The sequence below is a fragment of the Aulonocara stuartgranti genome (assembly GCF_965226115.1).
Source record: "Aulonocara stuartgranti genome assembly, chromosome: 4".
Lineage (NCBI taxonomy): Eukaryota > Metazoa > Chordata > Actinopteri > Cichliformes > Cichlidae > Aulonocara > Aulonocara stuartgranti.
The window spans coordinates 5,054,027-5,105,089 of record NC_138942.1 but is presented as its reverse complement, the minus strand read 5'-3'; the positions used below and the strand labels follow the sequence as shown (position 1 = coordinate 5,105,089).

Below are 51,063 nucleotides of genomic sequence, written 5' to 3'. Positions count from 1 at the left end.
TCACCCTGTTCATAATATGACTGTTTCAGTCTTAGTAAACTTTTAGTAGCTTTATTTAATGACAAAATATTAAATTTAGCTCTGAGTTTATTTAACTCTAGAATTAGAGCATTAGATTTGGATATAAATATCTCTTCCTCAATATCTTTTATCTTTTTCTCCAAATGAACCAGTTCCATCCTAGATGCTTTATGTTTAAAGCTTGTAAAACTGATCATTTTCCCTCTCAGGAAAGCTTTAAAGGCCTCCCATTTTATAGTCGCCGTAGTCTGAGTAGTGTTATAAGCAAAGTAATAATCTATTTGCTTTCCAATGTATTCTAAGAATTCTGGATCCTTTAACCAGAAAGATTGCAATCGCCATCTAGTGGTAAATAATGGTAAGTTAGGTAAATTTAGTTGAAACGAAATGCTGAACTAAGAGCAGCAGAAACATGCCTGTCTGATCTCGTCTGACCAGGGCTGATATCTGACATGTGGCCCTGAGGCCTGAGAGAAACATGATGATGAATTTTTTCACAAGAAGATGTCCAACCTATATACACACTCCCTCTCTCCCCCCTCTTTGACGTTACATGAGCAGCTGAGTGACATTTTTCTTCATCATCACAGCTGAAATGGGGCTCTCGACCCGAAAACAAAGCTCAGCGTGCTCGTCACGTGCTGACACAGGCAAAAATGCAGAAAATGGAAAAAACTAATAGCAAAATATTGATGTTTAATCTCTTTGCAGAAGATGCTTTAGAAAATACTGAAGTATTTTTTTTCACGAGACAGTTGACAAACAGGAGAGCCAAGTATTCCCAGGAATTCTTAGATGAACACGAGAAGAGGAAATTTCCATTTGAAACTGCAAACATTCAAACAAGTCGAGGGCCCATTTAAAAAAAATTCTTTTTAATGTAACAATGGATCATAACACAGTTTTGCCCAGCTGTTTCAGTGCAGTTATTAAATTTAAGACTGTTGAATGGGAAAACCGGAGTAACGTTAGTGAGAACTTCAACATTATGCACTCCATACTGCACATAAATGCCACTTGTTTTGCACAATATCCAACTGCTGACCTCTGTATATTTTGTTTTTATTTAATTTTATATATATGTACACACACACACACACACACACACACACACACACACACACACACACACACACACACACACACGTATATATACATATTTAGTATACATACACTCTTATATTTGTACAGGTACATATATTTATTCTTATAATTCTCTGATTTTTTCCTTATTAGATAAAAAGGAAGGTTATCTGATGCCAGCCACATGAAAGGATGTAGGCATGACAAACACAAAGAATAAGAAAAAAGTTTATCAAGTTTAGTAATGCTGTACTAAAAGTAAAAATAAAATTAAAAACCTCCAAATACCTCAAACAAGTTTAAGTCATTTGGAGTTTTTTAATTTTGAGTGAGCTGAGTGAGCGTTTTGACATGCTCCATACAAAGCCATGGGTTCATCATAGGCCTACTAGTATAAAAAACAATTTTTTCCTCCTTACATGAAGCAACACTTTGGTGGACTTGCTCTCTGCCTAAAATCCTGACCGTCTTGAAAAATCTACTTCACGTTCATGTGGGGGTTATATCCCAGCTGTAAGAGTGTGAGATGCAGTGCACACCCTGAGTGGGTCACTAGTTTATTGCTGTGCACTCTCCCTCTAGCATCTGCAGGAAAAAAAATCTCAGTGGGTCCAGAAAGTGATTTTAAAAAGATTTTAACAACAATCGGAAACACATAACAAAGAAGGAAGAAGGAAAGCTGGATCAGGTGGCTCTGTCCTGTCCCAGAAGTTATGCTCAGGCTGCTGATGTCCTTCCCATGATGCACTAAGCATTTCATGTACACCTCCCATATGTTTTACTACTTCATGTTATTAACTTTCTCCTTTTTCTCCCCCAGAGTGGGAACATTCCTCTTCTTTTTCCTCTCACCCACCCCCCTGGTCCCCGATTATGATGGAGGTTTCTTCCTGTTAAAGGGGAGTTCTTCTTTTCCACTGTTACCAAGCCCTGCCCAGTGGGGGGATCATCAGATTGTTGCAGTTTTCTCTCTATTTGTAGGGTATTTATCTTACAATATAAATTGCCTTGAGGCAGCTATTGTTGTGAATTGGTGCTATATAAACAAAACCAAATTGAAACGGAGTACCGTGCTTTGGCACCAACAGTTGCAAGGTTTACACATGCATCCTGGGATGAATGTTGGTGCTTCTTGGAGACGTTGTTTTATACTGAAAATTTGTTCTTTTTCTGACATTTCTTTAGTTTTAGTTGAAAATTGTAATTATTCCTTTCCCAGTAATAGAACGACTTATTTAAAATAATTGGATTATTTGAAAAATGTATCTTACAGACCCAGAAACAGCCATGACCTTCTGTCTAAATGTCTTAAAGAACTATTTTAGGACATGTGGAAAAACTGGCAAAAAATCTTGAAACCTTGAATCTATTTTTTAAGGATTTGATAAAAGGAAGTGATAAAAAGATCTGTTCATCAGTAAAAACAGATAAGGGTTCTTTAAAGCTCAAATATTTGCTTGTCCAAGTAATGTTGACATTATTTTTTTTTCTTTAATTTCCATTGGATTTATGTAGCCACATGCTTTGTAATATAACACCAATAAGGAAAATCTGACTTTAGATGAAAAAAGGCAAATCTGCAGCTCCTCTAACTTTAAGAGGGACGTATATTATCAATTTCAGCACATTCTTTAGCTGCTGTTCACTCTCATTACCTCCATAGTGTTTTCAGCTGTAATTAGAAAGAAATAAGAAAATAAAATCTGCTCAGTGATAAATAAATAAATAAATAACAGAGTTGGGAAGTCTGTGGTAAATGGTGGAGCAAAAATCAACCCTTGTGTATTTTATACTGGGCCTTGTCACATTCTCTTGGTCTGAAACAAGTTGTTGTTGCGCCTCTCCCTTTACATACTTTCTTCTGTTTGAACAGTAGAAAGTGGGTAAAGGCTACAGCAGCTGGGTGGAGCTTCTTTGCTTCTGTGTGCCTGAGATAAACGTATTCCCTTACAGTTAATAATCTACAGACACTGAAACTCTGGAGTGTTTAGAGCTGTCTACAGCTGAGGCTCACATGGCTGTACACACAGCTTCAAATGAAATTTCTACCATGTTTGAATTCAAATATTCACCATTGTATGCTTTTTTATATTTTAGAATATACTGACAAGCACAATAGTTTCACTATAGAGGTTTTATATTGTGGTGTTCACAACACAGTGACAAGGAGAAAGCACAACAGCTAACTTCTTCTGCGTCAGCTGCTTATGAATTGGCCCTTTGATTTTCTGGATTCACATGGTTATCAGCTGCTATGAGTGGAGTCATTGTGTTGATTCAGTCTTAGAGTGCGACCTTTGTGAGCGTCGAGCAGTGCAGGGCTGTTTTTATTGTTGCAGCAAAGCAGACATGATGATGAACAGGCAGAGGAAGCTGCTGAATTTGCCCAGGAGCACAAGCACATACGTGTGCTGAGAGAGTTCAGGGGCATCTTCTCGGTCATGTTTTCTTTGGTTTCATCTTTCTACATCTATTCTTTCTTTGTTTTGTCTCTTTGTTCCTTCTGTTCTTATAGCTGCTTTTGTGTCTTTCTCCTTTCAGGAGTTTTGTATCTCCCCCTGTGATCTGTGGGCTTTGTATGTCTTTGTGCTCATTTCACATTAACATTTTGGATGCTTTATCTCTTTCTAGGAAATTTTGGTAGGCCTTGGGTTGGTACGCCTTTTCAGTTATCTATAAATAATAATGATTATGCTAACCAGTACTGGACATGGAGATGGACAGGGGCATGCCCAGAGGGGGGCGTAAAATATGATTGGTTCCTACTTATGCCCTGCTCAAGGAATGCTTTTGGACTGGAGTACTGCTAAATGTGCAGTATCCAGTGCCCACTAGATGACAGCATAGATAGAATCATATTGAAATTTAATGAGAACATTTAGTTAGGTTATTTTACTGAACTACAGATTTAACGTACTTCAGTATTCTGCATCTACTTCTCTAAAATTTGGATGCAAATGTTATACTTTATACCCCATACACCATTTAATTTAAAGCTGTAGCTAGTAATTTATTATTTGCACATTTGAAAGCAAAAAACTCTAATAATTAATTATGATGTATATAAGTAGTATTTACATTAATGAATCCAATATTAAGGAGGATTATGGCTTTTACTCACCCGCTTCTTTCACCACTTTGCAAAACAGTGTTGTTCACATGTATAACACTATTTGTGGGAGTGTAAAAGGTCGCATATGAGCTCAGAAATCATGACCAGTGTTTGACATACCGGTTTCGTTCTCTTGATGTTAAATAGTGTTATTCTTCACCCCCCCCCCCCCCCTCCCCCACACAAAAAAACCCGCAGGACGTGGCAGGATGGGTTAGTTTCGATTATGCATGTACATCCGTCTCCCCCGTACTTTGAGGTGGTGTGTTCGAGTTCATTTGGAAGGGAAATGTGGATTAAAAAAAAAGAGAAAGAAAAAGAAATCTGATAAATACTTGGCTGAAAATTGGGGCATTTTCAGGAAAACACGGTGTACAATAAACACTGTATCATAAAATTCTTTACGATTTAAGGGGGAACATGTTTGTTGTGTTTTCATTAAGAAAAGTCCTTTCAGTCACCACTTTTATTTTCCGATAACACTTGAAGGCAGCATCAGGAAACCAGTTGATCAAGACGAGCAAGTTGTTGTTGTTGCCTGAACGTCAAATGTCGCTACTAAACTTTTTCACCCTCCTTAACAAACAAAAGTCAGCTGACTGTCGATGATCCAAGGTGTTACACAAACAGGTGTGGCTCATAATGTGGAGAAATGAAAACGAAACTTAACATTTGTGACCGGGCAGTTTAATTACTGAGTGGGTACGCAGTTATTTCAGCAGGTCCACTCGAGGCGTGGTATTGGGAGCTTGTTAATTTCTACAACAGCTGGACTGCGGGCTTCAGATCCATCCTGTTCTTGTTTCCTTTGCGCAGATAAAGGTGAGACCTCCGCGAGGACCTGAACACAACACACAGAGAAGAAGAAGATGTCTGAGGCAAGGTAAGGCGGCTCATGGTGCACGGAAAACTTTTAGAGTGCATGTAGTAAAATACTTATATGTACTGATTAAGTGACAGACTAGAACAAAACACGGAAGAAACTATTTTTTATTTTTTATTTTTATTTTTTTTTTTTTTAAGAGGAAGTCCAGTTTATTCAATAACTACTCTTAACCTAATTTCACACCAATCGAAAACAATAACAACATGGTCGACACAATATTTAGCACTTTTGAAAACCTTAAAGAAATTACACGTATATCAAATTTGAATATTTTTCATATAACGGAATATGTTAAAAAAATGTATGGACAGGAAAAAAAATCATACTTAAAAACCCGTTAAAACAATTTTCCTTCGGCTGGTCCTTTCCGGGGTCGTGCGTCTCTTTTTTTTTTTTTTATTGACAAAGCACAAAATACAAATACAAAATAGGAAATACAATGTCAGGGGATTCGTATAAAAAAGCAAAATAGACACAGTCTGTTATAGAATCACATAATATTGAACAGGGAACATAGGTTTACGGTTTTGACAGCTTTTTGATTTTGAGAATGTTGTATGGTTTTAACATATTGTTTGGTTTCATTTAAAAAGCACCGAAAGGATGGTTTTGCGTTAGAAAATTTAGATTTATGTATATGAAATTTAGCCAATAATATCAATAAGTTAACCAAATAAAATTCGTTCGCCCTGTGCATAGGGTACTTAAAGAAACCAAACAATATATTCTCGTAACAAAGAGAGAACTCAGAAAAGATAAAGGAAACAACAAAAACACAAAATTCTTGCCAGAAAAGACTCGTGTATAAGCATGACCAAAATAAATGAGAAATATCTTCCTTCACACAATTACAAAATGTACAGTTAACATCAATGTCCTTTTTATAACGTACAAGAAAAGACCTAGTTGGGTAAAAACGATGAATAACTTTAAAAGATATTTCCTTTACTTTGTTATTTAATAGAAATTTCGACGGTAAGGTCCAAATCTTCTCCCATTCCAGGTCCTGGTATAAGTTATTCCAATAGGCGACAGCCGTTGGGACACAAGTTCTGTCTTTTTGAAACAGAGTTCTTATTTCACGGTTGTTTTTCCTCCTTACAGAGGGGAAACACACCTGACCGACATAAGTAGCAGCAGGATCCAGTGGTAAAGGGGTCAAATCACTAACAACAGGATTTCTAAACAACATTAAGACCCCAGCAGGGATAGCATCAAACACTACGGCATATTCCTTTGGTGGAACAGGAAGACCATATGTATTCAAGAATTCTGAGTAAGAGAGTAAACCTCCAGCTGGATTTATAAGTTGTGCAACACGATGAATCCCATTATCAAACCAATTACTTAAAAACACAGATTTATGTTTGTATAAAATGTCTCTATTGTTCCAAATATAGTATCTATGTGGAGAAAAGTTGTGTTTATAAATCAATGACCAGGAAAGAAGCATTTGTTTATGAAAGTTGGATAGTTTTAAAGGGATTTTATCAATATTGTAATTACAAAGCAAAAGAAAGTTAAGACCACCAATTTTTGAGAAAATATAATTGGGAATAAAGTTCCAAATTGAGGTTGGGTTCCTGAAAAATTGTTTAATCCAGTTTATTTTAAACACATTGTTTAATGAGGAGAAGTCAAGAAAGTTTACTCCACCATGTTGGTATGAGTTGGATAAAACTGATCTTTTAATATAATGAATTCTATTCTTCCATATGAAATTATAAAGATGTCTGTCAATATTTGCCAGGGTTTCTTTATTTACATCAAGAGACAAAGCAGCATAAGTTAGACGAGATAAACCCTCTGCTTTCGTGAGTAAAACTCTCCCTTTAATGGATAAATCCCGCTGCAACCAGGCATTTAGCTTTTTTTGTGTTTTGTCCAAAATTGGAGTGAAATTAAGGGAGCACCTGGTGGATTGATCTTTATTAATGACTATACCAAGGTAAGTGACAGACTCTTTAACTGGGATGCCAGCAATAGATAGACTGGTACAATTTCTAAGGGCAAGCAGTTCACATTTGCCAATGTTTAGGTGGAGTCCTGAAGCTAAAGAAAAGGCATTAATTGTGTTAATAGCCATCTGCACCTGTGAAGCATTTTTTAAAAAGAGAGTGGTATCATCAGCAAGTTGACTAATGAATATTTCTTCATCCGCAATTGTTATACCTTTCAGAGGACTGCGTTTAATATAATCAGAGAGGAGTTGAGCACAGATGAGAAATAAGTATGGGGAGATGGGGCAGCCTTGCCTGATACCGCGGTTCAAGTTAAACCTAGGTGATGTACCTGCTTCTAATTTGATGGAGCAATTCATATTTTTGTACATTGTTTTAATTGCATTCTGAAAATAAGAGCCAAAGCCAAATTTGTCCAAAGCCTGAAAAATAAAACCATGTTCAATCGTGTCAAACGCTTTGCAGAAATCTACAAATAAGATAAAGCTATCATCCCTACACAAATCTGCATAATCAATTAGGTCAAAAATAAGTCTGATGTTGTTGGATATGTGTCTGTTAACCATAAAGCCAGACTGAGTTTCATCAATAATATCATTCAAAACAGCTTTCAGTCTTTTGGCAAAGATCTGAGCTAGGATCTTATAATCATTATTAAGGAGGCAAATTGGCCTCCAATTGTCAATATAAGTGGGATCTTTCTTTGGCTTTGGGATTAGGGTTAAGAGACCTTGTGATAAAGTGGGGGGAAGAGACTGATTTGTAAGACTTTCAATGTATACATTAAGAAGAAATGGAGCCAGTTGATCTGCAAAAGTAATGTAAAATTCAGAGGTTAAGCCATCGGGTCCTGGGGATTTATTAAGTTTAAGACGTCGAATAGCAGGTAGCACCTCACTAATAGATATCGGCCTATCACAGAAACTCATCTGATCTTCTTTAACTGTTCGCACATCAGGGATTTGTTCCATAAAGTTCAGAGCAGCACTCTCATCAAACTCTGACTTGTATAAATTTCTGTAAAAATTGGAGCAATAGGTGGAGACTTTTCGGGGATCATCAATTATAATACCGTCAATATTAAGTCTCCGAACAGAACTAAGTTTAGAACGAGATCTCTCTAATTTAAAAAAATAGGATGAGTGTTGTTCACCTTCTTCTAACCATTTCCTCCTTGATCTCACAAAAGCTCCCTCTGCTTTCAGTTTATAGATATCATTTAACTTACTCTGTTGCAAAGCTAAGTCAGTTTTGTCTTCTTCAGATAGGTTCTCTGGTGGGATCTGAGTGAGAGCAGATATCCTAGTAATTACATTAATTTCTTCATTTTTCCTCTGTTTTGCTGCAGATGAGCCATACTCTCTTAAATATTTAGCGGCTTCAAATTTAAAGAGTTCCCAGTTTTGACAGTAGAGATGACTGGTTAAGGCTTTATCCCAGAAACGTTTGATTAATGACAAAATATCATCAAGCACTTTTTCATGTTTTAGAAGGGAGTTATTAAGTTTCCAGTAGCAGCTCCTACAAGTTTGGGCGGCATTAGTATTGAAAAGGACCTGAAGTGATACCGCTTTGTGATCCGTGAGCGGAGTTGGCATTATATTGGCTATAACATTATCCCTATTTAAGCAATCAGAAATTAACCAGAAGTCAATACGGGATTTAGAAGAGTTGGATTTGTTACTCCATGTAAATAGTTTGGCTTTAGGGTTTTTAAATCTCCAAATGTCTATTAAATGAAACTTTTGCATGAATACATTTAAACAACAGGACAGAGAGTTATTTGAGCTAGGTGGCCATCTGTCTAGTGAAGGATCTGGAGCAATGTTAAAATCACCTCCAACTAATAACAGGAGATTCGGGTATTTGGATAACCAGAACAAAAAGCGTGTTTCAAGGGCATCCAGTAAGAAGTCATTATCAGACTTAGAATTAAAACCATACACGTTGGCAAGAAGAAGAAGTGTACCATCAATGTTGACAATCATTAACACATAGTGTCCTTCTGAGTCCATTTCAGAGTGCATAACGTTCCCATTAAATTTGTTCTTCAGAGTAGTAACTCCTGCCGATCTTTCCGATCCATGTGAGAACCATAGGTCCTTGCCCCACTGAGTTTTCCAAAAAGCAGTATCCTTAATAACAGAATGTGATTCTTGAAAAAAAACAAAGTCAGTATTCTGTTGATTTGCAAACAAAAACAAAGCTTTTCGCTTAACAGTGTCTCTTAAACCCCTGACATTGAGAGAACAAAGTGATATAGACAGTGCGGCTTTAGCACAAAATAATGAACAGTTTACTTCCCATAGTTAACATGGAACTGGTATTAACTTTTATCCTGAACCTCAAAATTGTAAACAACCCCTTTGACATCTGTAACTTTATACCTCAAGGGGGGCATGAAACCTCCATCAACGCAGGTGCAGCTTGATCCTCAGGCGAAGTGAGCGTTGGGTGCACCTCTTTCCCCTCAATGATCACACGGACCCCAGCAAAGTGAGCTCTTTTTCCTTCTTTCCTTGCAGCATCAATAAGAGGCCAAAGCTTCTCTCGAATTGCTCTGTCGGCAGAGGACAGATCTTCAGTGAACCTCATGTAGTTTTCTTTCAGAAAGGAGCAGTTTTTAGCTTTTCTCCAGATCAAGTCACGAGCTGATCTTGTCACAAATCGAATGATAACCAGCCTTGGTTTCTTCTGAGTTTCGTTGTAGCGGCCCAGGCGATGAACTACATCAATACTGTTTTTGAATCCTGCACTTGATTCCCCGGCAACAGTGGAGCAGATGTCAAGTACTTTTCTGGTGATGTCTTCTTGCTTTTGCTCAGGGACACCTGAGAGCCTGAGATTCCATCTCCGATGGTATCTTTCAACTTCGTTGACCTTCAGTTCTACTTGAGACATTCTGCTGCTGTTTTTTTCACAAGTAGCTTTAACGGTTTTGGTGACATTCTTCAAAGATTCTACTTCCAAGAACATGAAGTCAATAGACTTCTTCATGGCCTCGATGTTAACAGTATTCTTGCTGATCATAGCCTCCAGATTATCTGAGCGCTCATTAATTAAAGTAGCAATGTTATTTTGCACATCAGCAAGAGTTATATCACCTTTGTGTTTTTTACCATCTGGTCTGGCTGGAGTATCGGGATCCGAATCCGGCAGTGGCATCAGTTCAGGACTTTTGCTGCGGTTGTAGTCATGTTCGGCAGTCACGGCATTCTTGGGGCTGGTTTTTGAGCCAGCAACACCTGTGTTTCTCTCCATTTCCTTGGTTGCTCCTTTGGTTAAACTTTTAAACTTCATGGATGTTTCTTTTTCCTTCCTTTTGCTTCCCTGAGTTGCTGAACGCATCTCTGAAGTAGCAGAGCTTTCCTGCTGTTAGCTGAGCTATCGCTCTGGAAAGAAGCTAGGGTCGCGAAAAAGTCCTTTGAAGTATGGTTCAGGAAGCCGTTACTTAGAAATGCCGCATACGTGTACTGAATAAACAGTCGGTAGAATAACTCATTTGAGATTCAGAGAAAAAACGATGGCTGAAAGTGTGATATTCTGGATTAGGCTCTTAAAAGGATCAGGACAGAAGGACGTGGATAGGTGCCTTTATTGAACAGCAGGACATCACACACTAACTTGTTGTTTCTTAGCGGTGCAGAAAACTACCCTTTTTTGTTGTTATATATTGGTCAACCAAGAACTAGCCCTGTAACAGGCACTTCTGTATTTTACCACTGGGGGGCAACAATTCACTCTATTACATTCCTCCCCTTTTAGATTTGTAATTGAAGTAAGCAACCCTTTAAAGAATGTATTTCACTGCCCCCACCAAAAAGAAATATTCTGTGGCCCTTACGAACAATGAACAAATGTAGCCATTACTTCCATTATTAACTCTTCACTTCTAAAATAACTGGCAGTAAATAACTAAAACATAACTCTACATTTTCAAAGATTCAGTCTCTTTGGGGGAACTCTGCGTCTCTCTGGGTATCTGCGTTCCACAGATGGGCTTTGGGTGGTTTCTGGGTTGGATACTGGTGGTTCATCGGTTGTCTGTTTAGGTGGTTCAGGAGGTAAGGAGTGTGATGTTAAAATCCCAGGTGGACTTGGTGGTATCTCTGGAACAACACTGTCCATAATCACTTCTGGCCGTCCCTCTGAAACCGGTGAAAATATAACTGGGGGTTTCTCCACAGTCTGTCTCCATGGTAACAGGTGATCCACATGTATTGTGCGTGTTCTCTGTCCCTCTTGTATCAGGTAAGTAACACTTCCCATTTTCTTCAGAACTGTTCCCTGAGTCCATTTTGTTTCCCCCCCCCTGAAGTTTCGGATACGCACAGCGTCTCCCTCCGAAAAAACACGAACAGGTTGGGTTTTGTAATCATGGTGTCGCTTCTGCTCAGACTGTTTCTGTTCAATGTGTCTGCTTAGTTCAGGTTTCAGCAGGCTGAAGCGAGTCCGGATCTGACGTTTCAGGAACAACTCTGCTGGTGTACGACCCGTTACAGTGTGCGGTGTACTGCGATACATGATAAGGAAGTTTGCCAAACGATGACTGAGTGGCAATGTGGGCTTACCATCTGCTTCCAGCACATTTTTCATCAGGGATCGTTTCAGGATTTGTACTGACCTCTCTGCTGCCCCGTTTGATGCAGGATGATAGGCAGGAACAGCTGTGTGTCTGATCCCATTTAACTCCAGAAACTGATTGAATTCCTTTGACACAAGTTGAGGTCCATTGTCTGAAACAAGCTCTTCTGGAAGTCCATATGAAGCAAATAACCCTCTCAAAACCTCAATGGTGTTGTGTGAGGTAATGGATGGCATAGGGAACACTTCCAACCATTTTGAATGACTGTCAATGACAACTAAAAAGTACTGCTTGCCTTTTTCAGCGAAATCAATGTGAATCCGTTGCCAAACTCTCTCAGGCCACTTCCACGGATGGAGTGGTGCAACGGGTGGTGACTTCTGTACAGCCTGACAGACTGAGCAGCTTTGAACCAGTTCTTGTATATCACCATCACAGCCTGGCCACCACAGGTAACTGCGAGCGAGTGCTTTCATACGACAGATACCTGGATGTTCATGATGCAGGTCTTCCAGCACTTTCTGTTGGTAAACCGGTGGAATGATGACCCGTTGTCCCCAAAGAACACATCCTTGTTCTGCTGACAGCTCGTGTCTGCGTGTAAAGTAAGGCTTAAGTGATTCGTCTTGCATATAACTTGGCCACCCATTCATGGTGTAGCTCCAGACCTTGCTGAGGATTGGATCCTTCATGGTTGCTCTCTCAATGTCTTTAGCTACTATTGGTAGCTCTTCCACATGTGAGAAATAGAAGATACTTCCCTCAGCGGCAATGTTGTCTGGCGTATTCCGAGGTAGACGTGACAATGCATCTGCATTAGCATGTTCAGCTGATCTTCTATATTCAATGTCATAATTGTATGCCATTAGAATAAGAGCCCAGCGTTGCATTCTTAGTGCAGCGAGTGTTGGGACAGCTGACTTTGGCCCTAGTATAGCCAGCAGTGGCTTATGATCTGTTATGAGGGTGAATTTCCTTCCATACAGATATTTATGGAATTTCTTTACTCCAAAAATTATGGCAAGGGCCTCTTTTTCTATCTGGGCATACTTTCGCTCAGCTTCAGTTAATGTTCTTGATGCGAAAGCCACAGGCCTTTCCTCTCCATTTTCCATGACATGAGAGATGACTGCGCCCAATCCATAAGGTGATGCATCGCAGGCTAACTTCAATGGCAGATTTGTGCTGTAGTGCACCAACACTTTGTTCTGCAGCAGTAGACTTTTTGCATCCCTGAATGCTTTTGCACATTCCATGGTCCAAATCCATTTAGCATCTTTTCTCAACAGGTTATGCAAAGGCTGAAGAATGGTGGATGGATTTTCCAAAAATCGACTGTAGTAATTTAGAAGACCAAGAAAGGACTTCAGTTCAGTGACGTTTGTTGGTTCTGGTGCATTTGCTATGGCTGCTACCTTTTCCTCTAAAGGATGCAGACCATCCCTGTCAATACGATGTCCCAGGTACTCCACACTGCTCTGAAGAAAGTGGCACTTGGAAAGCTTCACTCTGACACCATGCTTCTCCAGACGTGTGAGTACTTCCTCCAACCTCTTCAAATGATCCCTTTCAGATGAAGCAGTGATGAGGATGTCATCCAAAAAGCAGGTGACATGCTCCATCCCCTGAAGGATTTGATCCATCACAGACTGGAAAAGAGCCGGAGCACTGGAAACACCATAGCTGAGGCGATTGTACTTATAGAGACCTTTGTGTGTGTTGATGACCAGATACTTCTCTGATTCTTCATCTAACTGTAGCTGCTGATAGGCATGAGAAAGGTCAAGTTTACTGAAGGATGTTCCTCCAGCTAAAGTAGCAAACAAATCTTCAGTATTTGGAAGTGGATATCTTTCCTCTTCAACACACTGGTTGACACTGACTTTGTAGTCACCACATATCCTAATTGTTTTGTCTGCCTTTGGCACAGTAACAATAGGGGATGCCCACTCACTTTTCTCAACCTTTGAAATAACCTTCACCTTTTCCAATCTGTCCAGCTCCTTTTCCACAGCTTCTTTTAGTGCATAAGGAACTGGGCGAGCTTTACAGAAAATTGGTGTGGTGTTTGGTTTAGTGTGGATTCTAGCTTTAAATCCCTTTATGCAGCCTTGGTCATCCGAAAACACTGCCTGATGGCGCTGAATCACTTCTAGTACTCCTGGCTTTGCTTCTTTCTGCACCAGTACCTTGTGTACTGTGAAAATCTGTTTCCAGTTCAGCTGTAGTTTCTTTAACCAGTTTCGTCCAATCAGAGCTGGTCTGTCTCCCTGAACAACGATCAGTGGTAGGGTGATGTTTTGAGTCCCATACTGTACTGGTAACATAATATATCCACGCACAGCAATGTGTTGGCCTGAGTAGGACTTGAGCTTTAGCCCACTGGCTGGTTTTATAGGGAAATGAGTGAGATGCATCTGATAATACTTGTCTGATACTACCGACACTGCTGATCCTGTATCCAGCAGCATGGTGGTGTTCTTGCTCCCAAGCGCAACATCCACTGTGTATCCCTTCTCACTGGAGGTGATGGAGTACGTTGAATAAACTCCAAAAAGTTCAGCTTCATCATTCCTACTTGAGCATTCATCCTCAGTTTCCAAATACTGAGTTTGCTGACTGAATTTTTTATTCCTGCAAGCACGTGCAATGTGTCCTATTTTTGCACAAACATGACACTTTTCGCTCCTAAATTTGCACTCACGTGCTGAATGCTTTCCACCACAACGATAACATGGTTGCTTCATTCCTGTGTCTTTTTTAGGTCCCTTCCAGTTCTTTGGCTTGTTATTGCCCTCTTGCCTGTTCTGTCCTTTCCATCCTTTGTTGAAAAAATTTGGAGCATTTGTCAAGGCATTTACATGGTGAGGGTCCTGGCGTCCTGAGAACTCCATCGTATTTTTCGAAGCGAGTTCCATGGATACGGCAATCTCACATGCACGTGGAAATGTAAGATCCTTTTCCGATAGTAGCTTGCGCTGCACAGCATCAGAACGCAGCCCACTAACAAAACGATCCCTCAGGGCCTCATCCAAATATTGTCCAAAATCACATGTGGCTGACAACTGCCTCAGGGCGACAACATAGTCAGAAACTGCCTCCCCTTCTTTCTGGTTACGTTTCTGAAAACGAAAACGCTCAGCTATCACCACTGGAGTCGGCTTATAATGCGCACTTAACGCCCCAGTCAGCGCTGCATATCCCATGGTACTCGGTACCCTCGGAGACACAAGATTCTTTAGCAGCCTGTATGTATCTGCTCCGATCACAGAGAGAAACGTGCACACTTTCTTCTCATCGGAAACATCATTTGCCAACATCCATTGCTCCAACCGCTCCAAATATGACTCAAAATCTTCCTTCGATTCATTATACTCTTCAACACGACCCACATGCATCGCCATGTTAGCTCACCAAAAGCTGTTCCGCTGCAGCCGTGAAGAAAACGTCTTGATTTGTCTTTTTCTTTACATGTGAACACAACCCTCCTACAGCCTCTGTCACGCTGTGGAAATCTTTAGAATCCTCGTCGCCAGTTGTGATATTCTGGATTAGGCTCTTAAAAGGATCAGGACAGAAGGACGTGGATAGGTGCCTTTATTGAACAGCAGGACATCACACACTAACTTGTTGTTTCTTAGCGGTGCAGAAAACTACCCTTTTTTGTTGTTATATATTGGTCAACCAAGAACTAGCCCTGTAACAGGCACTTCTGTATTTTACCACTGGGGGGCAACAATTCACTCTATTACAGAAAGGGAAGTAAAACTGCAAAATCCTGCTTAGCCGCGGAGAAGAGCGTCTACCTCGGTCGCCATCTTGGCTGCTGAAAAACTATTTTAAAGACACACCCAGCGACTTTAAAAGAATCGTTGGAGGAACAGGACCACTTTACTTCTACGTATCTACTCTTTCACTTTAATCAGCTGCAGTTCCGGTTACATCCAAGTTTTCATGTTAGATTTAATTTTAAAAACTTGTGATGGGACTGCTGGTTTTTACACGAAAACGTGTCTCTTTGTTAGTGGTTAGACTTTTAGTCTTTTTTCATATTTTAATCTTTTAAACCTAAAAAATGTACAAATATGCAATGTCCCCTCCCAAAAAACATATCTTTGCTTTTTTCTTTCTTTTCATCACAATGACTCCTTACATAAACGTTTGGAGGGGCTATAGAAAAAATTTATACAGAGATGTATTAAAGGACAAAGTCTGTGGTTAAGTCATAAACACTGCAACTGTAACAGACATGATACATGAGCACTGTTGCATTAATATTAGCAATCTGCTAATGAGTGTGCTGCTAATTAATATCCCAGGTGTTTTTCTACCACTCTAAACATTGAGGCCTGAAGAAAATACCTCTAGGGCAAAATGACTTAGTCACATTAATGTTACCTGCTTATGCATGTCTGAAGTCGGGCTTTATAATAAGTAATAAAAGTCCCATCAGGACAGGAATTGGGTGACAAATATTCAAGTTTAAATACATTTGAAACGGATGAAACAGAATATCCACAGTACACACCCAAAGAAGAAGAAGAGCTATATCTTCTGTTGGTGTACAGCAACAGCACCAGGACAAAACAGAGGAAATGTATAAAAAAGAGAAACCACAGAATTGCAGTACACCATTTTATTAAAACCTGTCCTAATAACTCCATTTACTGACCCATAGCCTTTTGTAATTTGGCGCCATCTAGTGGTTATATTATAAAAAAAAACAGCTACTAAAATACAAAATAGGGACTTTCAGGCCTTTGTTGGTACAAAACCAGTTTGTGTATCTGAGCTAATAAAAGTCCACAACTGGGAGACCCTTTGTTAATCAAACAATGACAAACCCTTGCTGAGGTTTAGTTGCATGTTATTTAAAAATCTCTGTAATAATAGTGCATCTTTAGAATAAAGACAAGAACTAGAACAATAGACACAATATAACAAACCCCAACTGTGTAATAGTATACCTACTAAAAATGGTTCAAAAAGTTTTCAAGTACTTAAATTACAAAACAAACATATAAATGTTTAAAGGGTACATTAATACCAAATCTACATTTTTACCATCAGTCTTAAGCAGGAGTAGGACTGTCCTTTGGTGCCAAAGAGTGCTGACACTTGTTGTCATCTTTTGCTTTCCCCTGGGCACTGTTATCACTTAAAAAAACCCCCAAAAAACAACCCCGTTATCGTTACTTCAAACTGACTATGAAGAAAGTCTATATGATTATTTTGGATCCTGCATCAAATCCACAGTGAGACATCTGTGTAGGCTCTCAGTCATCCAGGTCATGGTAGTGGAAGGATTTTTTTTTATTTTTATTTTTATTTTTTTTTTGCCTGTCCCATTTGGTTCTTTAGCCGTCAGAATTGTTGTCTGAAGACCAACAAGGATACCCAATGGATTTACTTTGCCAAATGGTCATCACGGCCTTGCCGTATGGGTCCATTTGATTAACCTTTGTTGTTATTATTTATTTTATTTTATTTTCAGTTGTTACAGATGGGACAGACATGACTGAGGGATAGGAAAGGGAGAGGAAGGAAAAGAAAAACAGAAGGGAAGAGGGACAGTGCGAAAGGGCACTTAAAAAGAGAAAGACAATCCTGTGAGATGTTAGCCCAAGATTAAACAAAGATTCTTCCACAAATTGAATTTTTGGTACAAAATCTCTAATATTAGCTATTGTGGACAAAGTGCCTACCCACTTAGCACTACTAGCAAAACAAAATCTGAAGTATTTTTTGGTTTGTGTTGGACTCTGTGCTGTGCTGTACATTTTAAATAAAAGTGTTTAAACTATTAAAGTTGTTATGTAGTGCACTTTATACTGAGCTCTGCGACCGAGCTGTCATGTACAAGTTTTGCTTGAATTCCCCTAGAAACCTCACAAACAGATGATGCTTTGTGTTACAGAAAGGAGCTACAGGAGGCCTTGTGCCGCTACACCACAGACACCCTCACCTACATCCACACAGTGAGAGCATTCTGTGAGATGTTCTCTAAATGGATGCTCTGGAGAGACACCGAGGTAGAAATGATGAGGGATATCAAAGATAGACTTGAAGCACTTGACCTAAACGTCAACCATGTTACTAAATCAGAGGAAAAAGGTAAAGCCTTTGTGGAGTATATGAAGAGCAAGGTGACTGTGAATGTAGACAGCAAGCGTGTAGAGCTGGAGAATGAGCTGACTGAAGTGTTGAATGACACTGCAAGTGGCCTGGAGAGTCTCAGCAGCTTCCTGGATGCAGTGGAGAAGCTGGCAGTGACCTCGCTGCATGTGTTCACGGAGAACCAGGTGTTACAACTTCCAGAAGGGATCAGTCCTGAGTATGTTCAGGCTGTCATCTTGGCTGCACGAGTGATCTGTCCTCTGCTGCTGGAGTTTAAAAGAGACGACAACGTCTTCTTCCTTCCCAAACTCCAGAATGTGGAAGTGCTGGCATATCAGCTGGACAGATACATACAGACCTCCAAGACAATCTGTGAGAAGTTGGACAAAAGGTAAACAAATAAATGATATACAAAATATTAAGGAATTTTGCACATTAAGTATCATCTATTGTATAAAATAAGTTGACCTGCGTTCTTCACAGCTGCTTCAGTGACTTTGGTCTGAAGATGGCTGTAGAAACTGTGGTTGATCTTGATGTGGATTTGTCTGAGGATGACGTACAGAGAATGCTTGATCACGTAAATCAGCTCGATGAGATCAGGTAAGTTTTTCTGTTCCCAAATATGTGTCAGTGCAGAACTTGTTTTTTCTTTTTTTTTCTTCATCTCAGGGCTCAGATACTGCTGGTGTCCTACAGGCCTGCATAAGATGTCCTTTGATGTTGGTGCTGTGACGTAGACATTGCCGCTGCAGTGAGACCGGTTTCACTCCTAGTGCATCAGGGGTCTTGAACTCCAGGCCTCGATGGCCGGTGTCCTGCAGGTTTTAGATCTCACCCTGGGCCAACACACCTGAAACAAATGATGAGTTCATTACCAGGCCTCCAGAGAACTTCAAGACAAGTTGAGGAGATAATTTTGCCATTTAAATCAGCTGTGTTGGATCAAGGACACATCTAAAACCTGCAGGACACTGCCCCTCGAGGCCTGGAGTTCGAGACCCCTGATAAACATGCTTGCCTGGACACTACACTATACAAAAAACGATGTAGCTTCTGGATCTGCGTGAAGCCAGTGTAGATGTTTCTTAACCTCCTAGGACCTGGCGTCCACATATGTGGACATAACAATTTGGGTTGTCTAGACCAAAATACAAAATTTTGCTCTACAAGGTCCTGATATCCACTTACGAGGACATTATACTGCCACTGCTCTATCAAAATTTAAAACGAATGTCCTCATATGTGGATCTCATTTCTCTCAGAAACAAAAATCAGGTAAAAAAAAAAAAAAAAATCAAGTAATTCTTTGTTTTTACATTCATCAGGTCCCAATCAGCCCAAATAGCAAAGAGAAATTAAAAATGCATGACTTGAAAGAGTTTGGGTCGTGGGAGGTTAAACCTCTAGTCTTGTTCATGGGCTGCAGGGAGGACTTATATCCCTGCAACCAAAACAATGTTTTGCAGGACACGTGACATGTTTTTGTTGGTCATGTAACGTTAAAAACTAAACCTAAATATTGTTAATATTGCAATAACATGGTGACATTTTAAAATGTGTCACCCCACTAATTCTTTTTAAATTTCTTCTCTCAGGATGAACGAGCAGTTCCGAATGGTGTTCTTGTTCCAGGAGGAACCGTGCCATGGGTTCATTAGTGAGTTCGACAAGCGACAGCCCACCATGCTGCAGTTTCTAAAGGAGCTGGAGGAGACAGCTGTTCAGTTAGACAAAATGAATAAGGGGGCAAAGATTTCCAGTGTGGCAGGCAGCTCCGTGGGGGCAGTTGGAGGTGTGCTGTCCATTGTTGGTTTGGCATTAATTCCTTTCACAGCAGGAGTTTCTCTAGCTTTGACAATGACTGGAGTCGGGCTGGGAATCACCAGTGGAGTCAACAGTCTTGTGACCACTGCAACAGAGGTTGGAGTAAATGCTACACAACGAAAGAAAGCCTCTGAAGTCTTCAAGAACTTTATGGAGGATGTACAGAGTCTCCAGAGTTGTCTGGAGGAGGTTACCAGGCAAACCATCGCCAAACTGGACGCACTTGACATAAATATAGTTGTGGGAGTTGGCAAGATTGCCAAAAACGCTGGTGCTATTGGAAAGGGTATTGATGCACTTGTTGATAGCGCTTCTGCTGTTAAGCTGTTACAAACTGAAGAGCTGCTCACGAGTGCTGGGAAAGTTGTGGCTCAAGAAGGACAAGCCTTACGTAATGCACCCAGGGTTGCTTCAGATATCCCAGATATTGGTCAGGCAGCAGCCAAAGGGACCCTTGCACTCTCCAAGTCAGCAAGAGCAGGTCTCATTGCAGTTAATGCTCTCTTCCTCGGCATGGATATTTTCTTCATCTGTAAAGACAGCATCAGTCTGGCTAAAGGCAGCGAGACTGAAGTCTCACAATTTATCAGAGCCAGAGCTGCACTTTGGAGTTCAGAGATCGACTCATGGCAGAAGATGCATGACTCTCTGAATGAAGGTTTGCCAACATCAGAAAAAAAGAAGGCTGTTCTGGAGACTCCAATTTATCTGGAGATGGAGGTGAAGAAACAGAGTGAAGCAGAAAGGGTAGAACCATCTGCTGAATGATTAAAAAAACTGCAATGAAACAGTTGTAAATTTCTGAGCACTGAAGTGCTCGACTCATGCTGATTGAAACTATGATCAGATCATAGAGCCGTTTTATGTGGAAAATGTTTGAAAGCAATCGTCAGACTGTAGGTCTTTTCAGTAACAGCACGCAACGAGGCATCCTCATGCTGTAATTACATTAATTGCCAATAAGCCAACTGAAAAAAAATGTATATTCTAGAGTTGTGATTACTGCAATATCAAGTATCAGAGAAAATATCTGTCAATGCCAAATTTGAATAATATATGTGATTTGTACATAATTCTGCTGAACATTTTATTTGCACAGTGAAATATAAAACCGTATTAATAACATTATTTAATCAAGTATGCAATAAAATAAAAAAAATAATTACTTCCAGATATAAACTTTTTTTGTAATAGTTCTGTTATTACACAGTAATTACACGAAGTTCTGGTGCATAGATTTTAGAACAGATGAAATATTCTTGTACCAGTCTGACCAGTCTGCTGTGTGTGTACTGCACTGGTAATTTAACAGCAGCACTAATCACATGTAATGATCATAATGTAAATGTAATCTGTTTCTTTTTGTATAAATACTTGTATCCTTAAATTGTCCCTCTGTTGATATATAAAGTTTTAACTGATCCAATGAAATGTGTTAATATCCAGAATTGTTTTAGTGAATATAATTAAAAAGCTATGCCTGTGGTCGATGATAGGCAGCAGATACTAGATGAAAACTCTAAAACATAAAACAAAACAAAAAATAGATGTTGTAGTTTTTCTTGTTTAAGAATCAATATTTTACATAAAAATAGAATTTAAATTGTTGTCAGAACATTTAGTTGGACTCTCTGGTAATGTGATAAACATGGATACCTTTTCCAGTGGCCTCTTACACATTTGCAAGCTTCACTTATAAAACATGTCACAGTTGTAATTACAGTTTCAAAAGCAAATATATGATGATGATGATGAAATCTTCCAGATGAAGCAAAACAAAATTCCCACAACTGTGATGCTCTTAATTTTATTGCTACAGTATTTAACAAGGTCATTGTTGGTATATGTGCATATTGTCCTTAAAGTAAAACAAACAGACAAATAAACGTACAAGTAAAACCCACTTTTAGTCAGTAATTTGATGTGACAGTTGAAAATGTAAATTCCAACAACCAAAAACTCAGCAGTCATTGTTCTTGCTGAACGTGGTGCTGAGATAAAAGTACAAGGAAAAACAGAGTGAACAGAAAGTGAGTCAAAGAAAAAGAAATACAAAGACAGAGGAGGTTATCAGAAGCAGATGTGGTTATTGTGGGTGAAGAAACTGCTGCAAGATGCTGAAGCAACAATTTCAAGTAATGCAAGTATTGCAATATGTAACAACAACAAATGTTTCTCAGTTGAAAGCAAAGATTTCTTTTAAGATTTGAAATAAATTCATAAACTAATATATTTGCATGTATGCACGGTGCTGGTTGGATCCCAGCTGCTGTATCATCAGTAATGCAATAAGTTGCACTGTTCCTCCTCTTATGTTAGGTGTTTTACAGGATAATCAATGTTTCACGTAATTCGGTCAGTCATATGATAAAGGAACAGGAGCACAAAATGCAAACAGGGATTAGATGGTTTACAGTTGGCTGACATCATAGAAGTAGACACCTTTTTAAATCTGTTCTCACACCTAAAGCAACCTGTTACACTTTTGTTTGGTTTGCAAGCTTCAGATTAAAATCTTCCCACAGCTGTGATTACAGCCCGAGAGGCAGAGATCTGATATAGGCACATCCTGCTGAAGATAAAGTAAATTCCAACAATGGTGAAAGTAATTTATTTTTATCACATAGTGTTTAACATGACTATTACTGATATAACCTCACAGGTACACCTTGTTGTTACCAGTGATGGGAATAACGGCGTTACAAGTAACGACGTTACTAACGATGTTACTTTTTTCAGTAACAAAGTAATCTAACTAATTACTATTCCTATCGTTACAACGCCGTTACAGTTACTAACAAGAAAATGCGGTCCGTTACTATTTTTCAACAAACAGACGGTTGAAGCTGTGGTTCAGTTTACCGCATTTTATATCAGTTGCACGGAAGTAGCTGTAAGTAATCTGAGCGCTACAGCTTTAAGTAGCTGCGCGCGCTCCCGCGGACGGTAATCATGATCACTGTCTAGCACAACACCTGGAGCTAAGGGGGCAAAACAATCACATGACTGCTGCTGTTTGACTGAGGAAGAATAAAGTAGTCGTGGTAAGCCAATCACATGACCACTTAAAGATGACAAAGCAACAAGATGATATATACCAGTTCATAAATTGTGTTGATAGGCCACTAAAACCAGAGTCATGATAAACAATAAATACGTGTGTTTTTTCCTGAATAGTTTCGTCACGTTTACTGTCTAAGAACAGCGCAGCGAGCACTCTCTGCTTATGAGCAAAACAAAAAAACAAAAAAAACAAAACAAAAAACAGGGGCAGTTTTAGGAGTGACGGTGAGAGAGAGAGAGAGAGCAGAAAAAGAGAGAGAGCGAGTTTTGAAATGTGAGAGATTTGTGACGTTTAGCGTGTTTGGAGTGTGTAGTTAATGTGTTGTCTTGTGTAGTTAGTGTGTAGTGTTGTGGATAGTTTTGTGTTGTGTGTCAGAACAATAAGGCGACTGCTGTCTCCAGGTAGAAACAGGAGTGATACACCTGCTGCTGTCACACCTGCAGGTATCAGGCTGTGATGTTCTCCTTTATAGTGGACAGAAATCACTTTTTTGGAGTGGCACAAATAATTTGTGCGGCATCTTAGTGAATGCAGAACATCTGATTGTTCTGTAAATAGTTTGAAAGGGTTATTTAAAAAATCAAGGTAAAAGGTAAATGGATGCAAGTAACTTTGTTGTTTGCAAAACTTGTGCATAGGATTTTAAAATTGACAATTTATATTTGCATTTAAAGTAATGAAATATGATTCAGTGAACATGTTTGTGGTTGTTACAGTAAAAAAAAATACTTTTTCTACTCTGATTTTATGTTTTTTCCCTGATTTTAGATCAATTGTGTTAATACAGTATGTCAAAATGAAAACATAACTGTAAATTCAGACACCTGAGGTTGTGCTGAAAAGAATGATACCAAACAAGGCAAAGTAAATAGTTTTTAAAGGTGAAATGTAGAGGTCAAATCAAAAGTGGTTAAAATGGCCAATTATACCCTGGACCCCAGAGGGTTAAACGTTTTTTTTTAAACTAACGCAATAGTTACTTTTCAAGTAATTAATTACTTTTAGAATATTGTAATTCAGTTACTAACTCAGTTACTTTTTTGAAGAAGTAACTAGTAACTATAATTAATTACTTTTTCAAACTTGCCCAACACTGGTTGTTACTACGTTGGACCCCTCTTGCCTTCAAAACTGCCTTAATTTTTGTAAAAAAGTAAAGAGGTTTTGTAAGCCACACATTACTTTAGTCAAGTATATGTACATTTAAACATGGTTTTAGCTGTCAAAGAGGAATAAAAAGAACTGAATAACAATAAAAATTCACATATTTTATTACTTAAAATATATATATATATGAAAAAAAATGAAAAAACATATTACTTTATATGTTTATATATATATTTATATATATATATATATATATATATATATATATATAAAAACACCCAGCACGCCCCTGCGGGCGGTTTATCCTTCAAGCTCGGATCCTCTACCAGAGGCCTGGGAGCTTGAGGGTCCTGCGCAGTATCTTAGCTGTTCCCAGGACTGCGCTCTTCTGGACAGAGATCTCCGATGTTATTCCCGGGATCTGTTGGAGCCACTCGCCTATCTTGGGAGTCACCGCACCTAGTGCTCCGATTACCACGGGGACCACCGTTACCTTCACCCTCCACATCCTCTCGAGCTCTTCTCTGAGCCCTTGGTATTTCTCCAGCTTCTCGTGTTCCTTCTTCCTGATATTGCTGTCATTCGGAACCGCTACATCGATCACTACGGCCGTCTTCTTCTGTTTGTCTACCACCACTATGTCCAGTTGGTTAGCCACCACCATTTTGTCCGTCTGTATCTGGAAGTCCCACAGGATCTTAGCTCGGTCATTCTCCACCACCCTTGGGGGCATCTCCCATTTTGACCTCGGGACTTCCAGGTTATACTCGGCACAGATGTTCCTGTACACTATGCCGGCCACTTGGTTATGACGTTCCATGTATGCCTTGCCTGCTAGCATCTTGCACCCTGCTGTTATGTGCTGGATTGTCTCTGGGCATCTTTACACAGCCTGCACCTGGGGTCTTGCCTGGTGTGATAGACCCCAGCCTCTATGGATCTTGTGCTCAGAGCTTATTCATGTAGCCCCTTCCGCCGGGGTTACTTGCGTAGTAGCATTCCAACAACGCCCTGTTTTCGTCCCTTGCCCACCGATGCCTTCTTGTTCCAGTAGCCCACTTTTCGTCAGGGTGCCCTGGTTCCTCAACACCTGACGCGGACCTTGTTGATCCGGGCGACGTCCGAGCCGGCATGCCTTCATATTTATCTGTCTCGCTCATGTCTGCGGTAGGCTTGCTTAGCATAGGGGGTCTAGCCTTAGGACCCTTACTGGATACAGACGCCCCAGGCAGGAATCGAACTTGCGATCCTCTGTTCCAAAGGCGTGTAGTCTAACCACTACGCTATCCAGCTGCTTTGGTGTTTCTGCCTGGTTATATATATATATATATATATATATAAGTATATATATATATATATATATATATATATGTATATATATATCAATCAACACGTTACCATCCACCATCTCAGCAACCCTGGTATCAGAAGGAGCAATTTAAGAGAATGGAGGAAGGGACACAAGAAAAGGTGAGCACATCATTGGACAATAAGTAAAGTGATTTTAATCTGTGGGTGCACTGGATAACCACTGATGCAAATTTCTTACAGAACCATCCCCAAGAAGTGCATCACATCCTTCTTGTGTTGTGGGAACTGCTACACAGTTATATGACGCAAACTTGCCTTTGGCCCATCACTTTTCCAAGGCAAGCCACAATGGCCTTGGCAAACTCCCTTCTTACTTGGTTTATGGTTATTGGTACCCATACCAGCCTTGCAGACAGGGCATGAACATTCTAGAGATCAGACTTACTTATATTTACCTGAACCTAACTGATCAATACAACTCTCCAAATTATGAAGAGAGTACAAGTCAGGCTTTGTGAGACTATGGTCATTTTTACAGGGTCGTAAACTAAAACCTGCCCTCTTCACCAGAAGGAATGTAATATATATTGAATTTCAGCTTAGATGCCTTTTTTCTCCCTCTGGAAAATGATAAAATCTTTGCATTACTGGTTTGGCATGCTTCTACATCGAAGTCATATTGTATCAGGTGAATTTGAGGTAGGGTATCAGAAAATAATGTTGGACAACTTCTAATTAGTGTAACAGTTTCCTCACACTTACCCACATCCAAATGTGATACCAGGGTATCCAAGTTTTGCAGAGCTTTTAAGCCAACCCTGTAACATCTGAGATGCTATCTCTACACCACAGGTGTCGAACTCCAGACCTCGAAGGCCGGTTTCCTGCAGGTTTTAGATGTGTCCTTGATCCAACATAGCAGATTTAAATTTCTAAATGACCTCCTCAACATGTGTCGAAGTTGTCCAGAAGCCTGGTAATGAACTAATCATTTGATTCAGGTGTGTTGACCCAAGGTGAGATCTAAAACCTGCAGGACACCAGCCCTCGTGACCTGGAGTTCGACACCCCTGTTCTACACCCTCTTTCCCCTTCAAAAGAACTGAAGCAGCTTATCCTGACTTCACAACTAGAGAGTTTGAACAACCTAAGCCTGTCTTTGGAAAACCAAATATGGAAATTAACTGTCTCAAAGCCTTTACAACTGTCTTAGTCTTAATAGTACAATGCAGATAGGCGGATGAGGTAGGATAAATGTCACTGCCAATAAATAACATTTCTTGGCAGTAAACCCGCATCCTGAGGTTTCTGATGCAAGATTAAAGGAGTCAGACTTTGTTCAGTCAGGTGAAATTTTAATTTTAATTAACCCTGGGTCAGTATGCGTATCATACACTTTTCCTGCAGATATTGAATATAGATACATTGAAGCTAATCAGGATATTTATTGTGAATCTGTGGCTACAATCAATTATTTTACTGGCAACTAAATTAGCTAGCAGCATTATTAGCCATGACAGAAGCAAATATTTCTGTCCTAACATTGTTTAAATCACTGAATACTGCTAATAATGTGCATTGAATGGACTGATAACTTTCAAAATGTGTGGTCCCAGCAGTAATTTAGTGGTTTCTCAGGTTAGATGTTTGAGAGTGTAATATTTAATTTGCAAACTTTATAGGTTATCCTATTGATAACATTTTTTTTTATCAGAATCTCTGTTAGTGTGATAAACAGGTTCCCAAAGCACAGATATTATGAGATGATTGACAATTTAGCATGACAACATTATATCTGGGACTCTCCACCATTTGACCTTAGAACTGAAGAAGCTTCTCGGATGAGAGGTGAAACGTCTTCAAGCAACTTAATAAAGTCCAGATGCTTTTCTTTGCAAGCTCCTTTGATGACAACACAGAATTTGAGAAAAAATTATTCTCACATTTAAAGCATCCTGTTAGACTTTGTTTTGTTTCAGTTTTAAATCAAAGTCTTTATCAAGACTGGGACTAAATAGAGGTAGAGATAATTGTCTCTCTCTCTCTCTAAATGCCTTGCAAAATGACGAACTCCAGAAATGGGTGTGGTTTACATGTATATTGAGAGATAAAAGAGAAACCAATCCTACATACTTGAGTGATTCTTGACTTACTGTCTTTTTAATAGCTACATCTCCTAGAAGAGGATCCACTGAGTGCAAAGATGTCTGAGGGAAGGTAAGGTCTATACTTTCTGGGAACGACAAGAAGATATTGTTCAGCAGACCTTAGTGATCTGGCTGGAGTGTGTATAGTTAACAGATCATTAAGTTAGTGGGGTGGCAGATTTAAAAACGAACAATAAAATCCTAAAATCAACTCTAAAACGCACAGGCAGCCAGTGCAAAGAAGCCAGTACAAGAGTAACATGGTCTTGTATTCGTGTTCCAGTTTAGTTTAAGCCGTTTTCCAGACTGACTCTCAGGTTTCTGGTAGAGGGTCTTGAGTAAGTTTGCCATCCATGTCTGAATCACTTAATGTCAGTTACATTGTTTGCTCAATCAAATTTCATGTTTTGTCATGTTGCTATTTGTTAATTTTTTTTCTTTGCTTCTTTGTAATTAATAAAAAAAAACAGTAAGAAGAATGAACAAAGTGACGACAATTACAGAAGGTGAATTCTTTTGTATTGCTGAATCTACAAAGATTTATCAGGTGAATCTGTAGCTCAGCTCACTGTAGTTTCCCGTAGGCACCAGTTTTCAAAGTAAACAACATCAGATTCTGTTTTGTTCTGAACAGGAAGTTTAAAAGAACATATATTTTTTTCTTAGTGAGTCCAAAGAAACCAAAAGAGGTTAATAATGAGTAGAAATGTAAATTACACTTATCTGTGGGGTTTTTTTTTTGCTTTTGTTAATCCAAAGCAATAATTAAAAAAAAATCTTAAAAATATAACCACTGCGTTTAGGAGTAATTTCATCTCTTTGTTTAAAATATAATGGATTAGTGGACTGAAGTGTAGCTTTTAACAGATTTACCTGACATGCAAAAGCTCCCTGGATCAAAACCAGGATGAAACAAATTGTTTGAGAAGGTTACCAAATCAAAGAGTTGGATTAATTCAGGGCAATCGTTGCTCAAGAGTTGGGTGTTCGTCTTGTAATTGGAATGTTGCCTGTTCGAGCCCCGGCTCAGACTGTCTCGGTCATTGTGTCCTTGGGCAAGACACTTCACCTACTGCCTACTGGTGATGGCCAGAGGGGCCAATGGCGTGATATGGCAGCCTTGCTTCTGTCAGTCAACTGTAGCTGCCTCCACCAGTGTGTGAATGTGAGAGTGAATGAATAGTGGTATTGTAAAGCGCTTTGAGGGGTCCCAAAAACCACTATATAAATGCAATCCATTATTATTAAATCAAAGTTGATCAGATCAAATCAAAACAGTTTGAGGGAAAATTCATATAGGTCACCCCTTGTGGTGCCCATAAGTACTTGTGCTTTGAGTCAGCCAGTGGGACATGTAACCTGCTGTAACCTGGGCCACAAGCCCAGTCAGTTGCCCAGCCACAAGCCCAGTCAGCTGCCCAGCCACAAGCCCAGTCTCCTGTGTCCCTTCACCTACTCCTCCTGTACAGCAAGCTATGTCTATTCAACCCATAAAGAACTGTTCTACAACCTCTAATTCTAAGCAGAGAGACAAAGAATTAATAATGTAAACATTCCTCAAGAGCTGGCCAGTTCTGAGACTGTGATGCACTCCAGGGCCTCCCCAGAGGCTGGGTTTCAGCCCCCAGCAGACTCTGGACCCCTGGAGGTTAAGAAGCCAGCTAAGGACTGCACCCGACTGTCGCTGCCTAAGCGGGGTCAGTGCTCCACGCAGCTGCAGTCTGCTCTGTGTTTGCCAGAGGCCCAGGCGCCTGCTGGTTCTACCTCTAGGGCAAAATGACTTAGTCACATTAATGTTACCTGCTTATGCATGTCTGAAGTCGGGCTTTATAATAAATAATAAAAGTCCCATGAGCACAGGACTTGGGTGAGAAATATTCAAGATTTTTAATAAATTTGAAAATGATAAAGCACAATATACACAGTACACACCCAAGGAAGAAGAAGAAGAGCTATATCTTCTGTTGGTGTACAGCAACAGCACCAGGACAAAACAGAGGAAATATATAAAAAAGAAAAAACGAAAAAAAACACAGAATTGCAGTACACCATTTTATTAAAACCTGTCCTAATAACTCCATTTACTGACCCATAGCCTTTTGTAATTTGGCGCCATCTAGTGGTTATATTATAAAAAAAAAGCAGCTAAGAAGGTTAAAGCTGAATAGTGATTTCTGCAAAAGACATTTTAACATGTACTTGTTAAAGCACAGTAGTGTGGGATATATAATGTTAAAGGTGGTTCCATGATATGCAGCAGTAACAGCGGCAGAGCACACAGCTGTATTTATTCAGTTTGATATTTTTAATTGTGCTTCTCCTGTGAAAAGGCCTGTTTTGTGAGAAGATTAGCCTGTTTGTGACTTCAGTGGCTACTAATCTGTCTCTACATTTTTTTCCATGTTTATATATATATAATTTTTGTTGAAAAACAGTAAAGCAGTCGCTTACTTTATAAGTGAAATAAAAAATAAGGGCTTTCAGGCCTTTGTTGGTACAAAACAAGTTTGTATATCTGAGCCAACAAAATACCACAACCGGGAGACTCTTTGTTAATCAAACAATGACAAACCTTTGCTGAGGTTTCGCTGCATGTTATTTAAATCTCTGTAATATTAGTGCATCTTTAGAATACAAACAAGACCTTGAACCATAGAGACAATATAACAAACCCCAACTGTTTAATGGTATACCTACTGAAAGGCATTCACAAAGTCTTCAAGTACTAATGTTACAAAACAAATAATAGAAGATGTAACTTCGTTTTGAAAGGGTAGTGAAAAGACTTGAATGATGAATACGGGATAATCCAGACAGGAGTGTTGGGAGGACTGCCTCATACAGCCGATCTGTGTCAAGTTTAATAAGGAGCCGAGCTACTCATTCTGCCAAAGCCTCTTTCTTCTATTTATTTATTTTTTTGAGGCATTTCCTCAAAGGGTACATTAATACCAAATCTACATTTTTACCATCAGTCTTAAGAAGAAGTGGGAATGTCTTTTGGTGCCAGTAAGTGACTATGAAGAAACTATACATCATTACTTTAGATCCCGTTTTAAATCCACAGTGAGACGTCTGTATAGACCCTCATTCATCCAGGTCATGTAGTGGTAGGATTTTGGAAACAAAGTGGCCAGACTTGACTGGATGTGATGATGTCTCACCAAGCCCTTTAGTACACAATGAGACTTGCGCATGACTACCCTGTAATTTTATGATGCTCTATTGTGAATATAATGTTGTATATTAACTGAGAGATCAGTACATGTATTTAATGCCTGAGTATCAGGCACATTGACACACTGTGTTTTATAGCCTGCTCCTCATTTGCTCAAAATGTATGCCCCTTCTAATTTATACAAATCAGACGCATCTGGTGTGATGAACTTTCACCACCATTGGTTTGAGATAAAGGAACTTGGGCAGACAGCCCACGTCTGTTCATCCAATCAGGCATAGCTCAGTATTGTACAGGTGTAACCGAGAACCTGTCAATCCTTAGTTGTCAGTTTCTATGAGCTCAGCCATCAAGAATCCAAAAATGGAAATAATTTGACCAAACGCCACTGTGGACGTGTAAATGTATTGATGGTTAATTTAGCTGATAAAGCCATTTTCAAATGCTAAGTTACCAAGTACAACATAAGTTCAAGGATAAATTCATTGACAATATGCACTGTGTTGGGTCTGTGTTTCCACCAGCCTCTGGTTTAGAGACTTATTCATCATGAAAGAAAACAAGTCAGCGATTGATCGATTACTTGCAAGGGAGGCCTCGTCTGTGTCCACCACGAAAATGACCCCAAATCCGGCCTCCTCCCGCTGCCTTTTATTGAGAAACAGTTCACACAAAACACATCACAGCAAAGCAACGCCCACATGGTTCTAAGACAAGGCATTGTATGTATATGTGTGAACTTCTGTATGTAAGTAAGAATGTGTGTGTGTGTGTGTGTGTGTGTGTGTGTGTGTGTGTGTGTGTGTGTGTGTGTGTGTATGTGTGTGTTACCTCCTGCTGGGCAGGAAGCTTACATGAAAAAGACCCTCACAAGGATGTGTCTGTAATAAAAGACTACAGCCCCCCACCTAGAACCTCGAGAATCTGGGGAGGGGGACAGTGGAATTCCTTTCATCAGAGTTAAACAGTAGAGATGGTAAGCATAAAAATGACATTTAACTATTCACTCTAACACACTGAAAACCAGTATTTTGCTTCATTCAATAGGCAGCTATTCAATAGGCTTGCAGGCAAGATCATGTTAGCCCAAGATCAAACAAAAATTCTTCCACAAATTGAGTTTTTGTAGAAAACCTCTAATATTAGTTATTGTGGACAAAGTGCTACCCACTTAGTACTACTAGCAAAATAAAATCTGAAGCTGAATCATTTTTTGGTTTGTTTTGGACTCTGTGCTGTGCTGGGTCATTTTGTGGACATGAGTGATTTGTGGATTCACACTTTGCTAATCTAATATTAGCAAACTGAAGCTGAACTGTAGGGGAGGTGGGCAGTGAGGCTCAACACTTTGAGATAAAAGTGTCACATTAAATTGCTGTGAGTGAAAGTTGAGGAAGGTCTTATAATATTTTGGTTACAAAATATTATGTTTGTTCACACATTTTAAATAAAAGTGTTTAAACTATTAAAGTTGTTATGTAGTGCACTTTATACTGAGCTCTGCGACCGAGCTGTCATGTACAAGTTTTGCTTGAATTCCCCTAGAAACCTCACAAACAGATGATGCTTTGTGTTACAGAAAGCAGCTACAGGAGGCCTTGTGCCGCTTCACCACAGACACCCTCACCTACATCCACACAGTGAGAGCATTCTGTGCGATGTTCTCTAAATGGATGATCTGGAGAGACACCGAGGTAGAAATGATGAGGGATATCAAAGATAGACTTGAAACACTTGACCTAAACATCAACCATGTTACTAAGTCAGAGGAAAAAGGTAAAGCCTTTGTGGAGTATATGAAGAGCAAGGTGACTGTGAATGTAGACAGCAAGCGTGTAGAGCTGGAGAATAAGCTGGTCAAAGTGTTGAAGGACACTGCAAGTGGCCTGGAGAGTCTCAGCAGCTTCCTGGATGCAGTGGAGAAGCTGGCAGTGACCTCGCTGCATGTGTTCAGGGAGAACCAGGTGTTACACCTTCCAGAAAGGATCAGTCCTGAGTATGTTCAGGCTGTCATCTTGGCTGCACGAGTGATCTGTCCTCTGCTGCTGGAGTTTAAAAGAGACGACAACGTCTTCTTCCTTCCCAAACTCCAGAATGTGGAAGTGCTGGCATATCAGCTGGACAGATACATACAGACCTCCAAGACAATCTGTGAGAAGTTGGACAAAAGGTAAACAAATAAATGATATACAAAATATTAAGGAATTTTGCACATTAAGTATCATCTATTGTATAAAATAAGTTGACCTGCGTTCTTCACAGCTGCTTCAGTGACTTTGGTCTGAAGATGGCTGTAGAAACTGTGGTTGATCTTGATGTGGATTTGTCTGAGGATGACGTACAGAGAATGCTTGATCACGTAAATCAGCTCGATGAGATCAGGTAAGTTTTTCTGTTCCCAAATATGTGTCAGTGCAGAACTTGTTTTTTCTTTTTTTTTCTTCATCTCAGGGCTCGGATACTGCTGGTGTCCTACAGGCCTGCATAAGATGTCCTTTGATTGTTGGTGCTGTGACGTAGACATTGCCGCTGCAGTGAGACCGGTTTCACTCCTAGTGCATCAGGGGTCTTGAACACCAGGCCTCGAGGGCCGGTGTCCTGCAGGTTTTACATCTCACCCTGGGCCAACACACCTGAATCAAATGGTTAGACAATGTCCTGATTCGGATTTGAGAAGAGACATACGACTGAAGGTCCATAGTGCGTCAAAACAATGATTTTATTAAAACACATATATGTAAACAAAAAAAAAAACAAAAAAAAAAAACACATATATGTGGTGAAGATGAGCTCTGCAAAACATCAGCCTCGATCTCCCCAGAACAATAGGTGGGGTGTGATATTTATAACATATGATGACCAGTAACCTGCGTCACCGCAGATGCATGTTCCAGTAACTCCAGCCTGGACATATTCTAAAAAAGAACAGCTACTTCCTTTGTTCCTCCACCCGCCAGATGCTTCCTGTTATTCTACTCTCTGGGCTTAACAGAACTAAACTGTCACGTATGCAGGTAAACAACTTTTGGAGTCAGTTTCTAAATACTGTATATTCAGGCAGACTTATGTGTGTCTTGACCTCAGTGCATGACCTCACTCAACAAACAAAGACAATTTAGAAGTATACTTCCTGACTCCGTTTGAGTCATCTGTTACCAGGCAAACTTCAATGCAGCAGGCTGCTGAATGCACACACAGGCCTATACAACATGTATCATATGTGGTAAATTGTACTGTAAGCATGTGGACAATTCTTTCAATAGCTGTGGGTCACCTTAACTTTCTCCATTGATCGGCCAGACGTCACGCTGCCCGTAGCTTCAAACCATTAATTAACTTGACGTAGCTTCAACTCTTTAATTAGAAATATGTGTATAACATGATTACAGTTGCACCTGCAATGAAATATTATTATGTGCTTATGCTAACACCTGAAATACAGACTTTAATGTAACATCAACAGTTTCAATAAATGTGTCAATGAAATGATAATGATAAATCATAAGTGATACAACAGTAATAATAATGATTATGAATAGTAACAGTGAAATAATATTTCATCCCGACATTCACCACCAGGCCTCCGGAGAACTTCAAGACAAGTTGAGGAGATAATTTAGCCATTTAAATCAGCTGTGTTGGATAAAGGACACATCTAAAACCTGCAGGACACTGCCCCTCGAGGCCTGGAGTTCGAGACCCCTGATAAATATGCTTGGTCTGGACACTACACTATACAAAAAATGATGTAGCTTCTGGATCTTAAAAGTGAAGCTAGTGTAAATGTTCCTTAACCTCCTGGGACCTGGCATCCACATATGTGGAGATCACATTTTGGGTTGTCAAAATACAAAATTTTGCTCTACAAGGGCCTGATATCCACTTACGAGGACATTATACTGCCACTGCTCTATCAAAATTTAAAACGAATGTTCTCATATGTGGATCTCATTTCTCTCAGAAACAAAAATCAGGTAATTCTTTGTTTTTACATTCATCAGGTCCCAATCAGCCCAAATAGCAAAGAGAAATTAAAAATGCATGACTTGAAAGAGTTTGGGTCGTGGGGGGTTAAACCTCTAGTCTTGTTCATGGGCTGCAGGGAGGACTTATATCCCTGCAACAAAAAAATGTTTTGCAGGACACATGACATGTTTTTGTTGGTCATGTAACGTTAAAAACTAAACCTAAATATTGTTAATATTGCAATAACATGGTGACATTTTAAAATGTGTCACCCCACTAATTCTTTTTAAATTTCTTCTCTCAGGATGAACGAGCAGTTCCGAATGGTGTTCTTGTTCCAGGAGGAACCGTGCCATGGGTTCATTAGTGAGTTCGACAAGCGACAGCCCACCATGCTGCAGTTTCTAAAGGAGCTGGAGGAGACAGCTGTTCAGTTAGACAAAATGAATAAGGGGGCAAAGATTTCCAGTGTGGCAGGCAGCTCCGTGGGGGCAGTTGGAGGTGTGCTGTCCATTGTTGGTTTGGCATTAATTCCTTTCACAGCAGGAGTTTCTCTAGCTTTGACAATGACTGGAGTCGGGCTGGGAATCACCAGTGGAGTCAACAGTCTTGTGACCACTGCAACAGAGGTTGGAGTAAATGCTACACAACGAAAGAAAGCCTCTGAAGTCTTCAAGAACTTTATGGAGGATGTACAGAGTCTCCAGAGTTGTCTGGAGGAGGTTACCAGGCAAACCATCGCCAAACTGGACGCACTTGACATAAATATAGTTGTGGGAGTTGGCAAGATTGCCAAAAACGCTTGTGCTATTGGAAAGGGTATTGATGCACTTGTTGATAGCGCTTCTGCTGTTAAGATGTTACAAACGAGTGCTGGGAAAGTTGTGGCTCAAGAAGGACAAGCGTTACGTAATGCACCCAGGGTTGCTTCAGATATCCCAGATATTGGTCAGGCAGCAGCCAAAGGGACCCTTGCACTCTCCAAGTCAGCAAGAGCAGGTCTCATTGCACTTAATGCTCTCTTCCTCGGCATGGATATTTTCTTCATCTGTAAAGACAGCATCAGTCTGGCTAAAGGCAGCGAGACTGAAGTCTCACAATTTATCAGAGCCAGAGCTGCACTTTGGAGTTCAGAGATCGACTCATGGCAGAAGATGCATGACTCTCTGAATGAAGGTTTGCCAACATCAGAAAAAAAGAAGGCTGTTCTGGAGACTCCAATTTATCTGGAGATGGAGGTGAAGAAACAGAGTGAAGCAGAAAGGGTAGAACCATCTGCTGAATGATTAAAAAAAAAACTGCAATGAAACAGTTGTAAATTTCTGAGCACTGAAGTGCTCGACTCATGCTGATTGAAACTATGATCAGATCATAGAGCCGTTTTATGTGGAAAATGTTTGAAAGCAATCGTCAGACTGTAGGTCTTTTCAGTAACAGCACGCAGCGAGGCATCCTCATGCTGTAATTACATTAATTGCCAATAAGCCAACTGAAAAAAAATGTATATTCTAGAGTTGTGATTACTGCAATATCAAGTATCAGAGAAAATATCTGTCAATGCCAAATTTGAATAATATATGTGATTTGTACATAATTCTGCTGAACATTTTATTTGCACAGTGAAATATAAAACCGTATTAATAACATTATTTAATCAAGTATGCAATAAAATAAAAAAAATAATTACTTCCAGATATAAACTTTTTTTGTAATAGTTCTGTTATTACACAGTAATTACACAAAGTTCTGGTGCATAGATTTTAGAACAGATGAAATATTCTTGTACCAGTCTGACCAGTCTGCTGTGTGTGTACTGCACTGGTAATTTAACAGCAGCACTAATCACATGTAATGATCATAATGTAAATGTAATCTGTTTCTTTTTGTATAAATACTTGTATCCTTAAATTGTCCCTCTGTTGATATATAAAGTTTTAACTGATCCAATGAAATGTGTTAATATCCAGAATTGTTTTAGTGAATATAATTAAAAAGCTATGCCTGTGGTCGATGATAGGCAGCAGATACTAGATGAAAACTCTAAAACAAAAAACAAAACAAAAAATAGATGTTGTAGTTTTTCTTGTTTAAGAATCAATATTTTACATAAAAATAGAATTTAAATTGTTGTCAGAACATTTAGTTGGACTCTCTGGTAATGTGATAAACATGGATACCTTTTCCAGTGGCCTCTTACACATTTGCAAGCTTCACTTATAAAACATGTCACAGTTGTAATTACAGTTTCAAAAGCAAATATATGATGATGATGATGAAATCTTCCAGATGAAGCAAAACAAAATTCCCACAACTGTGATGCTCTTAATTTTATTGCTACAGTATTTAACAAGGTCATTGTTGGTATATGTGCATATTGTCCTTAAAGTAAAACAAACAGACAAATAAACGTACAAGTAAAACCCACTTTTAGTCAGTAATTTGATGTGACAGTTGAAAATGTAAATTCCAACAACCAAAAACTCAGCAGTCATTGTTCTTGCTGAACGTGGTGCTGAGATAAAAGTACAAGGAAAAACAGAGTGAACAGAAAGTGAGTCAAAGAAAAAGAAATACAAAGACAGAGGTTATCAGAAGCAGATGTGGTTGTGGTGGGTGAAGAAACTGCTGCAAGATGCTGAAGCAACAATTTCAAGTAATGCAAGTATTGCAATATGTAACAACAACAAATGTTTCTCAGTTGAAAGCAAAGATTTCTTTTAAGATTTGAAATAAATTCATAAACTAATATATTTGCATGTATGCACGGTGCTGGTTGGATCCCAGCTGCTGTATCATCAGTAATGCAATAAGTTGCACTGTTCCTCCTCTTATGTTAGGTGTTTTACAGGATAATCAATGTTTCACGTAATTCAGTCAGTCATATGATAAAGGAACAGGAGCGCAAAATGCAAACAGGGATTAGATGGTTTACAGTTGGCTGACATCATAGAAGTAGACACCTTTTTAAATCTGTTCTCACACCTAAAGCAACCTGTTACACTTTTGTTTGGTTTGCAAGCTTCAGATTAAAATCTTCCCACAGCTGTGATTACAGCCCGAGAGGCAGAGATCTGATATAGGCACATCCTGCTGAAGATAAAGTAAATTCCAACAATGGTGAAAGTAATTTATTTTTATCACATAGTGTTTAACATGACTATTACTGATATAACCTCACAGGTACACCTTGTTGTTACCAGTGATGGGAATAACGGCGTTACAAGTAACGACGTTACTAACGATGTTACTTTTTTCAGTAACAAAGTAATCTAACTAATTACTATTCCTATCGTTACAACGCCGTTACAGTTACTAACAAGAAAATGCGGTCCGTTACTATTTTTCAACAAACAGACGGTTGAAGCTGTGGTTCAGTTTACCGCATTTTATATCAGTTGCACGGAAGTAGCTGTAAGTAATCTGAGCGCTACAGCTTTAAGTAGCTGCGCGCGCTCCCGCGGACGGTAATCATGATCACTGTCTAGCACAACACCTGGAGCTAAGGGGGCAAAACAATCACATGACTGCTGCTGTTTGACTGAGGAAGAATAAAGTAGTCGTGGTAAGCCAATCACATGACCACTTAAAGATGACAAAGCAACAAGATGATATATACCAGTTCATAAATTGTGTTGATAGGCCACTAAAACCAGAGTCATGATAAACAATAAATACGTGTGTTTTTTCCTGAATAGTTTCGTCACGTTTACTGTCTAAGGACAGCGCAGCGAGCACTCTCTGCTTATGAGCAAAACAAAAAAACAAAAAAAAACAAAACAAAAAACAGGGGCAGTTTTAGGAGTGACGGTGAGAGAGAGAGAGAGAGCAGAAAAAGAGAGAGAGTGAGTTTTGAAATGTGAGAGATTTGTGACGTTTAGCGTGTTTGGAGTGTGTAGTTAATGTGTTGTCTTGTGTAGTTAGTGTGTAGTGTTGTGGATAGTTTTGTGTTGTGTGTCAGAACAATAAGGCGACTGCTGTCTCCAGGTAGAAACAGGAGTGATACACCTGCTGCTGTCACACCTGCAGGTATCAGGCTGTGATGTTCTCCTTTATAGTGGACAGAAATCACTTTTTTGGAGTGGCACAAATAATTTGTGCGGCATCTTAGTGAATGCAGAACATCTGATTGTTCTGTAAATAGTTTGAAAGGGTTATTTAAAAAATCAAGGTAAAAGGTAAATGGATGCAAGTAACTTTGTTGTTTGCAAAACTTGTGCATAGGATTTTAAAATTGACAATTTATATTTGCATTTAAAGTAATGAAATATGATTCAGTGAACATGTTTGTGGTTGTTACAGTAAAAAAAAATACTTTTTCTACTCTGATTTTATGTTTTTTCCCTGATTTTAGATCAATTGTGTTAATACAGTATGTCAAAATGAAAACATAACTGTAAATTCAGACACCTGAGGTTGTGCTGAAAAGAATGATACCAAACAAGGCAAAGTAAATAGTTTTTAAAGGTGAAATGTAGAGGTCAAATCAAAAGTGGTTAAAATGGCCAATTATACCCTGGACCCCAGAGGGTTAAACGTTTTTTTTTAAACTAACGCAATAGTTACTTTTCAAGTAATTAATTACTTTTAGAATATTGTAATTCAGTTACTAACTCAGTTACTTTTTTGAAGAAGTAACTAGTAACTATAATTAATTACTTTTTCAAACTTGCCCAACACTGGTTGTTACTACGTTGTAAGCTATGTCTATTCAACCCATAAAGAACTGTTCTACAACCTCTAATTCTAAGCAGAGAGACAAAGAATTAATAATGTAAACATTCCTCAAGAGCTGGCCAGTTCTGAGACTGTGATGCACTCCAGGGCCTCCCCAGAGGCTGGGTTTCAGCCCCCAGCAGACTCTGGACCCCTGGAGGTTAAGAAGCCAGCTAAGGACTGCACCCGACTGTCGCTGCCTAAGCGGGGTCAGTGCTCCACGCAGCTGCAGTCTGCTCTGTGTTTGCCAGAGGCCCAGGCGCCTGCTGGTTCTACCTCTAGGGCAAAATGACTTAGTCACATTAATGTTACCTGCTTATGCATGTCTGAAGTCGGGCTTTATAATAAATAATAAAAGTCCCATGAGCACAGGACTTGGGTGAGAAATATTCAAGATTTTTAATAAATTTGAAAATGATAAAGCACAATATACACAGTACACACCCAAGGAAGAAGAAGAAGAGCTATATCTTCTGTTGGTGTACAGCAACAGCACCAGGACAAAACAGAGGAAATATATAAAAAAGAAAAAACGAAAAAAAACACAGAATTGCAGTACACCATTTTATTAAAACCTGTCCTAATAACTCCATTTACTGACCCATAGCCTTTTGTAATTTGGCGCCATCTAGTGGTTATATTATAAAAAAAAAGCAGCTAAGAAGGTTAAAGCTGAATAGTGATTTCTGCAAAAGACATTTTAACATGTACTTGTTAAAGCACAGTAGTGTGGGATATATAATGTTAAAGGTGGTTCCATGATATGCAGCAGTAACAGCGGCAGAGCACACAGCTGTATTTATTCAGTTTGATATTTTTAATTGTGCTTCTCCTGTGAAAAGGCCTGTTTTGTGAGAAGATTAGCCTGTTTGTGACTTCAGTGGCTACTAATCTGTCTCTACATTTTTTTCCATGTTTATATATATATAATTTTTGTTGAAAAACAGTAAAGCAGTCGCTTACTTTATAAGTGAAATAAAAAATAAGGGCTTTCAGGCCTTTGTTGGTACAAAACAAGTTTGTATATCTGAGCCAACAAAATACCACAACCGGGAGACTCTTTGTTAATCAAACAATGACAAACCTTTGCTGAGGTTTCGCTGCATGTTATTTAAATCTCTGTAATATTAGTGCATCTTTAGAATACAAACAAGACCTTGAACCATAGAGACAATATAACAAACCCCAACTGTTTAATGGTATACCTACTGAAAGGCATTCACAAAGTCTTCAAGTACTAATGTTACAAAACAAATAATAGAAGATGTAACTTCGTTTTGAAAGGGTAGTGAAAAGACTTGAATGATGAATACGGGATAATCCAGACAGGAGTGTTGGGAGGACTGCCTCATACAGCCGATCTGTGTCAAGTTTAATAAGGAGCCGAGCTACTCATTCTGCCAAAGCCTCTTTCTTCTATTTATTTATTTTTTTGAGGCATTTCCTCAAAGGGTACATTAATACCAAATCTACATTTTTACCATCAGTCTTAAGAAGAAGTGGGAATGTCTTTTGGTGCCAGTAAGTGACTATGAAGAAACTATACATCATTACTTTAGATCCCGTTTTAAATCCACAGTGAGACGTCTGTATAGACCCTCATTCATCCAGGTCATGTAGTGGTAGGATTTTGGAAACAAAGTGGCCAGACTTGACTGGATGTGATGATGTCTCACCAAGCCCTTTAGTACACAATGAGACTTGCGCATGACTACCCTGTTATTTTATGATGCTCTATTGTGAATATAATGTTGTATATTAACTGAGAGATCAGTACATGTATTTAATGCCTGAGTATCAGGCACATTGACACACTGTGTTTTATAGCCTGCTCCTCATTTGCTCAAAATGTATGCCCCTTCTAATTTATACAAATCAGACGCATCTGGTGTGATGAACTTTCACCACCATTGGTTTGAGATAAAGGAACTTGGGCAGACAGCCCACGTCTGTTCATCCAATCAGGCATAGCTCAGTATTGTACAGGTGTAACCGAGAACCTGTCAATCCTTAGTTGTCAGTTTCTATGAGCTCAGCCATCAAGAATCCAAAAATGGAAATAATTTGACCAAACGCCACTGTGGACGTGTAAATGTATTGATGGTTAATTTAGCTGATAAAGCCATTTTCAAATGCTAAGTTACCAAGTACAACATAAGTTCAAGGATAAATTCATTGACAATATGCACTGTGTTGGGTCTGTGTTTCCACCAGCCTCTGGTTTAGAGACTTATTCATCATGAAAGAAAACAAGTCAGCGATTGATCGATTACTTGCAAGGGAGGCCTCGTCTGTGTCCACCACGAAAATGACCCCAAATCCGGCCTCCTCCCGCTGCCTTTTATTGAGAAACAGTTCACACAAAACACATCACAGCAAAGCAACGCCCACATGGTTCTAAGACAAGGCATTGTATGTATATGTGTGAACTTCTGTATGTAAGTAAGAATGTGTGTGTGTGTGTGTGTGTGTGTGTATGTGTGTGTTACCTCCTGCTGGGCAGGAAGCTTACATGAAAAAGACCCTCACAAGGATGTGTCTGTAATAAAAGACTACAGCCCCCCACCTAGAACCTCGAGAATCTGGGGAGGGGGACAGTGGAATTCCTTTCATCAGAGTTAAACAGTAGAGATGGTAAGCATAAAAATGACATTTAACTATTCACTCTAACACACTGAAAACCAGTATTTTGCTTCATTCAATAGGCAGCTATTCAATAGGCTTGCAGGCAAGATCATGTTAGCCCAAGATCAAACAAAAATTCTTCCACAAATTGAGTTTTTGTAGAAAACCTCTAATATTAGTTATTGTGGACAAAGTGCTACCCACTTAGTACTACTAGCAAAATAAAATCTGAAGCTGAATCATTTTTTGGTTTGTTTTGGACTCTGTGCTGTGCTGGGTCATTTTGTGGACATGAGTGATTTGTGGATTCACACTTTGCTAATCTAATATTAGCAAACTGAAGCTGAACTGTAGGGGAGGTGGGCAGTGAGGCTCAACACTTTGAGATAAAAGTGTCACATTAAATTGCTGTGAGTGAAAGTTGAGGAAGGTCTTATAATATTTTGGTTACAAAATATTATGTTTGTTCACACATTTTAAATAAAAGTGTTTAAACTATTAAAGTTGTTATGTAGTGCACTTTATACTGAGCTCTGCGACCGAGCTGTCATGTACAAGTTTTGCTTGAATTCCCCTAGAAACCTCACAAACAGATGATGCTTTGTGTTACAGAAAGCAGCTACAGGAGGCCTTGTGCCGCTTCACCACAGACACCCTCACCTACATCCACACAGTGAGAGCATTCTGTGAGATGTTCTCTAAATGGATGATCTGGAGAGACACCGAGGTAGAAATGATGAGGGATATCAAAGATAGACTTGAAACACTTGACCTAAACATCAACCATGTTACTGAGTCAGAGGAAAAAGGTAAAGCCTTTGTGGAGTATATGAAGAGCAAGGTGACTGTGAATGTAGACAGCAAGCGTGTAGAGCTGGAGAATAAGCTGGTCAAAGTGTTGAAGGACACTGCAAGTGGCCTGGAGAGTCTCAGCAGCTTCCTGGATGCAGTGGAGAAGCTGGCAGTGACCTCGCTGCATGTGTTCAGGGAGAACCAGGTGTTACACCTTCCAGAAAGGATCAGTCCTGAGTATGTTCAGGCTGTCATCTTGGCTGCACGAGTGATCTGTCCTCTGCTGCTGGAGTTTAAAAGAGACGACAACGTCTTCTTCCTTCCCAAACTCCAGAATGTGGAAGTGCTGGCATATCAGCTGGACAGATACATACAGACCTCCAAGACAATCTGTGAGAAGTTGGACAAAAGGTAAACAAATAAATGATATACAAAATATTAAGGAATTTTGCACATTAAGTATCATCTATTGTATAAAATAAGTTGACCTGCGTTCTTCACAGCTGCTTCAGTGACTTTGGTCTGAAGATGGCTGTAGAAACTGTGGTTGATCTTGATGTGGATTTGTCTGAGGATGACGTACAGAGAATGCTTGATCACGTAAATCAGCTCGATGAGATCAGGTAAGTTTTTCTGTTCCCAAATATGTGTCAGTGCAGAACTTGTTTTTTCTTTTTTTTTCTTCATCTCAGGGCTCAGATACTGCTGGTGTCCTACAGGCCTGCATAAGATGTCCTTTGATTGTTGGTGCTGTGACGTAGACATTGCCGCTGCAGTGAGACCGGTTTCACTCCTAGTGCATCAGGGGTCTTGAACTCCAGGCCTCGAGGGCCGGTGTCCTGCAGGTTTTACATCTCACCCTGGGCCAACACACCTGAATCAAATGGTTAGACAATGTCCTGATTCGGATTTGAGAAGAGACATACGACTGAAGGTCCATAGTGCGTCAAAACAATGATTTTATTAAAACACATATATGTGGTGAAGATGAGCTCTGCAAAACATCAGCCTCGATCTCCCCAGAACAATAGGTGGGGTGTGATATTTATAACATATGATGACCAGTAACCTGCGTCACCGCAGATGCATGTTCCAGTAACTCCAGCCTGGACATATTCTAAAAAAGAACAGCTACTTCCTTTGTTCCTCCACCCGCCAGATGCTTCCTGTTATTCTACTCTCTGGGCTTAACAGAACTAAACTGTCACGTATGCAGGTAAACAACTTTTGGAGTCAGTTTCTAAATACTGTATATTCAGGCAGACTTATGTGTGTCTTGACCTCAGTGCATGACCTCACTCGACAAACAAAGACAATTTAGAAGTATACTTCCTGACTCCGTTTGAGTCATCTGTTACCAGGCAAACTTCAATGCAGCAGGCTGCTGAATGCACACACAGGCCTATACAACATGTATCATATGTGGTAAATTGTACTGTAAGCATGTGGACAATTCTTTCAATAGCTGTGGGTCACCTTAACTTTCTCCATTGATCGGCCAGACGTCACGCTGCCCGTAGCTTCAAACCATTAATTAACTTGACGTAGCTTCAACTCTTTAATTAGAAATATGTGTATAACATGATTACAGTTGCACCTGCAATGAAAGATTATTATGTGCTTATGCTAACACCTGAAATACAGACTTTAATGTAACATCAACAATTTCAATAAATGTGTCAATGAAATGATAATGATAAATCATAAGTGATACAACAGTAATAATAATGATTATGAATAGTAACAGTGAAATAATATTTCATCCCGACATTCACCACCAGGCCTCCGGAGAACTTCAAGACAAGTTGAGGAGATAATTTAGCCATTTAAATCAGCTGTGTTGGATAAAGGACACATCTAAAACCTGCAGGACACTGCCCCTCGAGGCCTGGAGTTCGAGACCCCTGATAAATATGCTTGGTCTGGACACTACACTATACAAAAAATGATGTAGCTTCTGGATCTTAAAAGTGAAGCTAGTGTAAATGTTCCTTAACCTCCTGGGACCTGGCATCCACATATGTGGAGATCACATTTTGGGTTGTCAAAATACAAAATTTTGCTCTACAAGGGCCTGATATCCACTTACGAGGACATTATACTGCCACTGCTCTATCAAAATTTAAAACGAATGTTCTCATATGTGGATCTCATTTCTCTCAGAAACAAAAATCAGGTAATTCTTTGTTTTTACATTCATCAGGTCCCAATCAGCCCAAATAGCAAAGAGAAATTAAAAATGCATGACTTGAAAGAGTTTGGGTCGTAGGAGGTTAAACCTCTAGTCTTGTTCATGGGCTGCAGGGAGGACTTATATCCCTGCAACCAAAAAAATGTTTTGCAGGACACATGACATGTTTTTGTTGGTCATGTAACCTTAAAAACTAAACCTAAATATTGTTAATATTGCAATAACATGGTGACATTTTAAAATGTGTCACCCCACTAATTCTTTTTAAATTTCTTCTCTCAGGATGAACGAGCAGTTCCGAATGGTGTTCTTGTTCCAGGAGGAACCGTGCCATGGGTTCATTAGTGAGTTTGACAAGCGACAGCCCACCATGCTGCAGTTTCTAAAGGAGCTGGAGGAGACAGCTGTTCAGTTAGACAAAATGAATAAGGGGGCAAAGATTTCCAGTGTGGCAGGCAGCTCCGTGGGGGCAGTTGGAGGTGTGCTGTCCATTGTTGGTTTGGCATTAATTCCTTTCACAGCAGGAGTTTCTCTAGCTTTGACAATGACTGGAGTCGGGCTGGGAATCACCAGTGGAGTCAACAGTCTTGTGACCACTGCAACAGAGGTTGGAGTAAATGCTACACAACGAAAGAAAGCCTCTGAAGTCTTCAAGAACTTTATGGAGGCTGTACAGAGTCTCCAGAGTTGTCTGGAGGAGGTTACCAGTCAAACCATCGCCAAACTGGACGCACTTGACATAAATATAGTTGTGGGAGTTGGCAAGATTGCCAAAAAAGCTGCTGCTATTGGAAAGGGTATTGATGCACTTGTTGATAGCGCTTCTGCTGTTAAGATGTTACAAACTGAAGAGCTGCTCACGAGTGCTGGGAAAGTTGTGGCTCAAGAAGGACAAGCCTTACGTAATGCACCCAGGGTTGCTTCAGATATCCCAGATATTGGTCAGGCAGCAGCCAAAGGGACCCTTGCACTCTCCAAGTCAGCAAGAGCAGGTCTCATTGCAGTTAATGCTCTCTTCCTCGGCATGGATATTTTCTTCATCTGTAAAGACAGCATCAGTCTGGCTAAAGGCAGCGAGACTGAAGTCTCACAATTTATCAGAGCCAGAGCTGCACTTTGGAGTTCAGAGATCGACTCATGGCAGAAGATGCATGACTCTCTGAATGAAGGTTTGCCAACATCAGAAAAAAAGAAGGCTGTTCTGGAGACTCCAATTTATCTGGAGATGGAGGTGAAGAAACAGAGTGAAGCAGAAAGGGTAGAACCATCTGCTGAATGATTAAAAAAACTGCAATGAAACAGTTGTAAATTTCTGAGCACTGAAGTGCTCGACTCATGCTAACTGAAACTATGATCAGATCATAGAGCCGTTTTATGTGGAAAATGTTTGAAAGCAATCGTCAGACTGTAGGTCTTTTCAGTAACAGCACGCAGCGAGGCATCCTCATGCTGTAATTACATTAATTGCCAATAAGCCAACTGAAAAAAAATGTATATTCTAGAGTTGTGATTACTGCAATATCAAGTATCAGAGAAAATATCTGTCAATGTCAAATTTGAATAATATATGTGATTTGTACATAATTCTGCTGAACATTTTATTTGCACAGTCAAATATAAAACAGTATTAATAACATTATTCAAGTATGCAATAAAATAAAAAAAATAATTACTTCCAGATATAGACTTTTTAATAATGTAATAGTTCTGTTATTACACAGTAATTACACAAAGTTCTGGTGCATAGATTTTAGAACAGATGAAATATTCTTGTACCAGTCTGACCAGTCTGCTGTGTGTGTACTGCACTGGTAATTTAACAGCAGCACTAATCACATGTAATGATCATAATGTAAATGTAATCTGTTTCTTTTTGTATAAATACTTGTATCCTTAAATTTTCCCTCTGTTGATATATAAAGTTTTAACTGATCCAATGAAATGTGTTAATATCCAGAATTGTTTTAGTGAATATGATTAAAAAGCTATGCCTGTGGTCGATGATAGGCAGCAGATACTAGATGAAAACTCTAAAACATAAAACAAAACAAAAAATAGATGTTGTAGTTTTTCTTGTTTAAGAATCAATATTTTACATAAAAATAGAATTTAAATTGTTGTCAGAACATTTAGTCAGACTCTCTGGTAATGTGATAAACATGGATACCTTTTCCAGTGGCCTCTTACACATTTGCAAGCTTCACTTATAAAACATGTGACAGCTGTAATTACAGTTTCAAAGGCAAATATATGACGATGATGATGAAATCTTCCAGATGAAGCAAAACAAAATTCCCACAACTGTGATGCTCTTAATTTTATTGCTACAGTATTTAACAAGGTCATTGTTGGTATATGTGCATATTGTCCTTAAAGTAAAACAAACAGACAAATAAACGTACAAGTAAAACCCACTTTTAGTCAGTAATTTGATGTGACAGTTGAAAATGTAAATTCCAACAACCAAAAACTCAGCAGTCATTGTTCTTGCTGAACGTGGTGCTGAGATAAAAGTACAAGGAAAAACAGAGTGAACAGAAAGTGAGTCAAAGAAAAAGAAATACAAAGACAGAGGTTATCAGAAGCAGATGTGGTTGTGGTGGGTGAAGAAACTGCTGCAAGATGCTGAAGCAACAATTTCAAGTAATGCAAGTATTGCAATATGTAACAACAACAAATGTTTCTCAGTTGAAAGCAAAGATTTCTTTTAAGATTTGAAATAAATTCATAAACTAATATATTTGCATGTATGCACGGTGCTGGTTGGATCCCAGCTGCTGTATCATCAGTAATGCAATAAGTTGCACTGTTCCTCCTCTTATGTTAGGTGTTTTACAGGATAATCAATGTTTCACGTAATTCAGTCAGTCATATGATAAAGGAACAGGAGCACAAAATGCAAACAGGGATTAGATGGTTTACAGTTGGCTGACATCATAGAAGTAGACACCTTTTTAAATCTGTTCTCACACCTAAAGCAACCTGTTACACTTTTGTTTGGTTTGCAAGCTTCAGATTAAAATCTTCCCACAGCTGTGATTACAGCCCGAGAGGCAGAGATCTGATATAGGCACATCCTGCTGAAGATAAAGTAAATTCAAACAATGGTGAAAGTAATTTTTTTTATCACATCGTGTTTAACATGACTATTACTGATATAACCTCACAGGTACACCTTGTTGTTACTACTTTGGACCCCTCTTGCCTTCAAAACTGCCTTAATTTTTGTAAAAAAGTAAAGAGGTTTTGTAAGCCACACATCACTTTAGTCAAGTACATGTACATTTAAACATGGTTTTAGCTGTCAAAGAGCAAAACAAAGAACTGAATAACAATAAAAATTCACAGATTTTATTACTTAACATATATATATGAAAAAATGAAAAAACATATTGCTTTATTATGTTATATATTTATATCTCCCCAGTGGAATCAACAGTGCTGTGACCACTGCAGCAGAGATTGGAGTTAAACGCACACAGAAAAGCAAAGTCAAAGATGTCCTCCCGAAGTTCATGGAAGATGTGCAAAGTATTCAGGATTGTCTGGGAGAGGTAATCAATCAACCAACTGCTGACAAAGAAGTGGGTTTTTATAAAGATATGTGCATTGGCTTTAAACAAGTTGGGTCAGTTGGACTGAGGATTCGATCACTGGTTAAAGATGCTTCAGATGTTAAATTGATAAAATACTAAAAACCTGATTACAGGTTGTGGTAAGATGGTGGCCCAGGAAAGTAAAGCCCCCAAGATGGCCTCAGAAATCCCAGAAGTGGGTCTGGCAGCATTCAAAGGGTCACTTGCTCTCTCAAAGACAGCCAGAGCAGCTCTCATTGCACTCAATGCTTTCTTTCTTGGATTAGATATCTTTTTCATCTGTAAAGACAGCATCAGTCTGGCTAAAGGCAGCAAAACTAAGATCTCACAATTCATCAGAGCAAAAGCTGCACTTTGGAGCTCAGAAATAGACTCATGGCAAAAGATCTGTAACTCTCTGAATGAAGGTCTGAAGACAGAAGACAAAAAGAAAGCTTTCCTAGAGATTCCATTTTATACAGCGATGAAGAGACAAGTACAGAAAAAAACAGTCTGTGTCTTTTGAGAACAAACAAAGGGACAGAGAACTGAAATTCCAAATTTTTTTTTATTTAATTATGGTGGTTCTAGGAGGCTTATTAGGGTTTGCTGCATGGGTCTGTGATGCATTTAGCAATTAGACATGAGAGTACTTAAGGTGAGGCCAAAGAGTATAAAAGTGTGCCACTTTGTCTTTGGTCTTAGTGGCTAGTGTGTGGACCTATGTGGAAATTCTGACTGATTTCTTGAGCTATACTCTCTTTCTTGGTCAGGACCAAAGTTTTGCTAACATCTTTCTTGTTGCTCTCAGAAATAGCAGCGTAGCAATATTAATTTAGACTTTGTAATAATTTGTTTTGTTTCTGATTCTGATTAAGCCAGACAAGTAGGCCACTGGGACAGTTTGGCAGTATCCTTTGCGTGTCTTTAGACTTGGACTAGTGTCCAAAACACTAGATCAGCAAAAACATCAGAATATACACTCTTTTCCTCATTAATGATGCCTAATGATGAAAAACTAGGGATTCTACACTTGCCATTTTATCCTTTTATAAAGAGTTAGATTTTTAGAGAAAAACAAATTAAACTTTCGTCTGATCAAAGTGAAACATAAATTTGAGTTATAGGGTAATCGATCAGTAAACAGACAGGACTGCATTAGATGGGAAAACTGAACCACAGTGTGCTCCACTGTTTTCTAAATGTATGCTATAGTGCAAACGTCATGCAGCAATATATTTTATTAATAATATTACGGAGATATAAATGATATAAATGTGACAATGAAAAGATGAATCATATCAGAATTTTTTCCCTTTTTCTTTTGTGAATTCTGTGATTAAGTTTAAAAACTGGAATCTGCTTTTCAAAGCTTTGGTCTTAACTGATTACAGGCTGTTTCCTAGCTGTGATTTTTGGTCATTAGTTTGTTTCTTTTTTTGAAATTGTATTTGCAATGTGTTTTATGCTTTACTATTTTCATTATATAGCAAGTAACATTAAGTAAAATTCAAATTATCTGTACGGTACGCGGATTCTAAATTTAATACAGATAAATCTTATAAATTTTGGAAAATTAGTTTTTTCATTAGATTAACGGAATTAAGACTGGACTTCGGTCTTCAGTACTGTTTGGAGGGCTGCGTGTGCCCCAAGACTCCTGGGTCCTCTGTCTGCCTCTGGCACCTGAGGAGCATTATTGAGTACAAACACAAACACTAATGCACATGTTTACCATATTTTTTTCATTTCTTTTTCAGGTATTGCTTGTTTTTTGTAGTAATCGTGAGCGAGATTAAAGAGATCAGCAATAAGGTCTCCATCCTCTCCAGTTGCTACAAATGCTTACATGCATCAATATCATCTTCAGAAATTATTTTAATTAAAATTCCACCTGGTCTCATCTCTGTGTTTCTGTAACATAAATAACGAGCCTACATTTTCCTCATGACACCAGCAATCAGCTCATCTTTCTACATCTATTCTTTCTTTGTTTTGTCTCTTTGTTCCTTCTGTTCTTATAGCTGCTTTTGTGTCTTTCTCCTTTCAGGAGTTTTGTTTTCACATTAACATTTTGGATGCTTAAATCTCTTTCTAGGAAATTTTGGTAGGCCTTGGGTTTGGTACGCCTTTTCAGTTATCTATAAATAATAATGATTATGCTAACCAGTACTGGACATGGAGATGGACAGGGGCATGCCCAGAGGGGAGCGTAAAATATGATTGGTTCCTACTTATGCCCTGCTCAAGGAATGCTTTTGGACTGGAGTACTGCTAAATGTGCAGTATCCAGTGCCCACTAGATGACAGCATAGATAGAATCATATTGAAATTTAATGAGAACATTTAGTTAGGTTATTTTACTGAACTACAGATTTAACGTACTTCAGTATTCTGCATCTACTTCTCTAAAATTTGGATGCAAATGTTATACTTTATACCCCATACACCATTTAATTTAAAGCTGTAGCTAGTAATTTATTATTTGCACATTTGAAAGTAAAAAACTCTAATAATTAATTATGATGTATATAAGTAGTATTTACATTAATGAATCCAATATTAAGGAGGATTATGGCTTTTACTCACCCGCTTCTTTCACCACTTTGCAAAACAGTGTTGTTCACATGTATAACACTATTTGTGGGAGTGTAAAAGGTCGCATATGAGCTCAGAAATCATGACCAGTGTTTGACATACCGGTTTCGTTCTCTTGATGTTAAATAGTGTTATTCTTCACCCCCCCCCCTCCCCCACACACACCCCGGAAAAAAACCCCGCAGGATGTGGCAGGATGGGTTA

At 39.1% G+C, this 51,063-nt stretch overlaps 3 protein-coding genes across 3 annotated transcripts; all 3 read left to right on the top strand.

The window, feature by feature from the left end:
* The first annotated feature begins 4,613 nt into the window (after nucleotides 1–4,613).
* LOC309705220 (uncharacterized protein) lies at nucleotides 4,614–21,023 on the top strand. Its single transcript, XM_082530879.1, has 5 exons — nucleotides 4,614–4,846; nucleotides 5,033–5,099; nucleotides 17,566–18,156; nucleotides 18,249–18,368; nucleotides 19,364–21,023. The coding sequence occupies exons 2-5, from the start codon at nucleotides 5,086–5,088 to the stop codon at nucleotides 20,358–20,360; spliced, it is 1,722 nt and encodes a 573-aa protein (XP_082387005.1). The 5' UTR covers nucleotides 4,614–4,846; nucleotides 5,033–5,085; the 3' UTR covers nucleotides 20,361–21,023.
* Nucleotides 21,024–27,252: 6,229 nt separating this feature from the next.
* Nucleotides 27,253–36,317, top strand: LOC309705326 (uncharacterized protein). Its single transcript, XM_082531071.1, has 4 exons — nucleotides 27,253–27,291; nucleotides 31,979–32,569; nucleotides 32,662–32,781; nucleotides 34,670–36,317. The coding sequence occupies exons 1-4, from the start codon at nucleotides 27,278–27,280 to the stop codon at nucleotides 35,649–35,651; spliced, it is 1,707 nt and encodes a 568-aa protein (XP_082387197.1). The 5' UTR covers nucleotides 27,253–27,277; the 3' UTR covers nucleotides 35,652–36,317.
* A 5,955-nt stretch (nucleotides 36,318–42,272) lies between these two features.
* Nucleotides 42,273–46,272, top strand: LOC309704672 (uncharacterized protein). The gene is made up of 3 exons (XM_082530012.1): nucleotides 42,273–42,906; nucleotides 42,999–43,118; nucleotides 44,969–46,272. The coding sequence occupies exons 1-3, from the start codon at nucleotides 42,395–42,397 to the stop codon at nucleotides 45,963–45,965; spliced, it is 1,629 nt and encodes a 542-aa protein (XP_082386138.1). The 5' UTR covers nucleotides 42,273–42,394; the 3' UTR covers nucleotides 45,966–46,272.
* Nucleotides 46,273–51,063: the final 4,791 nt, after the last annotated feature.

Bases quoted from the DNA above. Each gene is read 5' to 3' on its own strand.
- LOC309705220 (XM_082530879.1), top strand. The intron at 18,157-18,248 runs GTAAACAAATAA...CGTTCTTCACAG, and splicing joins TGTGAGAAGTTGGACAAAAG to CTGCTTCAGTGACTTTGGTC. The intron at 18,369-19,363 runs GTAAGTTTTTCT...TTCTTCTCTCAG, and splicing joins AATCAGCTCGATGAGATCAG to GATGAACGAGCAGTTCCGAA.
- LOC309705326 (XM_082531071.1), top strand. The intron at 32,570-32,661 runs GTAAACAAATAA...CGTTCTTCACAG, and splicing joins TGTGAGAAGTTGGACAAAAG to CTGCTTCAGTGACTTTGGTC. The intron at 32,782-34,669 runs GTAAGTTTTTCT...TTCTTCTCTCAG, and splicing joins AATCAGCTCGATGAGATCAG to GATGAACGAGCAGTTCCGAA.
- LOC309704672 (XM_082530012.1), top strand. From the start codon at position 42,395: ATGTTCTCTAAATGGATGATCTGGAGAGACACCGAGGTAGAAATGATG. The intron at 42,907-42,998 runs GTAAACAAATAA...CGTTCTTCACAG, and splicing joins TGTGAGAAGTTGGACAAAAG to CTGCTTCAGTGACTTTGGTC. The intron at 43,119-44,968 runs GTAAGTTTTTCT...TTCTTCTCTCAG, and splicing joins AATCAGCTCGATGAGATCAG to GATGAACGAGCAGTTCCGAA.